Genomic DNA, 59815 nt, shown 5'->3' with positions numbered 1-59815 from the left:
TGCGTCTTCTCCAACCCAGGATGATTGGACGGGTCCTCAGTCTGTCTTTGTCTTCCATGATCTTGACGCTGTGAAGAGCACCAGTGAGTTCTTCTGTAGATGGCCCTCAATTTGGATTGTCTGATGTTTTCCCATGAGTAAATGAGGTTATTCATTTTCGGCAAGAATGCCACAGAAGTGTTATATGGCCTTCTCAGTGTCTCACTTCAGAAGGGACACATCTTTTCACAACCCTAAGCTTTCCACGCAAGGAAATAACTACCGTGATGAAGGCACATCTTGCTCCTGACTTAATCCATCTTGTCCCCTGCCCTTTGGGCACCTGGGCCCCCATGCACCCCCAAGACGTATCAGCACCCTTCCCTAGCAGCCCTTGTCCCTCTCCATTTTCCTTTTTGTGTTTCTATGTCCCCACACTTCCAGGAGTGCCTTGGAGGAGATGATTGTCTTCTGCCTGGTCCCCAGGCCCCACATGTAGTAGGTGCTCAGGTACCTATAAATGAGCAAATGAACAGCTGCCCAGCTAGCCTGGCTGCCCTCCCTCCCCTCTTCCCTGGGAAACCACTGAACTGTGTCCATAGTTTTGCCTTTTCCGGAATGTCATAGTTGGAATCATACAGTGTGCAGCTTTTTCAACTTGGCTTCTTTCACTTAGTACTATGCATTTAAGGTTCCTCTGTGTCTTTTCGTGACTTCATAGATCATTTGTTTTCAGCACTGAATACTATCCCATTATCTGGATGTGCCATAGTTTCCTTATCCATCACCTACTCAAGGGCATCTTGGCTGCTTCCAGGTTTTGGCAATTAGGAATAAAATCCATGTGCAGGTTTTTGCGTAGACGTAAGCTTTCAGTTCCTTTGGGTAAATACCAAGGAGCACAACTGCTGGAGCCTATGGTGAGACTATGTTTAGTTTTATAAGAAACAGCCAAACTGTTTTCCAAAGTGGCTGCACCATTTTGCGTTCCCACCAGCAATGGGTGAGAGTTCCTGTTGCTCCCCATTCTCTCCGGCATTTGGTGGTGTCAGGATTCTGGATTTCAGCCATTCCAGTAGATGCATCGTGCTATCTCAGTGTTTCTTCATTTGCATTTCCCTGCTGACATAGGATGTAGAGCATCTCTTCATACGATCACTTACATTTATATATCTTCTTTGGTGAGATGTGTGTTCATGTTTATTGTCCGTTTTGAAATCAGGTTGTTCATTTTCTTGTTTAATCTTAAGAGTTCATTGTATATTTTGGATAACAGTCCTTTATCAAATGTTTTTCCCAGTCTGTGGTTTTTCTTCTTATTCTCTTGACAGTGTCTTTCACAGAGCAGACATTTTTTTATTTTAATAAAGTTCAGCTTATCAAGTATTTCGTTCATGCATTGTGCCTTTGGTGTTGTATTTAAAGTCATCACTATAACCAAAGCAACTTCTAGGAGTTCTACAGTTTTGCATTTCACATTTATATCTATGATTCATTTTGATTTAATTTTTGTGAAGAATGTAAACAAAGTCTCTGTCTAGATTCATTTTTTTGCATGTGGATGTCCAGTTATTCCAGCACTATTTGTTGAAAAAGACTGTCTTTTCTCCATTGCATGGCTTCTGGTGTTTTGTCAAAAATCGGTTGACTATGTTTATGTGGGTCTATTTTGGGGTTTTCTATTCTGCTCCATTGATAAACAAATAGTTTTATTGTTGTTGTTTTTTGTTTTGGTTTTTTTTTGGCCAATACAACACTGTCTTAGCTTACTGTAGCTTTATGGTAAGTCTTGAAGTCAGGTAGCCTCAGTTTGCCAACTTTGTTCTTCTTCAAGATTGAGTTGGCTATTCTGGATCTTTTGCCTCCTCATTATAAGCTTTAGAATTAGTTTGTTTATGTGCACAAAATAATTTGCGGGCATTTTTTTTTTTTAACTGGAATTGCATTGAACCTATAGATCAAGTTGAGAAGAACTGACATCTTGACGATATTGTCTTTCTATCTATAAACATGGAATGTCTCTCCAGTTATTTACTTCTTAGATTTCTTTCATTTGAGTTTTGAGTGTAGCTTTTTAGGAAGTTTTGAAACCAGGAATTGTGAGTCCTCCAAGTCTTTTCTTCATGTTCAAGATTGTTTGGGCTAGTCTGGATTGCTTGAATTTCCATCTGAACTTTAGGATTATTTTATCAGTTTCTACAAAGAACTGGCTAAGATTTTGGTAGGGATTATGTTAAATTTGTATATTAATCTGGGGATGTTGCCATCTCAGCAATATTAAATATTCTGATCTGAGCACCTGAGATTTCTTTCAACTTACTAGATCGTCTTTAAATTTCTGTCATAACAATATTTTGTAGTTTTCAGAGTATGTTTTGTGTTTCTTTTGTTACATTTATCCCTAAGTATTTTATTCTTTTTAGTACTATTGTAAATAGAAGGGTTTTCTTAATTTCATTCTCAGATGTACATAGAAATACAAATTATTGTGAGTTGATCTGTGTCCCTTAAACTAATTGAACTTGTTCTATTCATTTTTTAAATAGATTTCTTAGTATTGTCTATGTATAAGAGCATAAGATCTGCAAATATAGTTTTAGTTCTTCATTTTGCATCCTTACATTTTCTTGCCCAATTGCTCTAGCTAGGACCTTCTGAAATGGCAAAAGCCCTTATCTTGTTCTTGATCTTAGGGGCAAAGCATTCAGGGTTTCACTATTAAGCATGATGTTAGCTGTGGGTTTCGTAGATGTCATATCAGGTTGAGGAAGTTGCTTCTCATCCTAGTTCATTAATTGTTTTTATCATGAAAGGGTGTAGGATTTTCTTAAATGCTTTTTATACATCTATTGAGATAATCATGTATTTCTTTCGCTTGTTTTTTATTACGATAGTGTATTACACCAATTGATTTTTGAATTGTAAATCAACCTTGCATTCCTGGTACAATTCCCACTTGGTCATGGTGCATAATCCTTTTCATATGTTGCTGGATTTGGTTTGTTAATAAGTGTTGAGGATTATTAATATCTTTCTTTAAATTTCAAAAATAAACTTTATGTCACCACCATTAAAATAGTCAATATTATTTGTCATAAACAGAAAATAAAACAGTGTAATTCAATTCTGGCCAGATAGTCTTATTAGCCCGGGGCTTAAAGCCGATGCTTTGTCATGTCATCAGCGTTGTTGTTAACAGAAATAGAAGGGACAATTTGTGCATCAATAGAGAATAATGGCTGTGATTTATTGAGACATATCAAATACATGAATATTGAAACATTCATGATTTTGTAATGATACTTAAAAACCTCACTGAACACCTTTGGAGGTTGTTAAAGGACTAACTCATTTACCTAAGAATTGACAAATAAAGGTAAAGAAATAAGCATATGAGATAGTCAGTCATGTTCAGCCACAAGAGGAGACACAGGAGAGGCTCAAGGGAACAAAGTTCATCATTCTTACAGGTTCTGGAGACACAGGGTCACTAGGGAAAGCAGCAGGGTGGTCAGGAGGCGGAAGACAGGACTAAGAGGGAAAGTCTTGGTCAGAGCTTCTATTGGAGTTTTCACAGGAAATACAATGCACACAGGGGTCAACAGTTTAGGATTGGCTAGTTGGAATAATTTCTGTGGGCTCTAACTATGAGGGTGGTCTCTAGTTTCCTGGCACCTGGCCCTGGGATAATTAAATCAGATGATTGAATCAGTTGGAGGAGATCTGGCTCTGAATTGGTTAGTTTGCATATCAAAGAGCTGCTCCCAGCGGAACTTCCTATTTCTAAGTTGGTTAGCCCCAGGATGGGAAGTCTTCCCTCAGCTAGAAAGAAAGGGTTTTTAATATGGCAAAACATAGCAAATTTGAAATATGTATGTACATATATATACACATATACACAAATGTATATTTAAAATATATATACACACATATATTTAAATTATACTCATATATACATACACACATAAATATATATACAAATATATTTAAAATACAGAGGATGCCAAGAAAATGTATACACATTTTAAGAAAGGAACACTGTATGAAAATTGTAATACTCAATATATACCAATAACAAAAGACGTTTGACTTCCGCAATTACAAGAGGTGCTCAAAGTGGTTACCATCAGCATCCAGACACTTCTGATTACGGCAAACTACTGCTTGAGCAATGTTGACCGAAGTGTCCACTTGTATACATTTTTTTTTGGCACTCCCAGTATATACATATATATAAATACATATACATAAAAGTATATTTAAAATATACACATACAGGGGCCGGCCCGGTGGCTCAGGCGGTTGGAGCTCCATGCTCCTAACTCCAAATGCTGCCGGTTCGATTCCCACATGGGCCAGTGGGCTCTCAAACACAGGTTGCCAGTTCGACTTCTCGAGTCCCGCAAGGGATGGTGGGCTCTGCCCCCTGCAACTAAGATTGAACACGGCACCGTGAGCTGAGCTGCCTCCCGGATGGCTCAGTTGGTTGGAACACAGGTTCTCAATCACAAGGTTGCCAGTTCAACTCCCGCAAGGGATGGTGGGCTGTGTCCCCTGCAACTAACAATGGCAACTGGACCTGGAGCTGAGCTGCGCCCTCCACAACTAAGATTGAAAGGACAACAACTTGACTTGGAAAAAAAATCGTGGAAGTACACACTGTTCCCCAATAAAGTCCTGTTCCCCTTCCCCCAATAAAATCTTAAAAAAAACAACACAGTATGTTACTTTAAAAAAAATATATATATATACACATACACATATACCCATATATATACAGACATACAGATATGAGGTCTGACAAGTTCACGAACTTGTTGCAACGATGTTACTAACCTTTTTTTGATGTCAGAGGGATTGTTCATTATGAATTTGTACCAACTGGACAAACAGCTAACCAAGTTTACTATTTGGAAGTGCTGAAAAAGCTGCATGAAAAGTTAGACGACCCGAACTTTTCGCCAACGGTTCATGGCTCTTGCATCATGACAATGAACTAGGTCACACAGCACTGTCTGTGAGGGAGTTTTTAACGGGTAAACAAATAACTGTATTGGAACACCCTCCCTACTTACCTGATCTGGCCCCCAATGACTTTTTTTTTTTTTTTACCTGAAGATAAAGGAAATATTGAACTGAAGACATTTTGGTGACATTCAGGACATCAAGGGTAATACGACGACAGCTCTGATGGCCATTCCAGAAAAAAAGTTCCAAAATTGCTTTGAAGGGTGGACTAGGCGCTGGCATCGGTGCATAGCTTCCCAAGGGCAGTACTTCGAAGGTGACCGTAGTGATATTCAGCAATAAGGTATGTAGCACTTGTTCTAGGATGAATGCACGAACTTAATTGTCATACCTTCGTACACAAAAGTATATTTAAAATATATGCATATATATGTACATACGCACACAAGTATATTTAAAATATATACATACATATACACACAAGAATATTTAAAATATACATATATACATACATACATATACACAAGTATATTTAAAATAATACATACATACAAGTATATCTAAAACACACACATATATACATATACACAAGTATGTTTAAAATAATACATATACACATACATATACACATAGTATATTTAAAATGTACACACATATAATACAGCACTTATCCTGCTTTGCTTGTTCATCTGTATATTGGCAACTAAATAGTAGTTGGGGGAAAGTTATAGCTTCATGGATGAATTCTAGATAACACATGAAGTAGGAATGAACCTGTGATGACATTATAGGTCTACATGATTACCATCTCCCAAAACCCATAAGTGGCAGGTTGAAAGGGAAATTTATGAGGGAGGGGCAGGCTGTTAGCACCTGAACCCCTCGTCAAACGTAGCTTTTCTGTTAGTGGAACGAGCAGATGTTATGTTGCCTCCGGACTGCTGCAACAAAAACTCCCACTCTCCCCTCTGAGGTTTCCTGGGTGGAACTTCCTGTTGCTGGAAGTAGGTGGCACAGAGGACACAAAAAAGCCCAGACAAATCCAGAATGTGAGTCCGTTATAAAGGAGACACCACCACCACCACCGTTCTTGTGCTAAGTGGTGCTGTGCTGATGGTTATGTTACACTTCCTGCTGGGTGCACCCCAGGGATCCTGTTTTACAGAAGGTGTAGCTGAGGCTCAGCACTGCAAAGTTTGTGCCCAAGGTCACAGGTACTGGAAGCCCAGGCTGCAGGACTTCCACTACCTCACCAGTCCCGAGAACTATGGCTGTGTCTCATGCTCAGCACTGCATGCCCTCAGCACTGAGTAGGTGCCAGGTACTCTCTCAACAAGTTGAGAAGAGTGAATGCCACAGCTCATGAGGTTAACTATGACAATGTCTTCATTGAACCTCTAACTTGTACAGGTGATAGTATATAGTACAAAGAAAACTTCCACAGGGAGGTGCTCTGGTGACTTGCTCAACATCATCTTCCTCCTCCTCCTGTTGCTCCTCCTCCTCCTCCCCCTCCTGCTTCTCCTGCTCCTGCTCCTCCTCCTCCAGCTCCTCCTGCTCCTCCTCCTCCTGCTCCTCCTCCTGCTCCTTCTCCTCCTCCTCCTCCTCTTCCTCCTCCTCCTCCTGCTCCTCCTCCTGCTCCTCCTCTTCCTCCTGCTCCTCCTCCTGCTCCTCCTCTTCCTCCTGCTCCTCCTCCTGCTCCTCCTCCTGCTCCTCCTCTTCCTCCAGTTCCTCCTCCTGCTCCTGCTCCTCCTGCTCCTTCTCCTCCTGCTCCTCCTCCTGCTCCTCCTCTTCCTCCAGTTCCTCCTCCTGCTCCTGCTCCTCCTGTTCCTCCTGCTCCTCCTCCTCCTGCTCCTCCTCCTCCTGCTGTGCCAGATGGGGTATATTATTTGACCATATTAACACAAGCTTGAGTAGAAGTGCAGCCATTGAATGTGTTGTTTTCCATTCTATCTGAAAACAGGATTAAAAGTTATTCGTATTCACGTAGGATGGACAAAATTACAAAGTTACAGTGTTGCCTGAGGACTACTTTAGTTGTCCCACCCTGTAATATGTAGGTTGGAGGAAACTTGACTCTCTGATCAGCCCCCAACATCACATTGATGATGTCGTGTGAACTGGCCTGATGAGTAGGAAGGGCTGAGCACATCAGAGGCCTTGGTAAGATACATGCCTCCAGAGGGTCAGTGAGGTGGCTGGTCAGCCGCGTGTCACACATCCACTGAGAAAATACACAGGAGTTTGGGCCACTGACCCCCTCCACAATCAAAAATCCATGTATAACTTTTGACTCCCTCTAAATTTAACTACTAATACCCTGTTTGCAGGAAGCTTTACCAATAACATAAACAGTTGATTTACACATTTTTTTATGTTATAAGTATTATATATTGTATTCTTACAACAAAGTAGTTGAGAAAAGAAAATTTTGTTAAGAAAATCCTAAAGAAGAGAAAATATATTTATAATATTTATTAAAAGGGTTCATATCATGCAATCTGCCTCTCCTTTCTTTGGGGGCCCACGTAACAGGTTACTAGGGCTTGACCAGAAAATTCCAGACTTGTTGATTAAGATTATTTTCCTGGAAGAGGTTGAAACTGCAATTAGATCAGGTACCAAATCTAGGTTTGGTGTTATGGGCTTTGGGAAAAAAAAAAAAAAAAAAAAAAAAAAAATATATATATATATATATATATATGTGTGTGTATATATATATATATATAATATTCATGTATTGTATATATAATACATATGCTTTATTATATATAATATATATTGAGGGAGACATAAATATATACATGTACTCAAATATATTTCTATCTATGTTAAAAACCATGAGTTTGCCCTGATATTTTCAGTTCTAAATATAAAACCAGAATCTTTTCTAGCCGTCCTCCTTTCCCTATTTATAACTCCAACTTTCTCCAACAGTGAAAAATCTGGCTCCCTTTATCCACAGTGTTATTTACTTATTTGCACAGACAACAGCCTCAGAAATGCTACCCCTCGCCTTCAAAAATCTATCCCCTTGAGTTAAATATTTGTGTAGTGTTCCTTTTGTGTGCAATCCGAGGGCATATAGTCCAAATGTTGAAATATTGTTCCATTCATTTGTTTCTTATCCTTATGGATTTTTTAAAAAGAATGTAAAATATTATTATTATTATTATTTTTCAAAGAATTTAAAAATTTGCCTGGTCCAAGTGTCTGCTCAGAGATGCATCTCTGTCCTTCCATCCCACCCCACCCACACCTCTAGTAACTCGTTGGTTCGGTTTCTGGCTTATCTCCCGTGTTTCTTTGGGCACAAATGAACAGACATGTAAATTTTCTTACTTCTTCTTTCTACATGGAAGGTAGCAGCTGAACATGCTCTTTTGCACTTTGCTAAGCCTGGCTTAACACAACCCCCCGGATAGCTCACCACAAACTTCACTGCAATCCTCCCCTCTTTTTCTTCCTACAGCCATGGCCGAGGACCCCACTGTAGAAGGGACCCTAGTTATGGGCATTTAGGGTGATTCCAACATTTTGCAATTACAGGTGAAACTTCAATGAATACTTAGGTTGTATTTTTTTAATATAACAATTTTATAAAATCTGAATTTCTGAATAGTTAATACATTTTCTTGATTCAAATATAAAAATATAAAACCCAGGTACTATATAATTCTTTATTAAATAGATACTGACTTAAACATCATAGCCAAAAAGACTTTTTGGAGACATTCACTGAAATTCTCTACCTGGCAGTTTTAAAAGAGCTTAAAATCAGTTAGAAGGAAAAAACCCACAACACTGAAGATGTTCGTTTTCCAGAAGATCCTTACACACGTCAGGAGGCCACGGTGGTGGGAAATAGCCTTTCTCATCCAGAAGGTTCTTCTAGAGGCTGAAGGAGGGTGGGCTTTCAATTCACTTGTTTGGGGCCACAAAAGGCTTTGAAATGCTGATCAACTTATCATCTCTTCAACAAAAACACACGCAAAATCTTCCATTTGTATTGAGCGAGGTCTTCAGAAACAGGAATGCAGGAATATCTTGGGGGCTGGCCAGGCAGCACTACCTGTAAGACAGGTGAGGGGTGCAGGGCTGGGTAGGGGCTGAGCTATGACATGGCTGCAGCCTCTGCAGCCCACCCAGGCCAGCAGGTCTGGCCTCTGCACCTACAGCAACCAGACACTGAAGTGGGAGAGAATCTGGACCTGGCAGCATACGGGCCCACAGGCCTCAGACCGCGAGTTGAGCCCATGTGCGCACAACAGCTTAGGACTCTGGTCTCTTCCTGAGACACTCCAAAGACAGTGAGTGGGACACAGGACAGCCCGGTCACCACAGCTGCTCTCAGGCTTCACCGCCTTCCTCCCACTATTCAGTGCAGACTGCCCTCATATCAGCTTCATGGAGGGACATTTAGACTCGTGTCATATCCCCGTGGGTCTGAGCCCCCGGTCACCAGGCGCTACCAGTGTAGGTTGGCTGTGCTGATCCATTCACCACCAAGATTGGACCAAGAGGTGCCCTGGGGGTCAGCTGGGTGCTGACTGCATTGTCCCTCCTCCCCTGATGGTCAGGGTCACCTCCTCCAGCCAGCACAGCCTCCTACCTCTGCTCTCTTGGCATGAGGAGCTCAAGGGACCAGGCGGCAGCCGTTCCTTAAAGCTTAACGGGACTCCTATTGTGTCTGCTGGAGGATGCGGTTTCTCTTGGGACCCACAGAGTCTGAAGCTGCAGGATGGGAAGCATAAGCTCCCGCAGAGAGTCCGGGGATGGTCAGCAAGGGTGTTCTCCTTGTCTCCCGTGGTCCCTACCTATCGGAGACACAGCCTCATGTCCCAGTCACTGATCTAGGGCTCACACCCCTTCCCAGATGATGGCACCCTGTCCTCGCAAGGTCTTATCACCAAGCTGGCCTCTGAGCTATACTTTCGAACAGCCTTCCCATCACTCTTCAGGTTGGCAGCTTCTGGTGGTCTGGAGGGGATAGCACAGTGGACTCTGCTGCGTGTACCCACATGACATTGCTGTGGAGAGGGTCCGTTGGTCCAAGGTAATGCCAAACATTGGCCCCTTGGACAGTAGTGCTGGTCTAGGCTCACCAGCCAGACACACAGGCACACCTGGACCCTGTCCATTCCAGGAGGTGTGAATGGCTGGTACCAAGGACATAAGTGAGACTGAGAAACTGTCACAGACTGGGAGAGACTGGGGGGGCTTGACAACCTGGATGGGATCTTGAACCAAAAAAAAGGGGATTAAGGGACAACTGCTGAAATTTGAATAAGATCTGTTGATTAGTTAACAGTCTCTGTTTCAATGTTAATCTCCTCTTTTTAATTGTACTATTGTTATACGCATAAAACGGATGTTAACACATGAGGCAGCTATTTTAAAAAGCAACTTTATTGAGGTATATATTTTATGTACCATAAAATTCATGCATTTTAAACATAGAATTCAATGCCTTTTAGTAAATTTACCTTTTTGTGCCAGCACCCCCGTAATCTGGTTTGAGAACATTTTCATCACCCCGTATCCCCAGGCCACCACTGATCCGTTTTCTGGACATTTCATATAAAGGGAATCATGTGATATGTCTGCCACACTTAGTCTAATGTTTTTGAGGTCTTTCTACTATCACAACTTTTTGTGTAAGTCTGAAATTACTTCAAAATGAAAAGCTGGTGGGGTGGGGTGTGGAGGGCGGGGAAGAAAAGATGAGTCGCTGCCCCTTCCAGCGTGGGAGGGACCAATGTACCACCAAGTGGCAGGGTGGGCATCCAGCAGAGCCAGTCTTGGCTGCTGGGGCCATGAAGAGCCCCCACCACTGGCACCATAGCTGGTCCGTCATAAGCCCTTTTCCAGCCCTGGGGGCGGCTGGTGGCAGAAGCTGGTTGGTGCCCATTGAGACTGCAATTTAGATTCAACTTGGTTGAGTTTGCTGTAGTCTGCAGACATCTCCAGGGCCCATTGATCGGCTTTTGTAGGAACCAGACTGGTGAGTTCAACGGGCACATGGGAGGGATCCCACCACTCCTGCTTCCTACACAGCTTTTAGGGTGGTATTAATCTCTGCCTTTCCCTTTGGAATGCAGTGTTGCATTTCATACACTCTTGGCGGGTAGGAGCAGGTTCAGAGGCTTCCACTTGGCCGATGGGAGGGCTATGCAGTAGACAAGGGTGTCCATTCCGATTAAACATCAGGGCCAAGGAAACAAGCAGGCAGGACCCAGCCGTCCCTCTGTGACTGGGGCCTGGGCCAGGACTCCATTAATTGTGTGTGGCTCTTACTCCCTTAACTTGACTAGGGTGCCATGAGGACACTTGACATCCCCAGGAACCAATGTCAACTCAGGCCTCGTATCCAGCACCCCAAAGCAACCTAGAAATTCCTCTTCTCTGGGATATGGTTCTCTGAATAACTGGCGCAGGTCCCTGTGGGAAGCACCTGGAGGGTCGTTCCTGCATCACTCACGGTGATGTTGATGAAGGCTTCCTCGTGGGGTCCCTTCTCACCTCTGGCCAAGGGATTCTGAGTCTGATAACTGCCTCAAGTCTGAAAACTGGGCAATGTTCTGTAACTTTGTCCCGGGGCAGCTTTCTTCAGCCATCCAACCAGGGACCCATGGTGGACTCCTGGTTGTATAAGGGAAGCCAGCGCCAGGTCAGCTGCCCAGCCACTTGCCCCCGGCTACACCACGACCTGGCAAGAGCTTCCTAGCTCTCTGTGGGTCTGTTTTCCAGCCTGGCCCACATGACAATTATGGCTCCCTCCTGCCTCTGAAAGGTTCACGCTGCCACGTGGCCGTTGCTTTGGGATCTTCTCAACCCCATCGCTTTCTGCTACTGTGCTTTCTGTCACAGCCCAGTTCTGTGACAACATCTGCTACTGTCAGTCTGGGTCTCGGAGGAATCGCCACCCAGCTTCTCAACGATCTGGTACTCCTTTCCAGTGCACCCTCTTTTTGGTAAATGGATGTCCTCTGGTTCCTTTGTCAGAACCTATTTGGCTGATGGGTTTTGTGGCCCATCACTGATGTGGAGTGTGTCGCTGAGCGCTCGGCCCTTCCTATTCTGCCTGCTGCAGCGCTCCAACATTTCTGCTTCCCTGGGCCTCGGCCACGGCTTTCTCAATGATTCCAGAGTAGGTCCTGTGTTACAGCAGGCGCTCCCCTATGGATAAGGGCTCCCTGAAGCAATTTCCTGTTCATGCCACCCCCAGCCCAGCCCCTCCCCTGCACACTGCTGCTCCTGCCTGGTCACCTTGGCAAGGTCCTGCAGTGCCTACAGCATGTCCTTTTCCTCTCTTGACAGGCTGTGCACTTCCCCAGCCAGCTTATGTTATTACATGATCCTTGTTATTGGTTGGGTGGCGAGGAGGGAAGGTATGGAGCAGAACCCAAGGGGAGGTGACAGAGGCCTATGCATGATTTTCAAGCAGGAGGAAAGCACCAACCCTTAAGAGGAAGGGGTGGGCCCGTCTGCAGGCCCAGATGTTTCAGGGGCACCTGGCTTTCAAGGCTTTCTAGGGCATCAATCAGATGTCCCCATCCCAAGTGTCGGCGTCCCTCTGCTTCCTAACCAGGACAGTGACCTTGATGTAGCAGACGTGGTGGGATGAGAGTTCAACCTTCACACTGAAGTCCTGGCCTGGTCTCCTTAGCTTAGTCCGCTGTCTTTATAGGCTGGGAAGGAGGCTCTCTGACTTCACAGTTGTCCAGCTTTTCATTATCTTTCTCCAGTGGATCACTGACAGCCCCCCAGGAACAATCCTCTAATACAGGTTTTTAAAATTTTTATTCTGGTGAGAAGACTTAACGTATGTACCCTTTACTAAAGTTGCTAAGTGCACAATACAATGCTCTTGACTTGTACAGCAGCCTCTAGAGCTGATTCATGTCTTCACTGCGACCTTAAGCCGGTTAATTAGCATATCCCATTCCAGCCCCTCCCAGCCCCGGCAACCACCACTCCACTCTTTGATTCTATGAATCGACTATTATAAATACCTCACGTAAGTGGAATCACACAATCTCTGTCTTTTTTGGCTGGCTTATTTCACTCTGCATAATGTCCTCAAGGTCCATCCATGCTGGGGCATACTGCAGAATTTCCTGTTTGTTTTTTTTTGTTTTGTTTGTTTTTTACTATTTCCAATATTCTTTATTTCTTTCTGGTGATAATTTTTTTCAAGTTTCCATCTAGTATTATTTCCTCCACCATACATTATGTTCTTTGTATTTCTTGTAGTACAGAACTTCTGATGATTAATGCTAGTACTTTTTTTTCTAATCTAAAACTGTCTTTATTTCATTTTCATAATTTCACTGGAAAAGTATATATGTATATATATATATATATATATATATATATATTTTTTTTTTTTTCTTCAAATTTATTTATTTATTTTTTAATTAGTTTCAGGTGCACAAGACAAAGCAAAACTTAGACGTTTATCATTTATATCCCTCACACTGTGTGAACCCCCCTCCCCCCATCCACTATCCCTCTGTACGTTCCCCAAATTAATTTTCAAACCCCCATGACCATCTTGTGGTTACCGACTATTTTTCAAAACCTCTCACCTTCCCCTTATCCCCACCCCCCCGCCCCTCTAGCAACCCTCTGTTTTTCCTCCATGTTTCCAAAACTGTCTCTGATTAGTTCATTCACTTATTCTTTTCTTTAGATTCCGCATATAAGTGAGATCATATGGTATTTGTCTTTCTCTTTCTGACTTATTTCACTTAACATAATGTTCTCTAGGTCCATCCATGTTGTTGCAAATGGTAAGATTTCTTTCTTCTTTATGGCTGCGTAATACTCCATTGTATAAATATACCACAGTTTCTTAATCCAGTCATCTACTGATGGGCATTTCGGTTGTTTCCATGTCTTGGCTATTGTGTATAGTGCTGCAATAAACATAGGAGTACATAAAGATTTTTGAATTGGAGTTTTGGATTTCTCCGGATAGATACCTAGGAGTGGGATTGCTGGATCATAAGGTAGTTCCATTTTCAGATTTTTGAGATACCTCCAAACTGTTTTCCATAGTGGCTGTACCAATCTGCATTCCCACCAACAGTGCACCAGCGTTCCCTTTTCTCCACATCCACGCCAGCACTTGTTGTTTGTTGATTTATTGATGATAGCCATCCTGACTGGGGTGAGGTGGTATCTCATTGTGGTTTTTATTTGCATTTCTCTGATGGTTAGTGAGGTTGAACATTTCTTCATATGTCTGTTTGCCATCTGTGTGTCCTTTTTAGAAAAATGTCTCTTCATGTCCTCTGCCCATTTTTTAATTGGGTTGTTTGTTTTTTTGGAGTTGAGTTGAGTGAGTTTTTTATAAATTTGTGATATTAACCCCTTATCAGATATATCATTGGCAAATATCTTTTCCCAATCAGTAGGATCCCTTTTTGTTTTATTGATGGTTTCCTTTGCTGTGAAAAAGCTTTTTAGTTTGATGTAATCCCACGTTTATTTTAGAATTTCCTGTTTTTAAGGCTGAATGATATTCCATTGTTTGTGTAGACCCCTTTTTTGTTATCCGTTCATCCATCAATGGGTGTTTCCACATTTTGACTATTGTAAATAATGCTGCAGTGAACACGGAAGTGCTAATATGTCCTGATTGATTAAATACCTAGAGGTGGGATTGCTGGGTCATATGGTAATTCTATTGTTAATTTTTCGAGGACCCTCCATATTATTTTCCATGGTGGCTGCACCATTTTGCATGCCCACCAACAGTGCATGAGGGGTCCATTTTTCCACATCCTTGCCGATACTTGGCCTTTGTTCCATGGGTCTTATAATTATTCCTTCCTTTAAACTTCTCCGAAGCCTAGGAGGTTGTGTTCCCCTCCCCGTGTTCTATGCTGTATTCCATCCTGGTGTCCCCAGGTTGAAAATCCTTTAACCAACGGCTCTCCACGCCCCACACTTACCAGTGATGGGCCCTCTTTGCAGGGTGGCTGTCAGTGCAGGGCTGGCTCTGAGAGCACTCTCAGGACTGGGCGGAGGGAAGCGGGACTGAGATGTGGTTGCACGGCCTCAGATGATCCCAGGGGCCTTCAGAGATGTCCCACAGTGAGGGAGGATCTGGGCCTTTGTACTGCACACTGACCAGTCTCCAGATACGGGCTGCCCTGGAAAGGGGCACAGCTGTAGGCAAGGCAGCTCCCTTACCCCGAAGGCAGGTCCCAGGAAGCTTCAGCTGTCAGTGGGCACAGCCAACATTCTTGGCGTTTGCAGGAAGGAGCCCCTCGGCCCTGAATGGCAGCTGAGCTCTCACTGTCCCGAGTGGCCAACTCGGGCTCAGACATGCCACGTTCTCTTGCTCTAGTCATCTAAGAATGTCATGGGGTGGCTAAAGGGTGGGATGGATGGAGAGGGTGCCAACAGAACAGGCAGGAAAAGATAGGTTCAACGGGACGAATGAGAGGCAGCTGCAGAGTTTGACTCATTGTGCCTGCAGCTTGGAGGGTAACATGACATAGTAGGTAGGACGGTAACATCTGCGCTCTTGCCTTGGACGCCCACTATATGTGGCAGGCTCTGCCCCGCAGTATAGCAAAGAGCCTTGGTGCATTTGTAAGCCCCAGGCACTTTTGCCTTGGTGGGCCACTTGTATTTTTTTTTTTTTTTTTTACTGCATTTGTAAAAAAACAAATACTATTTGAATAAGGACTTTTTTCCCTGGTTTTAAAATAAAATATTTTCGAGGAATGGCCCTGGTGTCAGGAGTGCTGAGTCCAAAGACGGCAACTATATAGCGCAGCTAGAGCCTTCATGACTCAGTAATTCCACTCTTTCCGTAACCTTGAGAAGTTCTGCTTTTTCCAGCTACGAGTGCAGCCTTCTGCATGAACTCCGTAAGCATCCTGGGCACAGCTGTTCCTGCTTCTGCCCGCAGCTTCCAGCAGGACGTGCTCCGTGTACCCAGGTTGGGGGAGGGTCTGAGGTTTTTCCTTCCAACCTTCATGAAATGGTCTGCACGCACTGCCTAGAGTCTCCAGTACAGTTTATTGCAACCATTCAGAGAGCACATGATCTGAAACGTCAGCACAGCCAATGCACAAAGCAGCAGGTGCATTACCAGCAGGAAGAGAAAGTGGAAAGAACCAGTCAGGCAGACTCATCCCAGCAGAAGACCAGCTGTTTCCTAGCCTTTGCCCACCACCCTGTGCCAGCCAGGCCCTGCGACTTCTAGTTGAGTTTAGCCACCAGCCTGGACCAAGTTCACAGGCAGCCACCACCTTCATCTTTCGACAGCTTTATAGCCAGATTGCCACTTCCAGGCCCTCTGCAGCTGGCTACCCTTCAGGTTGCCTTATTGCTAACGCTGCTAACGGCAGCGGCGGTCCAACCCCAGGGACTGACATGAGACCGTCTTGCCCTGGGCACCTCCCTGGGCGGGGCTGCCAGAGGCCCAGAGTGTTGCAGCTTGCACTGAGCCTGGAGGCCGCCCCCCCCCCCCCCATATGCAATGGTGTACCCTGGGTGTTTTAAACTGAACACATGCGTCAGCATGTTAATTTTGCTTTCTCAGCATTCCTCCCCTCCTATTGGCAGTGCCTCTTTCCCTTGGGGAACTTCTCCCATCCCCCCCCCACCCCCACCCCCCGCGCTGGCTGCCTCCTTTCCAGCACTCAGCCTATGAAATGTCCCCTCCTCCAAGGGGCCTGCCCTGACCTCCACATCTTCGTTGTTTTGGCCTCCTCTCCCCCTTGCGGCCCCAGCCTCGTCCATGTCCATCTTATCATTGTTTCAGTTTCTCCCCGACACTTACCCCTGAGATCAACTTGTTGACCTGCTCATGACGCTGTGTCACACGGACTGTGGGCTCCAGAGAGCAGGGGCCTGGCCCTCTCAGACTGCCGCCATCCCCGCTCCAAGTGTAATGCTTGGGCCCAGCACGTGCTCTGTAAACATGTGCTGAGCCAACTGTCCCTTAGGGAACTAGTCTCATCGCCCCCAAAGCCTGGCTGTTGACCCATGACAGGCACGGGATGGTGGCAGAGCTTCAGAGGTCGGGAAGTCTGGCCCTTGCCACTCCCGAGGCCTGGTTGTTCAATGCCCCCTTTGATGATGGGGGTTACCCGATAACCTTAAGAACAAGCTGGGGGCAGGGAACTTGAGGTTTTTAGTAGCCACATTTCTTTTCTATTGGCTCGCAACATCAGAAGCCCAACAGCACCATCAGTCCAAGTTACCATCTTGAAAACCTTCCTAAATATTTAAAGGAACTGCTTCGGGCCTCAGCGGACGAAGCACTACAGGTGACTTGACCATCCTGACAGCAGTTCTGATGGCTGCTCAGTTACCTAAGCGGTGCTACTGTACCGCCACTGAGCTACAGCCTTTTTCTGCATTCAGAATTGTTTTTAAGGATGGCTTCTCAGAATTGGACTTACTAGGTTGGACAGACGGCATGGACATTTTAAGGAGCTTGAGACCTTTTGCAAAATTTGTTCCCATGACGGTTGTACTAGAGCCAGGACGGTGTCACCCATCTGTTACCCCAACAGAATAATCTCACTTTGTTCTAATTTGCACTTCTTTGATTACTGATGAGGGTGAAACTTCCCTGAAACACAATATTGAAATTAGGCCAATTAAAAACCGTACAACGGCTACTGCACAGTCAATAGACTACAATATAATGTAAACATAACTTATATGCACTGAGAAACCAAAACAATTCATGCGACTGGCTTTATTAAAATACTTGCTTTCCTGTGGTGGTCTGGAAGGAACCTACAGGATCTCCGAGGTCTGCCTGTAAAACATTTCAACTGCGAAGGACCTGAAGTATTCCTGAGTGACGTCAGTTCTAATTTCATGTATCATCATATAGTGCAAGTTACTCAGAGGTAACCAAACACCCTCTCCCCACCCCAATGCTCCTCCATATGTAAACAGCTAAGTCACAAAGGAAAATCAACCACCAAACAAGTCATCACAGCCCACCTCCTTCTCGGCTGGCACAACCTCATGAAGGCAATACACAGGCAGTTTCCATACTAGCAAAATACTTTTATTATTCTATAATGATAAAACAGAAAAGTCAAGATTTCTTTTTGGTGTATACCAGTTAAGGGAAGTAGAAGAATAAGGGGATTAATAGGGTTTTTGTGTACTTTTGATGACAATAAAAAGTTCATACCAACTGTTCGCCATAAAACTTAATCATAGCCCCCCCGAAACACATATATAAAGGATCATAGTTTTAAAATCTATAAAAGTAAAAAATATACAGTCAGAGCTCTAACGCTTATTCCATCTTTAATATAAAATTGTAAACATTTATTTACACAAAGCAAATGTGTGTCACAAAGTCCGAGCACCCTTTTCTTTTGAGTCATGGCTCCTGGAAGTCGGGGGGGGGGGGTCCTGAAGCGGAGTCCTCTCCTCCTGACTCCCCAAAAACCAGGTTCATAAATAAAGCCACGGGCAGCTCCCTGGGGGGACCCCAGCATCACATTTTATTGCTCTGACACTGCAGCAAGTGAGCAGCCTGCTGTGTGGTGGCCCCAGGACTAAGGCGGGGGCAGCCCTCCCTGGGGGGGGTGGTGCCCTGGGGACAGAGGTGAGCAGCAGCCAGAGGGACACCAATGAGGAACAGGGCCCACCACCAGCCTTCAGCCCGCTTTTTTTGGTAGAAAACCCGCGGAAGTCACCCTCTTCCCCTTCAGATTGGGGAACTCACTCGGAGGGTGGAGTCTTCACTGACTGATTCGTTCCCTTCTTTGAGAGCTAAATTCAGCATCTGGGGAAAGCAGGGAGGGCGGTTCAAGGGGAAATGGTCCAACACCACCATTTGTGGGGGCACATGGCTACTAAAGAAGAGGATCTGAGGATCCAAGTACCCCCATGAAGGCACTGCTGGTGCAAAATCACGACCAATGTGTACAAGCCTCTATTCCTCACCACAGCCACTCAGGCTGGTCGCATGAGTATCTTCCTTGGCTCAATTCTTTACATATGACGCTCCTTGAACACCCATTTTGAGACTCCAGAGAAATAAAAACGGACTTGCGGTTTCTCCAGAGACCGCTCAGCATAGAAGCCACTCTTTAGGGTACCCTTTTCTCTCCAACATTCTGTGTGAAGAAGGGCTCTCGCCCTGTGCTCACCATTTTGTTTTCCTGATACCGAAGTGCTTTCTCCATCTTCATTTTCCACAAACAGGCCACATGTAATACTCTGTTTTGTGGACTCTTAGCTTAGTCAAGTCTATTAATTCATAGACCTTAAAAGAGAAATCCACTTGAACCTTCAGAAAGGATGCATTAGTGTTATAAAGCAATTCTCTTTAAAAAGTGCAAGTCATCTAATATGGGAGTGGCAGGAGTAAAACAAAGTGGAATTCCTCCCTCAGCCGGGCCTCCCTGTCAAACAGGGCACCTCTCTGATCCTCTTTTCCGCAATGCTTTCCTTCCTGGGAGGGGTACCCTCCTGCTGACCATGCTAGGGCTCCCTAGGGAATTTTAGTGACTCTCTCTTTTCCCCTCCAATTAGTAAATCGTTGCCTTAAAGAGATTTTTCCATTTGGGCTGAAGAGAGAAAAAAAAGCGGAGGCATAAAGAAAGGCCATGGGAACTGAAGACGGGGTGGAGAAAAGACATCTGTGCACAACTCAACGACCACCTCCCCAAGCTGGTAAAATATAAGCTGTCAGAGAAACTGCAGAGAATGGAAGTGACGACAGGAGGGGACACAGGCACCCCAAACACTCCATGTCAGCATTTAGCCTGGGGGCTGCCTGGGGGACTCTCCAATGCTAACCTGGAAGAACAGAGTCTGGGAAGAGAGCTGCTGGAAAGATGGCATCTGTCACTAGCTCTGCCATAGCACAGCACCCGCTCCTTTTTGGCACACGCAGTCACAGCCTTCACTTCCGGAAATGATTCCCTAGTGACCGCCCCCTGCCCCCAGCCCCTGCAAGCTGACGCAGAGCAGGAATAAAAGAGGGTGTCCATCAAAAGGAAGCCCCAGGTTTCCAAAGCCACTTAACCAACTTCACCACCACCTGCCCTAAGCTGTTTTAAAACCTTTACAAAATTTAATCTTTTCTATGCTACAACTGCAAATAGTTCTACATAAAGTTTCAAGAAAAACTTGTCCCCAACACTGGGGCAAGAGGGGGATCTTGGATGAAGTCAACATGATGGCACAGATGTTTATAAGCCTGAAACCATAGGGTCTCACGATTATAACTATTGGTTTTTCGGTCACTTGGATAGAAAACCACCTGTAGAACCCTGTCCTGCTGTCGCAACACCTGGCAATGACACCAGCAGATGGTCGGGGCCAGCCCGACAGACCACAGCTGCCGAGTCGCAGCCGTGGGCTCTGCAGACCCCGGTCAGGCTAGGCCTCGGCCCCGGGCTCTGCTCTGCCCACCGGCACCCTGGGCCATGGGCTTTTGGTCCAAATAGTTGCTCACTGTTGAATATGAGAACAGAAATACAGGATGTAGGAACACTGACAACACCACAAAGGATTCCACTACTGAGGCCCCAGAAGATCGTCCAGGTCGTCCATCCACTCTTCCGAAGTCCTGTTCTTCAGCAGCGAGTCCATCAGGTCAGCGTCTCCAGCCATGCTGGCCAGCCCGCTGCCAGCCGGCTGCCCACTGTAGGCAAAGGGCAGCTCCTGGGCTGCGGTCCGCACGGGGTAGGCCTGGGTGCAGTGCAGTCCCGCCCGGCCACCCATAGGTGGGGCAGGGCTCTGGCTGAAGGCCCCCAGCTCAGGCCCGCCCGGGCTCAGGCCCGGCAAGCCTTGCTGCGGGGCTCCCTGGGGAGGTGCCGGGGCGGGGGCACTGGTCCTCTGCTGCGCACTCATGGGTGCCAGCATGGGCCCTGCGGCAGCTGCTGAGCTCATGGGAGCCATGGGCCGGCTGGGCATCGCCTGGGAGAACTGCGGGCTGGACATCTTCAGGTGAGCCTGCTGCATGTGGAAACCGGAGGCTGCAGTGAAGGGGCTCACAGGGCTGCTCCCTGCGGTCTGGCCACCCAGGCTGGGCATTCCCTGATGCTGCCAGGGAGCATTCTGGCCTCCCATGGCCGCTGACACCCTTGGGACCTGTGGCTTAGTTAAACCAGAGTTCAGGGTCCCCTTATTGTGCTGTTGGGAGAGGCCAGGGCTCCCCAGAGAGTTTTGTCCATAGGCAGCTGAGACTGAGGTGTTCTGGCCCACGCTGGTCTGCCGTGGCACGTGGGCATGTCCGTTGGTGGCCTGTGGTGGGGGCTGGGCAACTATCTGGGTTATGCCGGAGGCCATGCCATAGAGGCTGCCCTGCGGTATGCTCTGGGGGCCAGTGAACTGAGCCACACTCCGGTCCTGCTGGCCTGAGGCGGAGGGGAGAGAGGAAACTGAAGTGTGTCCAGGGCCCATTGGCATCAGATTCCCGGCCTGAGGGAACACTCGAGGACAGCTGGCGTTAGATGGACCCAAGTTGTTCATACCAGGCACGGCAGCAGAGGACCCTGGAAGAGAGAGAAGATCCTGCCAATCGAGCTGGTGTGCAGACACCTCCGAGACCCAGGGTCAGCTGCTCTCCTGTGGCGGCAGCGGCAGAGTCAGAAGACCACTTATCTCATGGTCCCTGCAGCTTCAGAGAACAGAGCCCTGCGGGCCCATGGGTGACAGGTGGGAGAGAGGCCGGTCTGGAGTAATGAGGAGACTATGACAGACTCAGAGGAAGGGGTAACACCTGAGGGGCGGGGAGCTGGTGCACTGGACAGCTCCCCTGCCCAGGTCTATCCCATCTCTGCTCTGCAGCAGGACCCCAAGAACCTGGGAGCTGCCTCTGAGAGGTGAAGACTCCGTGTGGTGTGACAGGGATCCCACAGGGTGCTCAGCAAGCTGTGGGAGCACAGGGGACAGACGCTCAATAGCTGCGGAGATCTGGGGAAGGCAGCAGACACGGTGGCAAACACAATGGGTTTTAGAAGGGTAGAAGTTTAGAGAAACATTCTTCTAGACAGAGAAAAGAGCGTGTGCAAAGGTACGAAGTTATGAAAGGGTCTGTGCGGGGAAAGAGCCCAGAAGCTTAGAGACAGAACTGCAGGGACAGTCCCGGCTGGACTCAGAGCTGTGGCTGCTACGTGAAGGATGGGGCTGCACAGCCAAAGGGGAACTGGACTGCGACCGTGGCCGAGACCCTGCTGGGCCGGGACTGTGCAGTCACGTGGATGAGGGTGCACAGTGAGCACTGGACGGTGGGGTTGCAAGGTCAGAGCGTGTTCTTCTCATCACCGCAAATGACAGGTGGTCACGGCAGGTGGTCACAGCAGGGAAAAGCCCAAATGGTGACCAGCAGGTGCTTACCGAGCCCCTGCTCTGTGGTGGGCGCTGTGCTGGAGGCGGCGCAGAAAGGGACAGAGAGGTTCTGTCCTCACGGAACTTGCCGTCTGGGGCTCTGCCTTAAGCAATGGCCGCATGGTGACACTGAGGCGGGTTCCTGCGCAATCGCTTGGGGGTTGGCCATAGTGGAGTACTTTCTTTCTCCTCTCATTCTCTCCACTAGCACCTAACTAAAAACTGAGGAAAAGAAACAGTCTACTTCATGTCCACTGAAGCCCACAGCCTCAGAAGGGATAGAGGCAGGAAAGCTGGCTGAGCCCAGGCTTCTGAGATGCCTGCCGACTTCCTCTCCGCTCCTGGTCAGCACATACATAAAACTCCACCTGTCTCTTCCAGAACCCAAAATGTCCTGTCTAGGACATTTTACAGTGAGAGTCACTGACCAAGAAAAGGACAGGTTTTGAAGATATTCCAAGAAGAGCTAGGAAGGTGGGTACAGACCACATTTTACTGCATCTGTCAACTGGCATTTCTGTTTATTTCTGGAGTGACAGCCTGAGCAATGGCAGCCAGGTTCCCTCGCATATCTGACACGTGAAAGCTGAGACCTCGGAGTGCCTCCTAATATTTCCTGGTCAACTGTCCATGGCTGGTGCTGCCATCCATGACACCAGAGTGAGTGGACAAGAAGAAAGAAAAGAAGCAACGGCCACACAAGTTCATTAAGTCTCTCCTTACCTAGAAAACAGGAAAAGGTCATTTTGCAGAAGCAAAGAACTTTCATAAGAATTACACAAGCTATTTCCCATTGATAAGGTATCTTCCAACTAGAAATGATTTTGCTTCAAAGACTGTACAGCCAGGGACCCAGCCAAAGCATTTGGCCAAAGCGGTCTGCCCCTGTGAGCCTCTCCTCTTAGCCAGCAGGGTGACTAGAAACCAGCCTCTTTGGCTGAGCAGAATGAAGCTTCTGTGAGCAGTAAACCCATTGAGCACCTGGCATAAAGCCAGGGAGACAGCAGGAACTCAGCACAAGTGGGTGGAACAGACCGTCTGCCCTCCAGTGCCTGCCTTCCCCTCCCCCCACCACCATCTCAGACACCCTCACCTGTGAACTGTCCAACTTGCTGTGGGAAGGTGCTCTGCGTTGGGTCTTGATACTGGGGTGGTGGGCGGGTCAGATGGCGCTGAAACTGCTGCTTCTCCTAGAAAATGCCGAGAGCAGAAGACCCACATAAAACAGAGTTAAATCGGAGCAGAGAGGACTGTCCCAGTTTGTTTCTCACAGCTGGACTCCTGGGGGACCATGCTCATGACCTCATCTGGGGACTTATAATAAACCCCATGAAACTGAAGGATGGGGCAGAGCTAGGGGGCAATAATTAAGAACAGGTAGTATCACCAGTTTTAAAAAATGGAGGGCAGATCAGGGAAATGCAAATCAAAGCCACAGAGATATACCACTTCACACTCACTAGGACGCCGGCGTGGTAGGTGGGGAGGTGGAAAAAGGGGCACTGCACACTGCTGAGGGACACAGTGCTGCAGCGACTGTGGGCTACAGTCCAGCAGCTCCAAAAGCGAAACGTGAGAGTTACTGCACGAGCCTGCTATCCCACCCCAGATATGTACTCAGGAGAATTGAAAACCTATGGCCACAAAGTTCAGGAAACAACCCAAATGTCTATCTCCAGATGAGTGGCTAAATAAAATGTAACACATTCGTACAACAGAGTATTATCCATGCTACAACATGGTTGAAACTTGAATCCACTTATATGAAATGTCCAGAAATAGGCAAATCTTTAGAGGCAGAAAGTAGATTAGTGGTTGCCTAGGCCTGGGGTGGGGAGGATAACTTTTAATGTGCATAAGGTTTCTTTTTAGGTGATGGAATGTTCCAAAATTGTGTGATGGTTGCACAACTCTGAATATACTAAAAAGTACGGAATTATACACTTTAAACGGATGAACTGTATATCATGTAGATTATACACCAATAAAGCTGTTATTTAAAAAATGGTAGAACTGGAGCATTTGAGGTCTTGCTTCCCAGCAATTGTCATCAGTTTTGTCTCAAACTCTTATAAAAATTCTCAGGGGAAAAAAAAAAAAAGGTAGAACTGAGGTAGTGATGTGGGTTTTAAAGCCCCTGTCAATCAACTAACCTCCAGATGGCTAGTTCTCTTACGTCTGAAAGCTGTAATTTAAAATCCCGTGAACTCCTACAGCCTTGGCACCTGTACACTATACTTGGTGATCACGTGGCTGAACTATAGGACTTGGATGGGGCTTGTTGGTCCTGATTCTATGGCCCCAGGACCTCAGGCAGGTCTCCATCTCCCCGCTTCTCGTTCTGGCTTGAAACAAACTGCATCTACAACAAACCTGGGTCCCACAACAAACCGGGGGGCCAGGGGGCTCAGTGCTTTGGCAGTTGCGGACAAGGGACCTAGAAAAATGTCCCTAATACACAATTTTAGCCACAGATTCTGCCTTCATTAATTCCCACTAAGTGACACAACGCTGCTTCTGACACAGGCCACCACTGTGTGAGAACCACCACACTCCTGGACCCCGTTTAATGTCCAACATGCAAATGAGCGCGCATTCACACCAGGCCCCAGGAGGCGGGCAAAAGCGGGAGCAGGGTTTTCTCCCACCTTCCTCTTACCTGCTCTGCCAGAAGGTGCTGCTGCCTTTGCAAAAACTGCTGTTGCTGCAAATGCTTTTGCTGCTGCTCTCTCTGTTTCTGTTGGTCCAAAAGCAACTGATGCTGCTTCATCACGGCTGCCTGCTGCGGGCTGCTCAGATAGGGGGCACTGCCATGCGTGATGGCTGCAGACGCAGTAGGTGGCTGGGTCCCCACGCTAGCGGCCTGGGCTGGCACAGGGACGCTGGGAGGGTTCTGCTCCTGTCAACACAGATAACAGGGTCTCGAGTCAGGCGGGACATGGTGAAATCTATCAGCCCTGCCTGACCAAAGTACATGAGCTGCGCCCAGTGAGCCTGGTTCCCCGCGGAGGACACCAGGGCAGGCTGAGGCCAGGGAAGCGGACATCTGAGTATCCAGGCACAGCAATGAACAGTCGCTTCCTGTGACTGGCCAATGGCAAGGGTGTGATTTTACATGTAAGCTCGTAATTTGCACACACCAGTTTCTGTAGGCAGCTGTAGCTTATATAGGCTTGTTCCCTGGAGTGCGTGGGAACAGGTGGGACCCCGAGGAGGAGCTGGCTCTCGGAGGGACTGCGGCTGATGGGGACAGACCATGTTCCAAGTGTGCCAACTGTGGGTCCTTGCTGGTGGGGTTGTCCCTGACCTACCGGAAATGGTATCGTTTGTCCACTCATGCTCAAAAAAGACTGAGTATCACTGAGAACTTTTAAGGAATATTCTCTTTCAATACAAGGACCAAAAGTGAGAATCATTTCAAAGTTACCATAATGTTATTCCAGCATCACTGACACGTGAAAGTGGGAAACTGAACTCCCAACAGGAAACAGGCAGAAAGCTACTGTCATTGAAACAAGTTCAACTTCTTGAGCCTCTTTCGAGTCTTTATTCGTTAGGACATTTAATCTTCACAAGATTCTAATCTTAGAGCCCACGGGTTCTGATGGTGCTTCCTCCCCCCAGTCACAAGGTTTTGTGAGGTGCTGCGATGGCGGTCGTCACTGCCACTCTTTCTCAAGGTTGCTTTTAGTGGCTGTTAGCCATTTAATGGCTGAAATAAGTGGAAGTTTCAACACTTGCAAATGCACACTCTGTGGAGAGATGCTGAAACTGCCTCCAGTTTGCAGTTATTGGATACAGTCATGCGATGAGTACCCTGCACGTAACTTTCTCTTTTTTTATTATTATAATGTGGGTATACTTATGAATATTTTTATGGCTTATGAAAAATACATAATGCCAAAATTCCTTTCCAAAACCAGTGTGCTCATTTATACACACTCATCAGTGTATGAGTTAGCCTACTTCCTCATGGTATTTTACCAGCATCGTGTTTTCTAATTATTTTAATGTTAGAGTGTGTTACAAATACACAAAGGTACACACACAGGTATTCAATGCAGACTCGCTTATGGCGGTGCAAAACAGGAGACGATGCACGTCACACAAGTGTCATCATACAATTGTGAAAAAGTTTCAATGGATACACACGTGCAGACGTGGAAGAGAGTCGAGGCCACACTGTGAAGTGAGAAAAGCACGTGTGCCACACTGCCGCTGAGGAAGCCGGGGACAGTTATTACATGAGGCCTGACCCCTGGGAGGTATCTAGGGAGGGGCATCTTAGAAGCTATCTGAGCAGTGTAGAAATACAAGTTATAACTATGACCATGACCACACTGGCACTTGACCATTCTCCACCCTGCAGAACCATGTGTTTGCATGTCAATGACTAAATACCCATGGAGTTTAGATATGCTGGGAAGCAGCACTCACGAAAAAGGTTTAGTAAAGGTTATGTGCTTACTAAACTTAAGGTATTTTGAACAGAGATCTGAAAGGTGGTTAACATGTTGCGTACGGCGGGGTTTAAATCCCTCATGAAGATTCTCATGATCCGTATGCAAATGACTTAATTTAAGTTGTGTGGCATGAAAGGGACACGAGGCCAAGTGCAGGTGACCCCCAAACGTGTGAATAGTTAAAACCAAGTTAGGAGGGAACTTGACCCTACTTGTGTTTAAGCATCAGCCCTGCTTTGCTCGCTCATTCGCACTCCCTAGGGGAGTCAAAGGACAGGTGCAGCTGCTCCCTACCTGCTTGCTTTTGTTCCCCAACTACCTGGACCTGGTACCCAGGCATGCAGAGTCCCAGAGCGAAGCCCCGCTCACCTGGCTGGGTGGGACCAGGGATCGGAAGGGCATGTTTCCCGGCTTTGGTTTCATCAGAAACAAGGAGCTCTGCTCATTGCTCAGATGTGGCAGCTGCTGGGGAAGGTAAGCCATGAGGGCCGTCTTGCTCTGGCCAGCCCCAGGGCCACCTGGCCCGCAGTCTGCTTTGTAATGAGAAAGGGGCTTGGTATTGCCATAGTCCAGCACGGACGCTTGGCTACTCCCAGTGCTCTGGCTCAGGTTACTTGGCGGCTGGTGACTCAGCAGGCTCATGTGGCTGGGCTGCAGGTAGGGGCCTCCGGGACGAGGGGAGCTCTTGCTCACATTGGGCATCATGAGCAGTTTGGGGTTGGGGAAGTCTTGCTTGTAGCTGGGAGGGCTGGCAGACTTCTCCATGGGATAAGGGACATTTAAGGGGCTATGGGAGGGACCTGTCTGCTGCCATGTGGACATCTGGCCTGGAGCTGGTCCTGGGGTGGCTTGCTGTGAATTCTGGAGCATCTGCTCGCGCTTCTGCTTGGCAGCCATCTGCTGGAGCTGGTGTGCAGAGGACAGCTCTGAGGCCCCTCCTGGGCCCTGGCTGGGCAACACCACACTGGACATGGCTCTTGGTGCATTCTGGGCCTGCGCTGATGCCGGCATCAGGCTGGGACTGGCGGTGTCCGCCCCGGGCTGACCAGGGGTGTGGAACAGGGGCTGAGAGCCCCCAAGGCTGGATGCATCTGTGTTCACAGGGCCGGATGAAGGCCCCAGAAAGGTCTGTCCTGCAGACCCAGCCCTCACTGGTGGAGAGCCTAACTGTTCTTGCTCAAAGGCTGCTGGAGAGAACTCTGTCTTAATGTTGAGGCCCTGCGCCATGGGCGGCTGCGTCGCAGCTCCAGGCGGCTCGGGCTCCTTCTTGTCCTCAAAGTCCTCGGTAAACAGATCCTTCATGTCTTCGTCGGGCACCGACCTGTTCAGCTCCTCGATGAGCTCCTTCCACTCTTGCTCGTTAAGGTTGAGGTCAGGCATGAGGTTGCTCTGGGATATGGAGCCTCCGGCCCCCGTGATCATGCAAGGCAGGTCATCGACTGGCTCCTGCTTCAGTTCTTTACTCAGGCTCAGCGGAAACGACTCGGCGGGGTTGCTGCCTCCGTTCAGGTGGAGGCTTGAGTCTGCCAGACACTTCTTGTTCACGGAGTCCAGCCCCAGCGAGTGCTTCCCGCTGGCCTGCAAGGCCTCTGCGCCAGGCTTGTCAGGCTGGCTGAGCGGGGAGGCTGGAGGCAAGCCGTTGGAAGACACAGCTACTCCCAGGGGGGCCTCCCGGCGGGTCTTCTTGTGCCCAGGAAAAAGGTCCCCATAGCCATTCTGCTGATCGCCATTCTGAGGGGAGGTGGCGCTATCGAGATTTCTCTTTACCGGGTCGTGGAGATGCTGAAAAATAAGGAGAAGAGTGACTTACGTGCGCAGCACCATGTCTGAGGCCCCCCTGCTTCGCACGCTGACTGTGACAGGGCCCTGTCCCTTCAGTGCTCCCCTGCTCATCGTCCTGCCCATGTTCCACTCCTCACTCTGGGGACACCCTTCATTTCTCCTCTGGGTTGCCTCTCCCTCACTCAGGTCCTGCGGCCTCACATGAGTCAGGACCACTAGCTCAGCTGTGGAAAAGTGACCCAGTTGCAGCCGACAGGTCAGTTCCTGGACTTTGGCCATACCCTCCTTTTGGAGGGCACAAGTCTGATGCTGCCCAGTCCCCTAGTGGGAGGGTGTGCCCAGGAGCGGGGATGATGAGAAAGGGCCAGAGGACACACACTGTCATGCGGGGTGTCATGTGGGCTGTCAGCTCCCGCTCCCCAGATAAGAACGCAGGACATGGTGAGGCCAAAAAGGAACACCCACAGAACCACAGATAGGGGAGTCATACCACTATATTCTTGCTGGCAGCTGGGTTGGAAAGACAGGAAGCAGAAGCCACACTATCCATAACCTGCTGTCCACTTCTCTCTGTCAACCCACCTCACTTGCTAGCTGCAATCCGCTGTGCTAACCGCAATACACTCTTGCAGGCTCAGCCACCATCTTCTTGCTAGCCCCCATTTTTTGCTAGTGTAGCCACGGCAGTTATATTAGTGGCCAATGGCTCACTGGTTACAGCTGATGGCCATCCAATCACAGCTGATGGCCATTTACTACCTGAGCCAGCACCTTTCCACGTGAGGCCGAGAGCCTGGAAACTGCACTCCTGGCTCTGTCCCCACATATACACATTCTTGAGGGCATTGTGTGAGTCCAGGATCTCGCTGTACCTGAGACCAGCCACCTCCCCTGCCTTGCGCCTATGGAAATCAATACATTTCTTCTTGTGTCTAAGCAGGTTTAACTGGGATTGCTGCTGTTTTCAGCCACAGGATCCTGGCAGTACAGCCTCCTCTTCAGGTGCAGCAGGGGCTGGCCACTGGCACCAGGCTCCATCTTGTTGCACAGGCCAGTGTTAATGCCCTTCCCAGCCTTTCTAGGAGCTGACCCGGCCCCTCGCCTCCTCTCCCACCGGGTGCTTCCTCGCAGGCCCTATTGGCCCCAGATTTTGTCTCACTCTCCGCCCTGCCAACCACAAGCATCTTGTAATCTCTTGGGCCCAGGCACCAGCCTTCACAAACCCCACTTCTTATCAAGACCATCTGACCGCAGCTGGGTCTGTCTGCATCGTTTTTCTCACTTCCCCCTGCCCTTCTCAACTAGACTGTTCAACTGATCTTATATAAAAAGTCTGCCTCGTGTCAGGGACAAGCGCTGTGGATTATCAAACGGGGTGGTCCCCGTCCTCATGGGCTCCCAGCCTTCTAGGACACGGGACATACACGAACATGGCTACAGAATGAGATGAATGCCCTATGCAAGCAGTTGAGCAGCAAGCACCCTGAGCGTTCAGGGGCGGGCATTTCCTGAAAAGAGTGTGACAGGGGAGTGGAGAGGAGAGAAGGTGCTATCTCCCTACTATTTCCCCAGCCTCGTTTTCAGCTGCCAGGGCACGATTCCTCCACTAACAGTTGCCTACACTCAGCCTCTAAACACAGGCTGTTCCTTTCCTATGTCTACTTCTGTTATGTTTCTGTCCTTCATCCCAACCCCAATTCCATCCCTCTTTCCCTGTGACCCTAAGCATCTACACTGAGCTGTTTACAAAGTTCCAAATAACACTTTCATTCTTATCTCTAAATAGATTTCAGAGGAGTCAGACAGGAGCATGCAGCAGTCTGTGCTGCTGTCCTCGGCTGCAGAAAGAGGCCACACGGACCCACACACCGGCCCCTGACAGGAGCGTGCATGCAGGAGTATTCTGACCTAGGCTTCCTGCCCAAGGCAGCTCCGTGGGCACCGGCACTCACTAGACACAAACGAGGAACGAGCAAGAAAACGAGGGCAGCTTTCTCAGTGTTAGTCCCAATTCGAATGCTCCCATTTCTCCCCCTACTTCAAGATTTTCTTACTTCTTAACTGTTAAAGCCGATTGTACAGTGCTCTAAAATCCTGGCTGAGTCAGTATTTCTTTAAATCAGTAACTGGGTACCTAAGTCTGCTCAGAAAACCTACCGTGTTTCCCCGAAAATAAGACCTAGCCGGACCATCAGCTCTAACGCGTCTTTTGGAGCAAAAATTAATACAAGACCCCGGTATGGTATATTATATTATTACATTATATTGCATTACATTACAATATATAAGATGCAGTCTTATAGTAAAAGACCGGGTCTTATATTAATTTTTGCTCTAAAAGACGCATTAGAGCTGATGGTTCACCTAGGTCTCATTTTCGGGGAAACACAGTAGGAATGTTCAATAAATGGAACTGTGGTGCAGAGATGTAAGCAAAACACCATTCTAGGACCCAACTCAAGAATGGGCCCCTCCAACAGCCGGACAACCGCATTACTTTCATGCAGGTTCTTCTGCTTCCTGCTGCCACCTAGTGGGGAAAGAGGGAAAGGAACCATGCTCCTAAAACGGACCCTCTAAAATAAGATTCACTGAAAAGTTTCCTTTAGGGAAGGTAAATTCACACCCATTTGATTTGTCAGAAGGAAACCACAATCAGTCACTATTTTTTCTTGGGTTTTTATTCTTTCTATTATTTTCTTTTTAGAAAAATCATTTGTTGCTCCGTGTCAGGTTTGGGCTGTCTTTAAAACTATGAGCTCAGTTTTCCATTTTCCTAAGGAGGAAGATGGAAACCTAAAAGGTCAAGGCACTTGATGAGTCAGCTGGTTGTCCCAGATTAGAAACAGAATCCTTCTGTGCCCTAACAATTATAAAAGCTACCACTCCCTCTTTCAATATCCACACACAAACAGCTGCAGACAAGTTCCAAAGTAACAACTCAATTGTGCAATACCAATTGCTTTTAGCCAAAGGAAACACCGGGGCCATTTTCTCAATCATTCTCAAAATTTAACTGGAATGATGTAGGCGGGGGTGGGGAGTGTGGAATGTGGTGGCCCTGGCATTTTTCAGCCTTGAGCTTTTTTTTAAAGATTTTATTGGGGAAGGGGAACAGGACTTCATTGGGGAACAGTGTGTACTTCCAAGACTTTTTTTTTTTCCAAGTCAAGTTGTTGTCCTTTCAGTCTTAGTTGTGGAGGGCGCAGCTCAGCTCCAGGTCCAGTTGCCATTGCTAGTTGCAGGGGGTGCAGCCCACCATCCCTTGCAGGAGTCGAACCGGCAACCTTGTGGTTGAGAGGACACTGGACCACGTGGGAATCGAACCGGTAGCATTCTGAGTTAGGAGCATGGAGCTCCAACCGCCTGAGCCACCAGGCTGGCCCCCAGGCTTGAGCTTTTACAGGAGTTGCCTGATATGTGCAGGGCACTGTAGAGGAAGGCGAGTAAACCAGAGCCTAACCTCCAGGAATTCACAAGAGATGGGAAAATGGCTTGAGCAGATTGTAGAGACCTAAGAACAAACACAGTATGCCCTTGTCATGTACTTCTGGGTGCTTCGCTCAGAGGTTCCTGACCTAACTACCCAATGGTCTTGTGGAGCACAGGGTTTCAGGAGGCTCCCGCGCAGGTAGCGTCGTCTGGTGCTCATTTCCTTCGCAAGGGAGTTTTGCTGAACAATGCTGCATCCTTGATGGTCAGCTGGAGGCCCCACACGCTCACTCAGGCCGTCTTCCACCCATGCACGCTGCAGGCCTGACTCCCACCCTGGGCTGTACTGAGAGGGGGCCCCAGATATCAACGCTGCTCCCAGTCAAGCCGGAGGTGCAATACCTCGTGGACACCTAATCAGTGTCCTGTCACCCTGCTTGGCCCACTAGGCTTACAGGATAGTCCCTCCACTCTCTCCCGCTTTCACCACCCAACACTGAAATTCCAGTGTGCTTTGTGATCAAACGCCCCCAAATGGTAACATCTGTGCTCTTCCACTGGATGTTAGCAGATGCGGCTGTTTTAGACAGAGCTGGCTCTCTCATCGGTCTCCTCACACGTGGTTAGCCACCTGGGGGCAGCGACCAGTGCTTCCTGCCCCTTCGCACTGGGCATTCACTCTTCCTCTGCCTCCCTCTTCTGTCATCCTCCTATCAGCCAAACACCGCCCACCCCCACCTGACAGCCAGCATCTTGGTCCACTGCAGTGGGGTTTCCATCCTTCTGGGAACTGATTGGATGTTGGATGTGGGGAGGAAAGAAAGGGAGGATTCAGGAAGACTGCTTTCTTCAAGGTTGGCAATGAGCTTCATACTGTTAAACGCAGCCCACATTTTTTTTTTTTTAAATTGGGTATTATTGGGGAACAGTGTGTTTCTCCAGGGCCCATCAGCTCCAAGTCCAGTCACTGTTTTCAATCTTAGTCGCAGGGGGTGAAGCCCACCATCCCCTGCGGGAATTGAACCGGCAACCTTATTGTTGAGAGCTCGCGCTCTAACCAACTCAGCCATCCAGCCGCCCCAACGCGGCCCACATTTTCAGTCTTTCCCGCTCCCTTCCGTCCACCATCTGCCACTTAATAATTCCCTTCATCTTTAAGGCTTTCTTTCGTCATATTTCTTTACCACATCATCTTGCTTTCTCTTCTACTTCTCTGGTTGTTTCTCCTCAGTCTCCTTTGAGGTGGGTCTCCCCTTCAAATAAATATCAGAGTCCTCGCCTCTTTCCACTCTTCACACACTCCGAGTGATCTCATCCATTCCCATATCTTCAAATTCCTATGACTGAATATCACACTCAGAATAACCCACCTGCCCAGGGACCCCGCGCTGATCTGCCAGCCCTCGGCCCCTGTACCCTCCTGTCAAGGCCCTCCCTGTGGCGCACCAGGCTGGTCACACCGGTCTTCTCACAGTCCCTCCAATGTGCCTGCTCATTCTGCCTCAGGGCCTTTGCACTTGCTCTTCTCTCTGCCCAGAACACTTCTTCCCTCTGATCTTCCCAGGGTGGCTCATCTCATAATTCAGGTCTCATCGCCTCAAAGTCATTCTCTGATCAGCTCCTCCACAGTCCCTGTCTACCCTATTTCCTTGTTAATTCCCCCACTGGAAGCACTCATTTGAAGGGGCACAGCTCCCCTCATTAGAATGACAAGCAGAGCCCACAGCACCTGGAACAGTGCCCATCACCTGCTAACCTACTTGGGAATGAACGTGCTACCTCTAACCTCCCGTCTGCAGAGCTCCAGGCTCCTGTCTGCCTACCTACCTACCTGGTGTGCTCCTTCCTACTGGGGCACCACAGATACCTGACTAAATCTCCAAACCTGAAGCAGCGTCTCCGTTTGCCTTTCCTCTGTTCCTGCCTCAGAGCATGTCACCACGACCCACCCTGTCACATAAATCAGAAAGCAGAGAGCCGCTCTTCCCCCATATCCAATCAGCACCCCACTCCTACTCAGTCCGCCTCCTTAGCATTTCCTGAATCCACACACTTCTCTCAGTTCACTCACACCAACTGCTCTGGCTTGAATTATTTTAACTCCGTCTAAAGCTAGTCTTGTCACAAACCCCATGCTCATCTACGTTCCGCGTATGATCAGAGTGATCGTGCTGAGGGCAAATGTGATCTGGTCACTCTTTTCCCTAAAGCTCTTCAATGGCACCTCGTTGCCCTCACGTCTTCAGAAGCCTGACTCCAGCTCTGGCATTAGTGTGCTCCCCATCAAATGCCAACCACACCTGCGCGGCACGCCAGTGTGCGGCTCACTGGAACTCCTCAAAAATGAAGGTTGGAATATACAAAATCCTAACTTTTTAAGGTAGCAATAGTTAAATATTGGCAATTTGAACCTAACACCATGCTGGCTTTTCCTTCTCTCCCAGCGTCCTGTACATACACTCCGGACCCTTAGGACCCTTGTGGGAAAAGACCCTGTCTGTGGATCTATGTTCATGAATCATTCAATGTTTCAATTTGAGGAAACATCCTGGAAATCCATTATCAAGTAGCAACTTCGTAAGGCACAGACGTGAGTGTGACAGGGACAAGTCGTGATGTCCCAGAATGCCTCACTGAGCACTTGGCCCCTGCACGTCCTACTCCCCATTTTGTTTCAGAATCTCACTCCACCTTCAAAGGCACCCTGAGGACCAAGTCATTACTCCCGTTTCATGGCAGATGATGTGAGACTCCGCCAGCTTTCCTGAGGTCTGAGCATTCATTCAGAGGTCCTAGGAAGGGTCTGCGGCCATGCCCACGGCCATGCCCACAGCCCTGCCCCGCCCCCCACCGTTAAGACTGAGGCGAGGCCCAGATTAATTCCACTTCCACCGGGGGCTGAAAGAGGAGTGTGCTATGAAGCACAAGCGGCAGGGAGTGAGTCAGAGTTTCGAACAGTTAAGAAAAAATGCCTGTCCCCTATGTCAAGCATGAAGAGCCCCATCAAGGTGCTCTCACCAGAAAAACAGGCTGTGCTCTGAGGAAACTCCACACACCACAAATGTTTCTTTGTAAAATATTTAAAGAAAAAAGGAAAACTATCACAGAACCATCTATAATCTGCTACTAAACGTTCCCACTTTTAAGACCTTATTTGTCCTCAGAGTTTGGAACCTCACTGATTTAGAAGCATGGGGGACACTAAAGAGGTCTTTAATCATTCCTTGCCAGTGAACCCGCCTAAAAGGACACGCCGAAAATGGCAAGTCTTGAGAACTGCGTTTCCCAGAAAACTTTAGTTTGGTGCCTAGACATTTTTACCATCACTTTTCTTTTTATTTTTAAAGAATTGTAGATTCACAGGAATTTGCAGACAGTACAGAGAGGTCCTGTTACCCTTCACCCAGTTTTCCTACACACACACCCCCGCCCCCATGGTTGTATTTTACATAATTAAAGCACAATATCAACCAGGAAGCATGTGTGTGTACAGTTCTGTGTCACTGGAGCACGGGACTATCACCTCTTTGGATAGAAAGCTTAGCTCCGTATTTTACACAGTGTAATCTCTTCCTGCCTGATTATAAAGCAGAAACAAAGCTGTTCAATAGACTGGTTCTTCTATTTGGCAGGCAGTCCCTGTATGCTCTTTGCTGTGGAAAAGCCACTCTGGGAAGCCCTGTGAGGCTCAGACAGTCACGCGATGCACATGTGAACAAAGCAGCCTGTGATAACTGGCTGTGCAGCTCAGCCAAGACAACCCCTTCCAGAATCTGCCTTTTTGACCTGCATACTGGAGACCCTGGGTAAGATGATCTAAACGGTCATAATGCCATCATGCTAACTAACATCAACTATTGCCCAAACGGGAAGATGCCCTTGGGGGTTCATGCAGTACTCATTCACCCAGATCCTACTATGTGCCAGACACTGCCCTACAGAGCTGTGCACAAAATAATGGTAAATTCAGATATAAACTAGGTTTTTACTACACTCTAGGAGGGTACTAGGAAATGGGGATAAAAAGATAAAACAAGACAAAATTCTGCTCCCACTAGCTGGGTTGTGATGGAGAAGCTATGATGGCAGGTCAGAGTATCTATGCAGGCAAGAGAAGGGAGGGCAGGGCAGACTACATGGAGAAGGGGACACCTGAGTTACGTACTAAAGGAGCAGAGAAGGCATCCAGAAGAGGCTTCCGGGCTGCGAGGCAAAGGCAAGGATACACAAATGAGCTCTGAGTGGGAGTGGACAGAGGGAGGCAAGCAGGAAAAACAGGAGTAGTTTATCTCTGCTGAAGTGCTGACAGAGAGCGAGGCTGGGAATAGACCGCGATTTAATGGAAAATTTCAAAAACCACACAAAACTAGAAAGAACAGTATATCGTCATCTGTCCATCACCTAACTTAAACAACTGTTAGTATTTGACCATTTTGTTTTATTTCTACCTTCCTATGCCCCCGCCCCCAAAATTGTATTATTTAAAAAACAAATCCTATGCATGTCATTTAACCCACAAATGTTTCAGTAGGTATCTCTAAAAAGAACTCTTAAAAATATACATGTGTGTATATCACAATACCATTATCACAACTAAAACATTAATAATTCTTTATTATCACCACCTCAAACCCTTAGGATGGCTACTATCAAAAAACAAAAACAAACAAAAAAACCCAGAAAATAAATGTTGGCAAGGATGTGGAGAAACTGGAACCCTTGTGCATTACTGGTGGGAATCAAAATGGTGTATCTGCTATGGAAAACAATACAGTGGTGGTTCCTCAAAAAATAAAAAAATAGATTTACTATATTATCCAGTAGTTTCATTTCTAAATGAATCCCATTTCCAAACAAGCTGAAAACAAGGACTGGAACAGATATTTGTACACCCATATTCATAGCAGCATATTCACTATAACTAAAAGGTAAAAGCAACCCAAGAGTCCATCAATGGATGAACTGAATGGATACACAAAACGTGGTATACACATACAATGGAATATAACTCAGTCTTAAAAAAGCAAGGAAATTCTGACACCGGCTACAGTATGGATGGACCTTGAGGATATTAAGCGAAATAAGCTAGTCACAAAAGGACCAATACTATATAATTCCACTTATATGAGATATCTAGAATAATCAATCAAGTTCACAGAGACAGAAAATAAAATGGTGATTCCCAAGGGCTGGGGGAGGGGAATGGGGAGTTAGTGTTTAGTGGGGACAGAGTGTCAGCTTTACAAGATGAAAAAAGTTCTGGAGATGGATGGTGGTGATCAGGTTGCCCAAAAGTAAGAATGAATATACTTAATGTCACTGAACTGTACAATTAAAAATGATTAAGATGGTAAATTTTATGTTACGTATATTTTACAATTTAAAAAAATTTTAATTCTTTATTATTAGCCTGTATCCCATTAGTGTTTTTGTCTCATTCATACTCTACCCAATGTAACCTAGAAATCACATCGTTTCTCCTTAAATACTTCTGCCTGTACTGCTGAAATACAAAAACTCTTTTAAAAATAACCATGACACCCTTACTGAATGTTAAAAAAAATAAAATTGTTGTTAGAGTTGGTTTATTCAAAATCACTGCATTTGGTAGACATGCTCTTAAGACTCTTTCAATGTGTAACCATTCTCTCTCCATTTTTTTCCTTTGCCATTTATCTGTCCAAGTCATTTGACCTGTACAATTTTCCACTTCCATAGTTGGCTGACTGTATGCCCCCATACTGTCCTTTACTAGTTCTTCTATTCTCTGTATTTCTGGTAAACTGGTAGTTGGACACCAGATCAGATGCAGATTTTGACGTAATTACATATGGGTGATGTTGTGTTGCATGTCATTTTAAAAGGACGTTAATAGATGAGGTCAGATTTGCATTTTTATAAGTTCTCTATAATAACTGTGTGGCAAATGGATTTCAGGGAGGGAGGCTCAGCCAGAGTGACCAGGCAGGAAACTGCAGAAACAGTCTGTGAAAGAGATGAGACCTGAGTGTGGGTACGGGAAGGAAGAAATGATTTCAGAGGAAGGGTGGAAGAAAATTCAGCAGGTCCTGAGGGCCAATTTTATATTGGGGGTGAGGGTTTGGGGACACGGGTAAGATAGAGAACAAAGGAAAAGCAGGGTTTTGGCAGAGGAAGGGGTTAGTTCAGTTATAGCCACGAAGAGATGTCTGGACCATGCAGGGAAGTCCAAGAGGAGGTGAGGAAGTCAGATTAGGATTTAGTGGAGACTGTCATCAGCAAGGCATGAGGCAGGAGCAGATCCCATCACTCAGGACGGGTGAGAAGCACCCGAGGGGCGGGTGAAGAGCCCATAATGAAGGCAGAGCACAAAGTTAAATGCATCAGAAAGGTCCAGGAAAAAAAATGGCGAGGCCTGCCATTGCAGCATCAAGCCAGTGGCTGGAGGTCATTCGAAAATGGTATTACAATGCTGCAGGGTTCAATAAACTGGGGTTAACGCAAGATAATACCTGTAGTCGATGAGGTACAAGAACACCTAAGAAGGCTTCCTGAGAACTTGGATGACAGGAGGTTTCGAATTAAGAGACCACTGGACCTGACCATGAGGCAGCAGATTTTGCCTAAAGAGCAGTGGACAAAATATGAGGAGGATAAATTCTACCTTGAACCATATCTGAAAAGGGTTATTGGGGAAAGGAGAGAGAAGAATGGGCAAAAAAATAATCATGTAATGGAAATATGTGAATGCAGCTGTCTTCCAAGTATTTTTATGATGTTGGTTAAACCTGAAATGTACAATTTAGAATCATCTGGGCTCAAAATATATTACTTTAAGTAAATGTCTACTATAATTTTTAAAAGATCCAGAAAGATTAAAGGCTGAAGCTGTCCAGTGGGTCTGATAACTAATGGCTCACTGATGATGGTGCCCAGAGCAGTTCCAGAAGGTTGACTGGAGTAAACACCCTTGACTGAGAAGTAACTGGGAGGTGAGTACACAGAGTATGGATTGTTCTTTTCCAAGTTTAGTTTTAAAAGGGAGATAGAGAGACAAAGTAGTTTAGTGGTTGCCTGGGCTGGGAAGGGGGTATTGATGGGTGACAGCTAAGGGATGTAAGATTTTTCTGAAGTCATGAAAATGTTCTAAAATCGATTGTACTTATGGGCACACAACTGAATTGTATGCTTTAAATTGGTGGATTGTATGATATGTAAATTACATCTCAGTAAAGCTGTTAAAATAAAGTTGGGGAGAGAGACTGGTTGATAGCCAAAGAGGGTCAAAGAAGGGTTATTATGGAATAATACTTGAGTTCACTTAAACAATAGCAGACAACTACTTGTTGACTAGCCTAGATCCCTCTAAATGTCTCGGGAACTTTGTTATTCTATGAATCCAGTCGGGCATTCATATGTGAGTATGAAAAAGATGTGTCACGACAACGACTGGAAACGTGCCCACCGCTCTGCTTCCAGGGAGGTTCTGACTTAATGGAGGGTCTCCGCATGTAAGAGTGACGCCCTTCCCTCCCAGAGCCATGCCCTCCACCCCAGCCCACCTTGTCAAGGTCCTTGTTCATTCAATCACCACCTTCTCTGTTTTCCATTCATCTCCCTCCTTATCAGTTCTTTCCTCCCTAAGCACTGACAAATGCTCAGTACCTCCCATCTTAAACTCTATCCTACCACAAGCATGTAGCAGTGTTAAGAGCTAGCCCAGCTTGAATCCTGGTTTGGTTGCTTAACTGTTGTGCTCACAGGCAAGTTACTAAACATCTTGAGAAGCTTTAGTCCCTCATCTGAAAAAGAAGGGGGAGGGGAGAGGAGTCACTTCCTGGGGGGCTGAGTCTTGCTGCCACTTACTGAGTAGCTGATAACAGTCCCTTCAGAGCTTCTTCAAAGATGGGGCTCAACTTTGTCATACTCACCAAGGTGACCTCCAGGTTTTTAAATCCAAGGGACACGTATCAAACTGTATGTATTGATCTTTTGGAGGCCCTGAGCTCCAACGACCATTCCTCCCATCTCCACGCAGCGTCTTCCTCCCTTAAGGCCCACAGACTCCTCTCTGGACCTGCTCCTGCCTCCAAGGCCACTCCTAGCAGGCTGGCCCTTCTCATGCCTCTTCCTTCAGGGATGACACCAGCAGGCCTTCATCCCTTTTCACTGCTGTCACCTCATCCACTCAGGGCCTTGGCCACAGCCTAACCACCCGACAAGAGCAGGCACTTGAATATTTATTGAGTGGACCGTCTTCTTTGTGCCCCCGTGTTCTAAATTTGTACGCGACTGGAAACTGGGGATCTGTGCGGGGATGCTCGGCGCTCTCCACACTCAGCACCTGCCTCCTCCCTGACCAGGTGCAGGGCTCAACCCTGTCCTCTCAGGTGACCCACCTGCGCTCTGCTGAGTCTACCTTCTAAATCTCTCTCCGGTGTGAGCCCTCCAAGCACCACCTTAGCTCAACTCATTGGTTCACCCAGATTACTGCAGTAACTTCATGCTGAGCGCTCTCTGTTCTCTCTGTCCTGCCCGCCATGTCATCAGTGTGCGCTCTATAATCACATATCCGAACGATTTAAATTACTTCTTACTTCCCCATCACTTACAGATGAAGTTCCAATTCCTTAACCTGGGACATAAGGGCCTGTCTGATCTGATCGATGACTTGTCTGATTAATCCCCTGCTGTGCCCTTAAGGCCCCAATTTAAACTGAACTCCTCAGGACTGAGAATATACCTCTAGCCTGACGACCTCCTACGAGTCCTTTAAGATTTAGCTCAAACATCAGCTCCTCTGTGGCCTTTCCCCTGCCCATGGACCCCACATAGTCAAGTTGCTACTCTACCCCTAGCGCTCTAACAATGCTTGTCCATAGTACTTATGTTTCCCATTCCTGGTAAAGCGCTGCAGTCATACTATAAAACCGAGACCTGCCTGCCTGCATCTCTCCCGGTCCACAGAGGACAAGAGCCTTGCCCTTTTCATCCACAGAGCCAGGTCCACTGCTCAGCAAGTTACAGGTGCCCAGAGACCGTTCCCAGAACAACCGCCCACCTTCCTCGTCGCTCCCCTTCCCGGTCACTCTACCGTTCTTTAGCCTCATGGATATTTGTCCTTCGGTTTCACAGGTTCTCTCTACCCAATAATGGAGGCAGTACTAGTTCACTTAATTTTCAGGACAACCTTCAGAATTAATGCTGTACTATTATCCCCAATTTCAAGATCAAGGCACTCGGGCTGAGAGAAGTTAAGAACGTGGAAAGTGCGTGCCGAACCAGGTTGTGAATACAGATCTATTTCAAAGTAATTTCTCAAAGTCCAACTTTGGTGACTCCACCAAATGTGCCTTTTTCACCTTAAAACTTCCCAGTGTATTTACTTACCATCATCAACTATTTCCTTTCCTTCTTTGAGAGGAAACATCTCTCCTTGTGAAGATTTAACTCCTTTCAGCTCCACCTTATTCCTTCTGGATCGGCCTTATCAGGGCTTTTCCCCTTGAAACGCTTCCTCTCCACTCAGTGACTTAAAACTGTTTTGTTCTAAGAGCAGTGCTCTCGAAAGGTGCTCCAGCATCACTTGGGAACCTACTGGAAACGCAAATTCTCAGACACTACCCCAGGCCCACCGACTCCGGAACTTGGGGGAAGAGGGGCCCAGGAAACAAGCTCTCCAGGTGTAGGCCCACTAAAAATACACAGGTGAAGCTAATTTTAATAATATATTTTATTTAACCCAATATATTATTTCAAATGTAAGTGATACAAAAAATTAGAGATATTTTAGTTTGCATTCTTTTTGGTACTAAATTTTCAAAACCCAGTGTGTAGTTCACACCTTTGGTACAATTCAATTTGGACTAGGAGCATTTCAAGTACTTACAGCCCTCCCCGACTGGCGGCTACTGTACTGGGCCTAAGTTTCCAGGCTACTGGCCCTGCACCGGCTGCGGCAGCAGGTTCCTTACTGCACACGGGGCTCCCCTTGCAGCCGGTTCTCCCATGTCAGAAAAGCTGAACTCCACACACCAGGCCTCTGCACAGGAATTTCCTGTCTGAAGTACTCAACCTCGCCCTCCTCTCTTTCTCCCAAACTCCTTCTCATGATCTCGTTCAATGTGTTCAACAAGAATCCATCAGAGCTAGAGTTCACTTAGCCGGCCTGCCGCTGCCTGGGTCCTGGGGAGGTGGCAGGGAACAAAACAAACGCTTACTCCCTTGGAGCCTACATTCTACTTGGCTTTTGCTCCCGAGAAGATCGAGCATGGAAAGAAAGGCAGTTTGTGAGGCTTATGGTTTCAAATAAGGTGCTCAGGAAAGGCCTCATGGAATGAGAAGTACGAGCCAAAGTCTGCAGATGAGTTGTGCCAACATCTGCAGAAAAGGGTCCAGCAGTGCGAGAGGCCAAGTGGGAGCATGCCTAGTGGAGACGCGCCGGAGACCGGGAAGCTGGCAGGAGGGACCAGAGTGCCAGACTGCACAGGGCCTGTGGGCCCTGGTTAAGGGGTGGCTTATCCCCAGGTGAGATGGAAAACCGGCGGTGGGGTCGGAGCAGGGGAAACAAGATCATTCTGGCTGCTGGGTGGAGAGCAGACTGTAGGAAGGTGAGGGCCAGCATGGAAACGGATTAGGAGGCAATCATCCAGGTAAAAGAAACGATGGTTTAGACCAGGGTGGTAGTGGCACAGATGCTAAGAAGTGGCCAATCCTGGATGTGTGTTCAAGGTGGAACTGCTGAGGTTTGCTGAAGGGGTTTGACCCAAGGGCCTCTGGGAGAAGAATGTCTCTGGCAGGCTGGTGTGTGGCTGGTGAGAGCAGTAAGTGATGGCAGGTGGCAGCAGAGAGGCCCTGGGGAGAGGCCATGGACGTGTGAGGTTAAGGATGGAGCGGGGCACAGAAGTGGTTTTGCCAGGTGCACAGTGAGCTCTGTTCCTGAGCACAGCCCTGCTCTCAGTAGCACGGAGCATGTCGTGCCCACCTTTTTAAAGTCTTTCTCAATTCCCCGAGGTGACCGCAGAGTTTGCCACTGGCTTTTTGTGCCATCCTCTGGTGTGACGCATATAAAAGCACAGCAGTAGTCAGTCTGTATCTCTCTGTCAGCTCCTAGGGCCGGGTTACTCATTCACGTCTGTCCCCCAGAACAGGACTTGACTCATCATTGCTTAGTAAACAGACCCCTAAATTCTGCCTGTTGATTGGGGCTGGCTAGTTTGCCAAACCAGAACATTCCATGGTTGGCCTGGTCTTTTCGTAAAAGCTCATGCCTGATTAACAGAGGTAATCAGGAGATCAAAAACAACAAAATGAACATTTAAAAAAAATCTCCTAAATCAATAAGAGCTACCATTTATTAAACACCTGTTCTGTGGTAGGCAGAGCAACTGCAAAGCAGATGTTATCATTTCACAGGGAAGGAAACTTAGGCTTGGCCAGTAGAAAGGAGAGTGAAGAGGAAGATCAGCAGTAACCATAGCTCAAAAGCTCTGTGTGTGTGTGTGTGTGTGTGTGTGTGTGTGTGTGTGTGTGTGTGTAACAGGGAGTGACAGTGATGGCTGCTCCCATCTTAACAATCCTAGAAAGCACAGTAGAGAACTCTGGGGGGTGTGAGCTGCAAATATCCACCTGCAACTTCATAGCCCCCAGGGGTGGCTAGCTGCCTGCCACACTAAAGGCTGGTACAGAACACAGAACACATGTAAATTCTCAACTCTCCACTTAACTTATACAGGCTGCATGCATGTGCTTACACTGTACTACAGAACCCAACTTCTGACACGGATGGTAGACTTTCTCTAATAAAAACGCTTAGGACAAAAATGTAGAAAGGTCATACTCTTGACGTGAAATGGACAACCTTCAGTGTAAACTGTCAATGGATCAGTGGGACATTGGGACATTAGCAGTGCACCTCAGGCCCGGCCCCAGAGGGGTTGCAGCTCAAGAGCTCTGCAGACTTGGAGCAGGGGTTAGCCCTGCATCTCATGTCCCTGCCACTCCTCTGAAGCTGCCCTGCCACAGGTCACCAGCAAGGCCCACATGGCTGAATACAACTTCCCAGCAGCCCCTACCCGTAGGCGCTCTCCTGACCTGGCTCAGTAAGCGGAATCTCAAAAATCAGAAACTCTTGATTCATCCCTAGCTCCTCCCCCAACTCCTAATCAACTGCCAAATCCTGTTCACTTTACCATTTCAGTATCTAAGGAATCTGTCCTTCTGTCCCCACACAGCCACTTACTAGCTCTTCCTACTCATTTCTTGCTAAGACCAGTAAAATAGCCTTATAACTGGTCTCTCTGTTGCCAACCTTCTACCACCTGTACTCGCCCCCCACATCCGCCCTCTACGCCACTGCAAAGATGACCTAAGGCACAGATTTACTCAAGGTTCACCATTATTTCAATCCTTTCATTGGCTCTCCACAGTAGGTAAAAAGAATCAAGTGCAAGCTCCTTGCCATGGTATGCAATGATTGATTTTATGCATCAATTTGACTAGGCCACGGGATGCCCACATATTCAGATTATTTTGGGTGTGTGTGAGGGTGCTTCTGGATAAAATTAATATGTGAGTCTGTGGGCTGAGTAAAGCAGACTGTCTTTCCTCATGTGAGTGGGCCTAACCTAGGTAGTGAGGGGCCTGAATAGAAAAAGCTGGTAAGAGGAAACTCCGCCCACCGGATTGCCTTGAGTTTTAAAAATCGGTTCTTTTGGGTCTCAAACCTGCCAACACTCGGACTGGAGCTGTGCTGTCGGCTCTCCGGGGTCTTCAGCTTTCCGACTGCAGATCTTAGGGACTCGTCAGCCACCATCACTGCATGAAGCAATTCATTAAAATTGATCAATCTCTCTCTACATATCTATCACTATATCTCCTAATGGTTGTTTCTCTGGAGAACCCTGACTAGTGCAGTATGCAAGACTTTTATGATTTGACAAGTTTATGTCTCCAGGCTTACTGCTCAACCCACCTTTGTCATATTATACTTTTCCTTTGCAATTAAAATGTTTTTCTTGTGAAAGGTATCTTACATATATGCATACACAACAGTGCAAAAAGTAGTAATAAAATGAACACTGTGCACCAACTGCTCAAGTGAAGAAACAACAGTACCAGCACTTTAGAAACCTGGCACTCAAAGTGTGGTCCTGGGACAGCACAACTGGCATCACCTGGAAGGTTGCAAATGCTGACTCTCAGTACCTCCACCTCTGCCTTAGCATCCCCTGTCTAACAGGATCTCCAGGTGATTCAAAGACACATTGAGGCTGAGGAACTCTCCTTAGAAGCCCCTCCATCCTCTCTTCATGCTCCCACGCCCCCCAGATATAACTAATATCCTGACTTTGTGTTAACAGCTGTGATTTGTAGCTCCACCACCCTCATGTAACCTACCCCCACAATAAACCACCTTGTCTTGAAGACGGAGCGCAAGCGCACAGCAGCCAGGCAAGGACAGGGCAGCACTGCCCTGCTGGGCGGAGGCCCCAGGAGGAGGTGAGCGGGACAGTCTCGGCTCAGGGTCTGACTTCCGCTTCTCTGGGAGGTGACGAGACCCTTTTTGGGGAAGTCATGAGTGAGGTCAGGAGCAAGTCCTGGGAAACAGGGTTCCCCACAGTTGGGCACCTGGCAGGACTGTGGGGTGGACCAGGTGTGGGACTGCAGCAGGTGGGTGGGCAGAGGGAGTGGGTTGCCCTGCACCCCCTGCTCCTAAGCCCACCGTGGACCCCTCAGCTCTCAGGGAAAACTGAGAGCTTTCATCAGTGACATGTGTGTCCTCGGGAGAATCCAGGCCAAGTTCTCCTGGGCGTTCTGTCCTCGGGTTAAGAAGATGGCCTGATGGAAGTGGGGGCCTTGGTGTTGACACTGTTGCAGTAGGGCTCAGATGCCTCCAGTCTGGTGCCGGGCTGTCATCCTGGGATCACCTTTCATGTTCCTCCAAGGGATCCCTTGTCATCTCGTGTTGGGTGTCTTGCTTCCTGTCTCTCATGTCTGACTCTTTCCTGATTTATTCTTTTAATTTTGGTATAGTACTTCTTATAGCAGCTTCTTGAGAAAGGACATGTGACAGTCAAATTTAAAAAAAAATTCATCTCTGAAAACGACTTTATTCTATATTCTTGTTGTATACTTTGGCTAGGTATTGAATTCTAGGTTTGCAATCATTTTCCTTCAGAAGTTTGGAGGCACTGTACCACCGTCTTCTTGCTTCCCATGTTGCTGCTGTAAGGTCCAAAGACACTCTGATTCTTGACATGTGACCTAGAAACCTCCCCACCCTGCAAGCCTACCTATAGCCCCTTTTAAACCCAATGTTCAGAAATTTTATGACTGATGTAGGTCTATTTTCTTCCCCAGTGATGGGCACACTGCATGCCCTTTTAATCTGGCAACTCATGTCCTTCAGTTCTCAAATTATTTTATTAATCATTCCCTCCCTGTTTTCTTCCTGCAATTTCTGTTATTCAGATGTTGGGCCTCCTACGCTGGTCCTCTAATTTTCTTTTCTATTTTCCATCTGGTTTGTCTTTTTTTCCCTCTCTCTACTTTTTGGGAAAATTGCTTATATTTTATATGTATAGTTCACACATATATTTCATATTTTAAAAATATTTCCAAGATTTTGCTTTCTGAATTTAAAAAAAAACTTTTGTTCCATAAATACAATATATCCTCTTATCTCGCTCATTAACATCTCATTGTCTAAAGCAAGTCCTAAGTCCAAGCACCAAATCAAGGGACGGGGAAGTATACTCTGCCTGCTAAGAAGCTATGGCAAGGGTGTGGGTTTATAATATGACCTAGAGAATAAAGAATTGAGAGCAAATATTAACCTACCACCACACAACTAAAGGACATGACATATTCCCATCAATACAGTGACTCATTTCAGCAACAATAAGGGACAAACATCAGAGGAGGTGAAAGAGGGTAGAGGCAAGGAGATGTATAGTTAAAAACTGTTCTAAGTAATTCTTATATATGCGCCACTCTGACACAGAGTGTCTTTGAGTGAAAAATATTAACCAGCAATTTGTTTCTAAAAAAACTTCCAGGTTTTATAAATTTCTTCCCCATGTATGATTTCATCTGCAAAAGCGAAATGTCATAGTGGAAAGATAAAGACCTTTGGTATTGGACTTTGGTTTGAACTTTGGTCCTACGACTGAGCTGGCAACCTTGGCAAGGTAACCTGTGAGTCTTACTTTTTTCCCCTTACATGTAAAATTGGACATAACAATATCTACCATATGAGACTGCTGTGAGGATTAAATGGCAATATATTTAAACAGCCTGGTTCTTTTAAAATTTTATTGTGATCTGACCAGCGAGGTTACTTATATCAAAGCAGGCCTGATAATGGATTTCGTGGTCCTAACACAGCACATCACATAAAGTAGTTCCCCCTTATCCGTGGGGGATACATTCCAAGACCCCCAGTGGATGTCTAAACCACAGATAGTACCAAACCCTTGTATACTATGCTTTTTCCCTACAAATACATAACTATGGTGAAGTTTAATATATAAATTAGGCAGAGTAAGTGAATAATAAAACAGAACAATTATGACAATACACTGTAATAAAAGTTATGGGAATGTGATGTCTCTCTAAATATCTTATTGTACTGTACTCTCTTCTTATAATGATGTGAGGTGCTAAAATGCCTATGTGATGAGATGAAGTGAGGTGAATGAAGCAGGTGTTAGGCTACTATTTACCTTCTGAGGATACGTCAGACAGAGGATAATCTGCTTTGGGTGATCCTGGATCATCGAGCCATGAAGATGTCAATGGCTAGATTTCAATTTAAAACTTATGAATTATTTCTGGAATTTTTCATTTAATATTTTCGGACCACAATTGACCATGGGTAACTGAAACCGTTGAAAGCAAAACCTTGGTAACTGAAACATGGATGGGGTGGGGAGGGACTGCTACAAGCAGCAGAGGCAGCTCAAGGCAGAATCCCAAGACAACTGCCTCTTTCCACAGTGTATCACCTCCAGCCAGCTCACGGCTTCCTTAAGGGAAAGGTCCTGATATCATTAGCGTGTCAGCAACACTTGGAGACTTAGCTTTCCCAGTAAGGGAAGAGATGCTTTGTGGTCTTCTGGCTTTAGAAAAACTGCCCTGTTTTACCTCCCGTGAACCTCAACCCTCAGAGAGAGAGCCTAGACTGTGCTAGATTGGGTTACCTGCTTGGAAGTAAAATTTTTCCACTTAGTTTACAATCTTTGGTCTCTTAGAACTTTTTTTCCCCTTAACACCCTTCAAAGATGAGGAATTTGGAGCAGAGAGAACGAGTATCATGCTTAAAGCCATACAAATACTTTAAGCCAAAACAGTCATTGCATTTAGGTTTTTGACTTCTGGCCCATAATAACCTTCACCCTGTCTGTATGCAAATATTGAATTATCTTCCTTCTGCTCATCAGCACCCCCGTCCTTCCCTGAGACACAGGGCCTACCGTCTTTTTTGTTATTGTTTAGATTAACACACTTTATTTATAACTGTATAGCAATAAAGATACTACTATATAGCAATAGAGACACAAACTTTTTCCTTGTTTTATATTCACGCAGAGAATCACAAACTCTATCACATCTTTCTCTCTTTGACTTTAAAATGACTCTAGTCTGTCTAATTTCATTGCCTTTATGAAGAAGCCCTTAGAAAATTTTCAGGGCATGTGGTTTGTAAAATCATGGTTTTTGTCCTATAATTTTTCAAAAATTGTGGTCAAAAACCCATATCACAAAATTTACTATCTTAACCCTTTTTAAATGTACAATAGTGTTAACTATATGCACACTGTCCTGCAACAAATCTCTAGAAGTTTTTAATCTTGCAAACCTGAAACTTTATACCCACTGAATGAATGATTCCCCCTTCCCTCCAGCCTCTGGCAACTAGCATTCTACTTTCTGTTTCCAAGGGTTTGACTATTTTAGATACCTCATATAATTGAAATCATACGGTATTCGTCTTTTTGCAACTAAGTGATTTTACATAGCATCATGTTCTCAGGGTTCATCAATGTTTTGGCATATAACATGATTTCCTTCCTTTTTAAGAGTGAATAATATTCCATTGTACGTATATACCATGTTTTCTTTACTCATCTGTTGATGGAAATTTAGACTGCGTCCACCTCTTGGCTACTGTGAATAAGGCTGCAAGGAACATGGGAGTACAGATCTGGGTCTATCATCTTACCTCTACCAACTCCATTTTTGAAATGACCACAGCCTAAAAACATACAGCTTCTCATTCCCTTCCACAGTATCATTACTAGTCATTCAATCTATGCTTCTGACTGCTAAACATGTGGCAGGTATGGTGCCAGACTCTTGGTCTTGCTCTCAAGTTGCTCATAGTCTAATGGAGCGCAGTAAACACACTAATTAAAGCTCCGTGGGACTGTTCTGACAGAGGTTAAGGACCTAACCCAGCTTGAGGAACGACTGAGGGAAGGCATCCTGGGGGAGACGACACATGAGCAAAGTTCTGACGGCTGAGCAGGCAGACATTATGAGACTGGGGAAGGACAGACATGGGAAGACACTAAGAGAAATTAGGCTGTTTTCAAAGCAGTGCATCGAAAGTACTACTTTGGGGATCTTGGGTGTATCGCACATGGGCTTCATCCCCATGGTTGCAGGCGCCATCCAGCAACATGCTATTCCACCAGGCATGGTCCAACTGATGCCACTTCAACTGTGTGTCTGTACTGGTCTGTCAGCTGCTCTGCTAGGCAGCAAGGTCGTCCACCGCCCATAAGAGCCTTGAGAACATTGGTTGCCTAAGTTTGGCCGGTGAGTTGGGATGCTTTGAATTCAGATATACCATAGAGCAGGAAGCAGGAGAGGTGATATTTTTTCAATTAAAAACATCATCCTTCCACCCTCAACTAATCAATCAGTGTATAGTAGCTCCTTGAAGGAACATCCCATGAGACAGCAGAGAACAAGGGTAAGAAATATGAAGGCAATGCATCGTATCTGACAGGCAATAAAACTCATGACAAGGCTCCATGCTCGTGAACTCTCTCCCTTGGAAGTGAGGGGCTTATCATGGAGACGTAGTAGGTACAGTTGAAAAATGAAGTCAAACTTTTTCTCACAGAAAGCTGAGTCTGATTTGGCTGATAAATTTGACAACGAAGACAAAACTGGTTTTGCCAATTAGGTTATACAGTAGACATTTTCCACACATTAAACAAGATATAACAGCACTTCTAAGATTTTGATGAAAAAATTATCTAAAGCAGACAAAAAGTATTTTATCAAAAACTACTGTATTGGCAAAGGTGTACTAAAATAACAGCATTTTGATTTTCCTAACCAATTTTGAATGTATTAGATTAAACAAGGTACCTCTGTGTGAAAGAATAACAGGTATATCTAATAATAAATTGGTAAAATTTGGTAAAGCCTTTGTGTTATATTTATCAGTAACTGAGAAAGTAAGTAACTAATAACTAGATTTATCCTTTTATAAGTCAAGATGGTTTCTAATTCTTTGCTTTCAATAAATTAAAGGTGTATCCAACCATGTTGTCAGCTAATTAGTAAATTAATTTCTGATGATACATCATTGTGATTTCTGGCATACAACTCAAGTTTCAAAAAAATTACACAACATTACCATACTAAATTTCTTCCTTTCTTTTATATTTATTTATGTAAACAAGGATTTATGGGACTTAAATTTATAAAAACAAAAAATAGAAATAGAATCGAGAACTATCATTTTGCCAACAAATACATCTATGCTTATGTGAACAAACTCAGGAAGGGGAACCCTCATCCATCTCACTAAGGGAGGCATTTCTAATAAACTTGTACTTTTTTGATTAATAATTAATTACAAAAATGTATAATGCATTTATTTTGTTGTGTACTCAATTACTATAACTCAACTTATTGAAATAAACACTCGTTAATACTCAGATGCTACACCTAGCTTTCATATATAAATGCTTCATATACAAATGCTACATATATTCTTCTTCTGTATAAATTAACTTGAAAAGAGCAAAAATATGCATAGAGCTTTATGGTCAAAGTAAATTGAAAAGTTTTTAATTTCAATTTTTATATCTTGTTTTTGTTCTAGAAAAATATGCTAATCAAATAAAAAGAACTGCAAGCATTCATTATGTTAGAATAAAACTACAGGGGGTCGGACCTGCGGCTCAGGTGGTTGGAGCGCCAAGATCCTAACACCAAGATCACCGGTTCAATTCCCACATGGGCCAGGAAGCTGCGCCCTCTACAGCTAAGATTGTGAACAATGGCTCTCCCTGGAGCTGGGCTGCCCTGAGCAGCCAGAGGTTGGCGTGGGCTGCCATGTGCTGCCACCGGCTACTGTGTGCCGCCATTAGTGGCCAGTGGCCAGCGTGAGCTGCTGCTGTGAGCCGGTGACCTGTGACCGACTGCCTCAGCTGAGGGGGAGGGAGGTAGCGCAAGGCTCCTAATACCAGCATGGGCCAGGGAGCTGTGTCCTACACAACTAGACTGAGAAACAATGGCTTGACCAAAGGGGTGGGTGGGTGGTGGAAGAAGGGGAGAAAACAAAAAAAGAATAAAATTACGTGGGGCAAGTGTAAAAGAAATACAAGTTCCAGGAGAAAAAGGAATGATTTTAAATTTTTGTTAAAGAAAAGCATTCTTTAAATAACTGATGAAAGCATATTGTTAAGGTATTCAGATTCTACTAGCTACATTTTAAAAAGTGATGTAACCTTTTTATTTTTAAATGTTAATATTTATAATTGTCTGGAATTTATATCCCCTTCAACTATAAATAGTATTTTTGCCCCTTTTCTTTTCTTTTTAGAATAGTTGATTCACATTAAATATATGCAGCACTTTATAAGACTCCATGTTATATAAATTGCTTATTTCATATATTTTACTTAATAAATTGAGTTATGATAGTTTGGTATACAATTGATCAACATAATAAATGCACTATAGATCAACACAATAAATGCATTATAATTTTTGATAAGCTTAAAAACTTCGGATGAAAAGCTTTAGATGTCAGCATAAAAATGTGTGAGGAAATTCACAATATTTCACAATTACTTGGTCCAAATACCTATTATCAAATGTACAACTTTTCATGATTTGACTCCTACGTTTCCAGCTTTATCTTCCAGGTTCAGGCACTTCAAGCCCCAAAATCAAAGAACTACTCATTGTCATAATTTTGTGCTTTGGCTTAGTTTCCCAAAGGGATCAAAATCTTATCAGATGCCTTTGATAAGGCTCAGGTCCCCATTGCATATTAGCGTATTAAAGGTTTGGAAATGTCCTAAATAAGGACACTGTTTAAGTCTGTTTATCCCACTGTCTCCTAAATTTGTTCTCCTCTTTTAATATGGCATTGAAATCAGTGTTCCATTGAACACCCTTTGGGAAGAGCATCTGGCAAAATATTAAGACGCATTTAAAAGCCAAATTTTTAAAGCTTTCCAAACCTCACCCAAAGAGGCATCCCTTCCCCAATATTCCCACAGGCTTTGAAACCCCCAACATGGCTTTGAAATGACCTATTTACTACCTACTTCCCATTAGGCTGCCTGACACAGATCCTGTGCCACCACAATTCCCGGCTCCCAGTAGGAGCTCAACGTTCATTGAACAAATGAGCACCTGAGAGCTGGAAGTGAAGGAAAGGAGTGGGAAACTCCCCGGTTTCCACTTTGGTTGCATGTGCTGGGGAAAACATTCCAAAGGAATGTAAGATTGACAGGAAAAGGGAAGAGTCCATTTTGGACATGTGGAAACTCAAAATGGAAATGTATAGTAGACATTTGGAAATATGGATCTGAACCTCTGTAGAATCTAGAAATTTGGAGAATCTTACAGGTGATAAACGAAGCTATGAAAGTCAATGACATTACAAAGTAGAGGATGGAAACATAACTATTTAAAAAGTGAGCAAAGTTTCTCAAGCCAAAAAAACTCAGAATTCCCCTCAACACTCCGCCTCCCTCTTGCCCCCATCTACTCCATCTAGCCCGTCCCCAAGCTGCTACCTCTACCATCAGGAAGTGCCCAGAATCCATCTCGTCCTCTTCATTTCCTCTACTACACCAGCCCCAGCCTGCACCACCGCAAAAGCCTTAACTGCATCCACTCTTACCCACACCAATCCCCACCAGCACTAGAATGACCTTTAAAAAATAAGTCACATCACGTCATGTTTCTGCTTAAAATCCTGCTATTGCTTCCCACTGCACTTGATCTGATCCTTGCTCACCCACCTCTCATACCACCTGCCTACCGGCCACACTGATCGCCTTTCTGTTCTTCATGCAAGCTCAGAAGGTTCCTGCCTCAGAGACTTTGTGCTGGTGGTTCTAACTGGAATGTTCTTTCTTGAGACTTTCGGCTAACGGATGACCCTCCTGTCCTTCAGGCCCAAATTAAGACAAAGCATCTCATCTAAAGCTGCTACTATAAATCGCTCAGTATCACACTACTCTTTTAATTTTTCTTAGGATTTATTATAATTTAAAACTAATTTTAGGGGGGCGGGGGGTGGAGGGTGGGTGATGAGGGTAAGGGGGATCGAATATATGGTGATGGAAGGAGAACTGACTCTGGGTGATGAACACACAATGGGATTTATAGATGATGTAATACAGAATTGTACACCTGAAATCTATGTAATTTTACTAACAATTGTCACCCCAATAAATTTAATAAAATAAAATTAAAAAAAAAGGAAAAAAAAGAAACCAAACACCTTAAAAAAAACACAAAACTAATTTTTATTATTTCTTTGTTTTACAGAAGGAAGATTTATTCAAGCAAGAGAAGGGTCAGTTGGGCAGTCTTCTGGAAACTCTAAAATTAATTTTTAAAATTATCGATGAGATAATTTCCTCTATGAAAGCAGAGTTTTAATTTGTCCTGTTCACTGCTGTATTTCTAGTGCCTAAAATACGCTCTGGCCCACAGTAGGCACTCAAATATTTGTTGTATGAATTAATATGGGAAAGCAGGAAGGAGACTGAGAAAAAAACAGAAAGCTGGAAAGAAAATAAGAAGAGAGTAGGAGCTCAGAGAAGAGTCTTAAGGAGGAGGAAGTCAAGAGGAATGATGACTAAGAAGCCACTAAATTTGGCAATTCCATCTTTGGTGTCCTTTCAGGGGGCAACGTCGGAAAAGTAGAAGAGGTAGAAGGCAGATTACAATAGGCTGAGTAAATGGGAAGTTCAAGGAAAGGGCAAAGGGAAGGAAGAAGATGGAGTGCGAGTTTGAGGGTGAGAAAAGACAAAAGAAAGGGGAATATCTGCTTGTGCTTTCAAGCTGAAGGGAAGGATGCTGTGGGAAACCGGATACTGACAATAAAAAAGGAAAGAGGGTGCTAGGACAAGGTCCCAGATGTTATAGGAAGAAATGGGATCCTAAAGCCACATTAGTCATCTTTTCTCTAAAACTATCCCACATGATTACAGCACAATGTCTGTTTTATGTTCAGAAATATCTACTCCCTAGAAATAATGTATTTGAATAATTCTTACATAATTTTGGTCTACAAAATCATTATTAAAAACGTGCACATACTTCTTAACTCTTAGAAGGTATACACTGGGGTATATGGAAGTAGAGAGCCATGAGATGTGCAATGTCCTCTCAGGTGGTTCAGAGAATAAAAGTTTTAGAGAGGGAGAGAGGGTATGTGCAAATGATAAAGTAAATGGGGCTCACTGGTGACAGTGGGTAGAATCTAACCTGTTCTTTATACTACTTGTATAGTTTTTGTTTTAAATTATGTATAAATAAAAGTTAAAGAGATAGAGGAAGAAATTTTGCACACCTAAGCTAAGCAAGGAAGGCAGTTTCCATGAAACTGGAAATTTGGCATTTTTCTGTCAAATTTCTACTTTTAGACTATCAAGCAGCACAAAATAACAATCGTAGATAAAGGGACGAGGCATAAACCTTTACAGCATTTTGTTAAAAGAAAAAAGTTCAAGCTATTGTAAAAGACTATTTTCATTACAGAATGAATACATGTATAAAGTGGGGTGGTGGTGTAATTCTCTATAATCTAGTGTTCCTAATAAAAAGTCAACCATAACTGTCATTAGAAAACTACTATTTGGTTTTTAAAGAGCACACACAGCATGAAGAAAACCTAGTAAGGTCATTCCTTGACAACTAGATAGAGTCTGAAGCACTGTTTCTGATCCATCTTTAACAGAGTAAGCAGACAGTGGTTAAGATTTTGCTGCGGTGGGATATCCTAAAAGGAAAAAACCTACAGGTGAACTCTATTAGTTAATTTGATCCCTTTTCAAAAAGCTGCACAAATGGTTTGTTAATGGTAACTGTAGCTATCAGATAGCCGCCCAACAGTACTACAATACATTTGGGGGAAAAAGAAGAAATAATATTCCATATGTTATTCTCTATATATATAGATTTGATTTATTTCTATATTTGTATCAAATATATATAGAATTGTCAAAAATAACAATGACCGTCCCTCTCCCTGTGCAAGCTGTGCTCTCTCTCCAAGTCATATCCTACCCAGGCAAGGTCTCTCTCCCGTTGTGAAGTGAAGGAGCCACTAAAATGGAAAATGCCACTGTTTTCTTAGTGACATTGATCTTCCATTCCTGCGATCCCATTCCAAGGCCGAAGAGCATACCCAGAATCACCTGGAAAGTGAAGTGAACAGGGGTCCTCTTCCTGGTAGGGAGACAGAAGAGCACTTCCACTCTAAAGGTGAAACTCATGAAATCCATGCGTCAAGATTTAATGTGATAAGACATCAATGTAACACGACACATCTAATCAGGCTGACACCCAGAGGAATAACCGACAAGCCAGATTCAAGTTCGAACACACTCAAAATTAATTTCTCTTCAAACAACATGCCTAATCTCTCCATTAATTCAGGACTAAAAATACCATAGGGGGTCTAAACTCCTACTCTTTAAACAAATTGAATCACTACTAATATGCTTTCTAGAGGGAGTTCAAGGCAACTCTTTGTGTGTAAAACCAAGACTTTTATGAGCTTTCTTTACTTTAACTAGAATGACCACCCACTACTCTTGAAGTCCTTCCTTAAAACAAGTTGTTAGTAAAGGAATCATGAAGTTAAGCCATTTTGCTTTTGAGATTAGTGCATAAGAGGATAAATTACTGAATAAAGTGTACTGCCAAGTTTATTATCAATCATTCAACAAACACATGCTGAGAGCCTAAGAAGTGTACGGAACTCTGAGCCAAACCTCTCCCTGCCTCCCAGGGCTTACAGTCTAGTTAGCAAGATATGACCAAAGTAGTATGTGACTATGTGCTAAAAATAAATATCAAAGACAATACATTTCCTAAATGTTTTGGCAAAGTTGATTCTGACTGCTATGGGCTAGTGTGGTCAGAAACCAGCTTTCAAGAAGAGGAAGATGAGCTGGACCTGAAGGATGGCAGGATTCTGAAAGGTGCGGAGGAGGGTCCTTGCAGGCAGCCTTTCCATTTGTGAAAATATTTTCACATCCACAATCACTTCTTTTGAGTCTTATAAGAATCATGGAGGATAAGAAGCTAAACATATCTGCGGTTTACAGATGAGAAAAGTGAGGACCACAACCCACGACTAGTTGTAGGCAATGCAATGTCCAGCAGCCCAGGCTAATGATACTATTCAACCAGAGAACAGGGCCTGTGGGGCACACAACATTTACAGAGGAAAAGAGAGGCCAAATACCTGAAGACTAGTTAGGGAAGAGCACTGCCATATAGCCCAAGGGATAGGTAATAAAGGCATGCATTCAAAAATACACAGAACAAATTAGATTGGTAACATTTGTTTAAACTTTAAATTACCAAGAAAAAAACAACAACAAAACTTTTGTCTCCCTTTTATAAATCAGTTTCAGGGAGGAAAACCTCCCTGAAATAATTTACCAACAAACTCTTTAATATTATCAGAAATTTTAAATAGGCTTATAAATTAAAACTGAATTGTCAATAGCACTGCTGTAATCACAAGTTCACAAATTTCAGGGCAGCCCAAACAAGGAATACTTTAATGCAACACAAACAGCGGTACTACGCCTTTTAGTAAGGTTTCCAAAGATTTTTGGCTTTTTCCATTCAGAATAGTTTCATTTGGTCAACTAAAGGACAGCTTATTTCCATATATAAGTCCTGTCCCAGCAATGAGCAAGGATCCAATAAACATTTACAAAATAATGAGGCCACTCTAAGGCCAGCGTGCTCAAATACAATTCTCAAAATTTCTGAATCAGTCTAGAAGAAAAACCTTTCAGCTGCCGTTCACCAGCCTTCCCAGCCGACGCCTTAATGTAAAGTCTCTACGGTCATGTTTAGTAATGTAAAGTCATGTAAAGTCTCTACGGTCATCCCATAGTAATGCCACAGTGTCATTTCCCGCAGGTGACAACCGCTCGGTCCCCGCCAGATCAGCCTCTCCCGAACCAGGCCCCAGGAGCTGCAGGCACTGGGGCGTCTCAGAGCGGCCCGGGCGGCGGCAGGGGACGCTCCCTGCGCCCTACTCACCGCGACTGGGCGGCCGTGCTCCGGGCCGTCGGCGGCGTCGTGGCGCGGGGTCGACGCGGGCGGCGGGGCCGCGGCCGCGGCCGCGGCCGCGGCCGGGGCGGGCGGTTGCCGGTGCTTGCCGGCGCGCTTGGCCTTGGCCTGGATGCAGCGCTGGTGCAGAGCGAAGGTGTGCTGGCGCTCGAGCTCCAGGCGCTCGGGCGACACGGCCTCGTAGCGGGCCTCGCAGGTGTTGTGGTGGCGCCGGCACAGCTCGATGCGCCGGCGGAGGCGCTCCATGACCGCGCTGTGCCGCGGCAGCGCAAACTCCGCCATGGGGCAGGTGGGCAGCACCATGGGCCGCGGGCAGCACGGGCCGGGCCCGGGGCGGGCCTCCCGGGCCGGCTGGCACTGCGGGATCCGCTCACCGCCGGCGGCCGGCCGCCTCACGGCCGCGCCATGGCCCCGCGGGCCGCGGAGCCGGCTCGCGCGCGGCAGCGAATCTTCCTCCGGCCCGCTCGGCCCGACCCCGGCCGGCGCTCGCTGCCCACCTCAGGCCTCGGCCTGGCCCCGCCGCCCCGGGCCCATTGTTTTCCGCGCCGCCGCCGCCGCCATCTTAAAATTGTTTTCAGAGCTCTCGGAAGAGGGCGGGGCCCCGGCAGGCGACCCCGGCGTCACTGCTGATGAACAGGAACTGCGACCAATCAGAGGAGAAAGAGCGGGCCACCAGAGGGGTGGGGGCAAACACACCGGAGTCGCAGAGGGGCTCCCCAGCGGAGTTTAAAAGGAACTCTCCAGTGAGAGGCGGGCCTCGGTCCTGGGCACGCAACTTAGTGCGACTGACCCCGGCCTGAGCACCGCCCCTCGCCGGAGGGCCCTTCCGGGTCCGCCGTGGAAAGCGGGGCAGTAGGCGCTGTGCAACTGGCCAGACCCAGACGCCGCCTGGCATCACGGCTCTTCATCATTCTCTTCGGCAGGCGTTCTGAATTCAGCTTTGGTAAACTCGAAAGTAGCCACGCTTTTTCAGTATCAGCTGTTTCTCTTCGACCTCATTCCTTACATCCAGCCTCATAATTGGTCAGAATTGTCTACGAGTGAGCTGGAAAAGGTTACCTCTTGCACCATTCTGAATCATTGAGACTGTCAATTTCCACTTCATATAAAAATTTGAACACATTTCTCAAGTTCAGTTACTGCTTACCAAAAAAAAAGTAGCCCAGCATACGAGGCGAGTGTGCAAATCTTATCTAACCAGTCAAAAAGGGGGCTTGGCCTACAAGCCTTACATTTAAAAGATTGTGTTAGGTAAAAGCCAGTCACTCAACAAAATCCAACCAAAGGCAATCACGCGCTAGTATTATAACTACGTAGTAGGCAAAGGGGGTGGGAGCCTAGGAAAACAAACCTGGAGCAATAAGTTAGCAATAAAACACGATGGTCTGTGGTGAGCCAAGCGCTATTAGGAACCCTAACTGCTAAAAAAGATAAAGGGGGTTTGAGCCCTCAACAGTTCAAACATTTCTTACAGCAACTTTTTACAAGGGCCCACGAAAATATTTTAAAATCAGGGGAAAAAGTCCTTATTCATAGTATTTTTTATACAAATGCAGTAAAAAAAATATAAGTGGCCCACCAAGGTGCAAGTGCCTGGGGCTTACGAATGACACACGGTGGTCCTGCTTTTTACCAGTCTTCAAACAAATTTTACACCAGAATTAAATGATTTCCTTCCTAATAGGAAATAGTAACTAGGAGCACTGAGTTTTGTGTACTTCAGTAAGCAATCCAAGTCTAATAATAGTACACTAAAAAGTATTGTCCTTTCAAAAACCTCCCTGAAATATGTAAGAATATGTAAAACATGAAATCCGATTCTGAACAAAGTTTTATTTTCTAATACAAATTTAAAAGTTCAGTTGTTCCCACAAATCTTAAAGAATATTATCTACAAATTACCCTCCCTTTGTGAGCTATTATCCCTATGATACAACAGAAACTAGTAAACCCCAATCCAGCAGGAAAAGGAGGCAAAACCTACAGTGAACTGATTGGATCCAGCTAGCTTTCCATATCAGACGGTTGCCATGTCCTCAAATTCAGCTAACCACCAAGGATCAAAACTATGGAAAACAAGCTATATTGTTGCTGACACCTGTTCTATGTAGTTAGGCCTAAGATTGTTGCTGGTTGCACCTGTATTGAACATGTACAGACTTTTTTGGGGTCATTATTCCCTAAACAATACAGTATAACTATTTAAATAGCATTTGCACTGTATTAGGTGTTATAACATAAAGATGATTTAAAGTATATAGGAGGATGTGTGTAGG

The 59815-nt window shown here is 45.9% G+C and overlaps 1 protein-coding gene and 1 pseudogene across 2 annotated transcripts; one reads left to right on the top strand and one right to left on the bottom strand.

Moving 5' to 3' along the window:
- Positions 1 to 17979: 17979 nt before the first annotated feature.
- MAML1 (mastermind like transcriptional coactivator 1) lies at positions 17980 to 58125 on the bottom strand. Of its 2 annotated transcripts, none has more exons than XM_019716939.3 (5): positions 57510 to 58125; positions 27123 to 28535; positions 24950 to 25189; positions 23384 to 23480; positions 17980 to 21455 (listed from the first exon to the last, which is right to left on the bottom strand). In XM_019716939.3, the coding sequence occupies exons 1-5, from the start codon at positions 57840 to 57842 to the stop codon at positions 20476 to 20478; spliced, it is 3063 nt and encodes a 1020-aa protein (XP_019572498.3). In that variant the 5' UTR covers positions 57843 to 58125; the 3' UTR covers positions 17980 to 20475. The 2 variants fall into 2 exon arrangements, with proteins under 2 accessions (XP_019572498.3, XP_074169435.1); XM_074313334.2 differs by lacking the exon at positions 57510 to 58125 and adding an exon at positions 41337 to 41358.
- On the top strand, positions 38304 to 38856 carry LOC141567192 (cytochrome b-c1 complex subunit 7 pseudogene; annotated as a pseudogene).
- Positions 58126 to 59815: the final 1690 nt, after the last annotated feature.

The sequence above is a fragment of the Rhinolophus sinicus genome, chromosome 5 (assembly GCF_057876585.1).
Source record: "Rhinolophus sinicus isolate RSI-liver-muscle chromosome 5, RSI-T2T, whole genome shotgun sequence".
NCBI classification, from domain to species: domain Eukaryota; kingdom Metazoa; phylum Chordata; class Mammalia; order Chiroptera; family Rhinolophidae; genus Rhinolophus; species Rhinolophus sinicus.
The sequence above is the reverse complement of the archived record's forward strand: the minus strand, read 5'-3'. Positions and strand labels throughout refer to the sequence as shown.

Coding starts and splice junctions, on each gene's coding strand:
- MAML1 (XM_019716939.3), bottom strand. CDS start 57,842: ATGGTGCTGCCCACCTGCCCCATGGCGGAGTTTGCGCTGCCGCGGCAC. Junction 25,190..27,122: donor CCCTGGTCCCACCCAGCCAG/GTGAGCGGGGCT, acceptor CTGTGTTGACAG/GAGCAGAACCCTCCCAGCGT. Junction 23,481..24,949: donor AGCACCTTCTGGCAGAGCAG/GTAAGAGGAAGG, acceptor GGCATTTTCTAG/GAGAAGCAGCAGTTTCAGCG.